This window comes from Micropterus salmoides, unplaced genomic scaffold, assembly GCF_014851395.1.
Source record: "Micropterus salmoides isolate LMB-PRFRI ecotype aquatic unplaced genomic scaffold, ASM1485139v1 Ms_hic_scaffold_17, whole genome shotgun sequence".
Lineage (NCBI taxonomy): Eukaryota > Metazoa > Chordata > Actinopteri > Centrarchiformes > Centrarchidae > Micropterus > Micropterus salmoides.
Window position 1 is genome coordinate 20,742,331 of NW_024040817.1, and position 71,866 is coordinate 20,814,196.

At 40.6% G+C, this 71,866-nt stretch overlaps 7 protein-coding genes and 1 long non-coding RNA gene across 8 annotated transcripts; 7 read left to right on the forward strand and 1 right to left on the reverse strand.

Annotated features, from left to right (window-relative positions):
• Positions 1-363: 363 nt before the first annotated feature.
• LOC119907294 (lactose-binding lectin l-2-like) lies at positions 364-1,034 on the forward strand. Its single transcript, XM_038725069.1, has one exon. It carries the CDS (start codon positions 444-446, stop codon positions 930-932), a length of 489 nt encoding a protein of 162 aa, XP_038580997.1. The 5' UTR covers positions 364-443; the 3' UTR covers positions 933-1,034.
• An 8,619-nt stretch (positions 1,035-9,653) lies between these two features.
• On the forward strand, positions 9,654-10,324 carry LOC119907295 (lactose-binding lectin l-2-like). The gene has a single exon (XM_038725070.1). The coding sequence runs from the start codon at positions 9,734-9,736 to the stop codon at positions 10,220-10,222; it is 489 nt and encodes a 162-aa protein (XP_038580998.1). The 5' UTR covers positions 9,654-9,733; the 3' UTR covers positions 10,223-10,324.
• A 2,899-nt stretch (positions 10,325-13,223) lies between these two features.
• On the forward strand, positions 13,224-13,865 carry LOC119907296 (lactose-binding lectin l-2-like). Its single transcript, XM_038725071.1, has one exon. The coding sequence runs from the start codon at positions 13,275-13,277 to the stop codon at positions 13,761-13,763; it is 489 nt and encodes a 162-aa protein (XP_038580999.1). The 5' UTR covers positions 13,224-13,274; the 3' UTR covers positions 13,764-13,865.
• A 4,554-nt stretch (positions 13,866-18,419) lies between these two features.
• Positions 18,420-19,039, reverse strand: LOC119907297. The gene is made up of 2 exons (XR_005445086.1): positions 18,867-19,039; positions 18,420-18,772 (listed from the first exon to the last, which is right to left on the reverse strand). It is a non-coding gene; the product is annotated as an uncharacterized LOC119907297 (long non-coding RNA).
• A 4,478-nt stretch (positions 19,040-23,517) lies between these two features.
• On the forward strand, positions 23,518-24,498 carry LOC119906750 (lactose-binding lectin l-2-like). Its single transcript, XM_038724083.1, has one exon. The coding sequence runs from the start codon at positions 23,570-23,572 to the stop codon at positions 24,056-24,058; it is 489 nt and encodes a 162-aa protein (XP_038580011.1). The 5' UTR covers positions 23,518-23,569; the 3' UTR covers positions 24,059-24,498.
• Positions 24,499-32,421: 7,923 nt separating this feature from the next.
• On the forward strand, positions 32,422-33,415 carry LOC119906770 (lactose-binding lectin l-2-like). The gene has a single exon (XM_038724113.1). It carries the CDS (start codon positions 32,487-32,489, stop codon positions 32,973-32,975), a length of 489 nt encoding a protein of 162 aa, XP_038580041.1. The 5' UTR covers positions 32,422-32,486; the 3' UTR covers positions 32,976-33,415.
• Positions 33,416-41,341: 7,926 nt separating this feature from the next.
• Positions 41,342-42,335, forward strand: LOC119906769 (lactose-binding lectin l-2-like). The gene has a single exon (XM_038724111.1). The coding sequence runs from the start codon at positions 41,407-41,409 to the stop codon at positions 41,893-41,895; it is 489 nt and encodes a 162-aa protein (XP_038580039.1). The 5' UTR covers positions 41,342-41,406; the 3' UTR covers positions 41,896-42,335.
• A 7,754-nt stretch (positions 42,336-50,089) lies between these two features.
• On the forward strand, positions 50,090-51,394 carry LOC119906767 (lactose-binding lectin l-2-like). The gene has a single exon (XM_038724110.1). The coding sequence runs from the start codon at positions 50,346-50,348 to the stop codon at positions 50,832-50,834; it is 489 nt and encodes a 162-aa protein (XP_038580038.1). The 5' UTR covers positions 50,090-50,345; the 3' UTR covers positions 50,835-51,394.
• Positions 51,395-71,866: the final 20,472 nt, after the last annotated feature.

The following is a 71,866-nucleotide window of genomic DNA, read 5'->3' on the forward strand; positions in this document are numbered from 1 at the left end:
TATTGTTAATGTGTAAATCAATGCGCATGTTTGGTATGTTGTTATTATTCATCAGTTGTAAATGTTAGTCAACCACAAAGCAATACGGCTCACCTTGTGTTCCCTCAATCTTTTGACAGCTGAAGCCACATGCATTTTGTAAAGCTGTATTTTACTACGTCAATTATTAGTGAAATGAATAAATTCTATGTTTTATGTGACATCTCTGGGGCGAGCTTGTGGTTTTTCTTGGCTCGTGTTCAGATACCGTGTAGTTGTTTCCAACTGAAAGTGTTTGCCAAGGACATTTGACCAATGATATTACACCAACATTAACAAAAACACACCCTCTCTGAAGCGTATAAAAGAAAGTGGCCTTTCAACTGTGTCTGCAAGATATTTGATAACATCCAAACGGGAAGATCACATACTCCGAAGACTTGGACAGAGTCTCTGACACCAACATGCTGTTGATCCTCATCTTGTTTGGTCTGGCTCTGGGTGCTGTGTCTGCTTCAGATGACCATCAAGTGAGAGTACAGCCTGGCAACTCTGGCTGGCAAAGCTTCAACGGCCGCTACTACAAATACGTCGCCACACCAATGACCTGGGCTGATGCAGAGCTGAACTGTGTGTCAGAGGGAGCCAACCTGGTGTCCATCCACAGTCTGGAGGAAGAGGACTTTGTCAAATCCCTGACCAAAAACGTTGACCACGAGGTGAAGGCAAGAAGCTGGATCGGACTCAGTGATGTCCACAAAGAAGGCAGCTGGATGTGGTCTGATGGGTCTGCAGTGGACTTTGACATCTGGAGTGCCGGACAGCCAGACAACGCGAGGGGAAATGAACATTGTGTTCACATAAACTATGTGATTGATCTGAAATGGAATGACATCCCATGTTCTATGAATCGTACCTCTATTTGTGTATCTCACATAACCAGTCCTCAGTAACTGGGATAGTTACATATGTCATGATTCAACCTGGTCAATGTAACCTGTTGCTCTGTTGACATGCATTAGACCTCCACAATAAAGATACAAATGTATACTTTTCATGTGTGTGTGTGTCAAGAAGTCATTTTACTAATCTTCATTTTCATCAATGTTGGACATTCACTCCAATTGTTGATCAATTGGAGTATTCCCAACCCCTTTTGATCATCTCAAAATGACTTTTACTAATATATATATATATATATATATAATAATGATAATCTCCATTCATTGTGCAAAATAAACATGTATGCTACTATTAGGAGAATTAGAATTAAAGCCTTATCCAGTAAACATAATGACATTTCATTCACAGCTTTCTGTGTCCTGCAGGTTCATGTAAAGTTAGATATTTGTTCATTTTTTCTGTCCATCATCTACTGATTATTATATGTGAAGCTACAGTCAGCAGTCTGTTAGCTTAGTTTACTAAAAAGGCTGCAAACAGGAGGAAGAGGCTGATATGGTTCTGTCCAAAGGTAACAAAATCCTGGCACTCCTTGGTCTGGAGAGGTTTCCTGCAGATCAAGGGAGCCACTGTGAACTACTGTCTTAAATTTCACCTGCAGAAATTCCTCTCAACTAACATACAACTAAGAAATATTTCTAAGACCATGACCCAGAACGCAAAATCTAATTATTATAAAGAATGTCTCTCTAATAATTTAAAAAATCCTAAACAGTTTAGGAACAGTTGAAAAGCCATTACAAACACTTCAGACATCGGTCCCATTAATAATCTGTTCTACTGCTTAAGTATATGAGAAACTAATATTAAATCAATTGTCACAGCATCTTAAGACCAATACTATCCTTTCACTATTTCAATCCAGTTTTAGACCTAATCTTTCAACAACTGCTGCTCTTTTAAAACTAATGATGTGTTTTCAGCATCTGATAAAGGTAATCTTACAGGGGCTATTTTTTATTGATCTCAAGAAAGCTTTTGATTTGGTGGATCACTATTACTTTTAGATAAGTTGTATGCAATTGGTTTATCTCAAAAACGCATTCTTATGGTTTAGTTCGTATCCAAGGCCAGATTCTGGCATATGCCAGATGGGCCGCACTATTTGTTTTGGGGTGGGCCAGTCCGATTGATGTTAATTCATCAGTGTTTCCCACACATCAGCTTTACTGGGGCAGCCGTTGAGGTACATTAACTATATTTGGCGACCCATTTAAGCATTTTGCAGAGAAACACTGAGGGAAATGATCATTCATTACGTTATAAGGTTCAGACGGTGGATATTTCACAAGCACGGACCAGGTAAAGCAACAGTGAACACTTTGTTGCAGGTGCAACTGGGTACAATTTTGGTTTCGGTTTCGATTTGCTTCCTCATTAACAAGCCTCCTCCACACACCTGCGGGTGGAAATTGCGAGTGCTGTGTCATTTTGGCCAACAGGGCGACAAATACAGGGAGAGGGAAAAAGGGCGATCCTCTGTCTTTGCAGCAGAGGTGTATGTTCAGTGCTTATGTGGAAATATTAGAAGGAAAGGCAAGGAGAGCAGAAATAAGTTGGCTAGTGAGTAATGTTTTTATTCACGTGTATTCCAATGTTGAGAGCAGTGTGTGCGAAGACATTTTTCTGCAATGTTCTGTGTTCATGGATGTTGCTGGAATCGGTAAGACGGAGACCCCTGGTCTTCTTGTAGGCTATGTGTACTCTTAAAAAAACTAAGCAGGAGATTAAGAGTTTAAAATCTTAAAACCTCATCAAATACTTCTTATAAATAGTGTCTTTTGCTCTTGTACTCGTGACCAAAGTCTTTCATCACCCCTATTCTCAAACCTTATATCACCACCTCTTTTCAACCCAAAGTGATGCCCTTGCTGTTACATACGGTAGGCCTACTGCTTATATTATTTCACCATCTGTACACAAATGTAGCATAAGTAGTAGATGTGTGTTTGTGGAGATGTGTGGTAAGTTGGGCTTGCATGGCTACAGGCTACTGTTTTCATACCCCACCCCTGCAGTCGCCTGCAGCTCACAGACTTTCAAGTCAGCAAAAGTCAGCCACAGTCCTCTCGAACGCACCTCTTGACCACAAGCTATGTATACGTGCTAACTTCGACAGCTGTATTCTAACGTTAACATAGCTATCCTAATTAGCTAGGCTCCTTACATGTTTGCTAATAACTTTTTTGAAGGTGGGTCTCCGACATTGACAACATTGTGTTGGATAGATTTGTGCAGAGGTGTTTAGGAAACTAACTAACTAAACTATGAAGGTGGGTCTCCTCTGGATCCTCCGTCCCTGAGAATTAGGGTCCAAAGGCGGATTATCAATCATGATGCTGATGATCAGAGGTTCTCTGCCTTGTTTGACCCATGTTCACTGATGTGATGCAGATGTTTTTATCCAGTCTTTTAATAATCAGTGCTTAGCTACTTTAGATAAAATGGCACCAGATTTTTCAACGTCTTGAAAAATCTTCTAAACTTGAAGAAACCATCTGAGAGAACTATAGGGTTACCTTAAACAAGATGCTGAGAATTGTGAGAACTCACTTCTTTTCTCAGCTTATATCCTAAAATAAGCACAATCCTGTGTCTCCTAAATCGGACTGTAATGAATTCCTTCACTTCTTTGTAAATAAGAACAGAGATGTCAGGGCAAACATCTCACCATCACTTTCTCAGAACTCTGCATGTGACCTGCTCATTCTTGGTCCTCTTTTAAACCTGTCACATTACATGACATCACCTCTCTACTACATACATTGAAACCCTAATCTTGTCCTATGGATGTTCTCCCTACGTGCTATTTATTTGATTCTATTGACCCCTGTATTGTAGAGTTGCTTAATACTTCACTTTTAACTGGTGTTGTTCCTTGTTTTTTTAAACATGCTGTTGTTAAGCCTGTCCTTAAAAAATGTTTTATGTAAAATGCATCCCACAGAAACTGCATTACTTAAAGAAGGTGTCTAACAGGACAGCGAGGCATCGAGGGCTGTTTGAAACCGCCGCTCAAACGATCTCTTCCTGTCTCCTGCGATGCCTTCAAGCTGCCCCAGTTACGGCCAGTTTTGAAGGCAGCATTGATGCTCACTGGCCACTGTAGCTTTCGAAAACTGTTCAAGATTGGGGGACAATTTGTACACAAATATACGTTTTTAAAGGTTTTTAGTAGTTTTCTCGCTTCAATTTTTGAAAAGCTAGCGAGAACTAAACACTGAAGTATCATATCAGCCTGTGAATGTAACCAACCAAGTTTGTTTAGTATGATTTCTGAGGCGTCTGTTAGCCGTTTGGCTTTTCAATAGCTAGGTAGCTGCCTTCACTTGAAAGTGATGCCTTCTGAGGCAGCTGTCTATTACGGTAGAGAGGCAACGAGGCAACTGCCTTCCGTTTCGAACACAGCCAAAGTTCTGATGTCAGCTAACTCTAAGGAATACATAGTTTTGGTTCTCTTGGACCTTTCATTTGCTTTTGATACTGCTGATCATAATATTATAATAAATAGACCATGATCTGGTTGGGATGTCTGGATCAGTGTTAAAATGGTTTTCATCCTACCATTCTGGTAGAAGTTGTAGTGTTTATGTAAATCAGATCATGTCTGAAACTGCAGGGTTGTCTGTGGGGTACCTCAGGGTTCTGTCTTGGGACCCATCCTGTTCCTTTCGTATATATTTCCTCTTGGACAGATAATTAGTCAGATCAGTGACATATCTTACCATCTGTATGCGGATGACATTGTACTGCTTGTTTAAGGAAACTGAGTTCCATAAATTGTCTTCTTTAATTAACTGCTTGACCAGCATCAAACAGTGGTTTTGTGACAACGTCCTGCTTCTGAACTCAGAGAAAACAGAAAAACAAATTATTGCCCCTGAAAGTACAATACCTCAGATTAAAGAGCATATTGCTGACTTAGGAGTTTAGGTGTTGTTTTTGATTCTGCGAGGGCCTTGGAATACCACTCTAAACAATTAGTCAGAAATTGTTCATTCCAACTAAGAAATGTTTCCAAATTAAGAACACTGGTGTCAATGGGTGAGTTGGAGATGATCATTCATGCTTTTATTTCCTCTCGCATAGATTACTGACTTTTTACTTGTTTGAGCAAGAAGGAGCTTTACCGTCTCCAGGCTGGTCAGAACTCTGCTGCGAGGCTTTTAACTCACATTAACAATAGGGCGCACATCACACCTGCTTTAGCATCACTTCACTGGTTACCAGTCCAGTATAGAATTCAATTAAAAATCCTGGTTCTTACTTTTAGAGCCCTGCACGGTCAAGTTCCTTCAGACCCGTGGTCTGAGGTCATCAGGTAAGAGGCTGTTAGTGGTTCCCCACACTCATTTTAAAACCAGGGGGGGAAATCGATCATTCCAAGCAGTGGCACCTAGGCTGTGGAATGCATTGCCTCCCTTTCTACGTTGTCTGAATTCTGTCGATTCTTTTAAAACGCAACTCAAGCAGGCTTTAGTTAAGGGAGAGTTTGCTTTTTGTTTTCTATTTGTATTTAAAATTTTCTTATGCATTGTATTTTACTATGAAGTTGTAACACCCCCAAACTAGTTCCCAATTGACCAACCAGTGTATAAAATAAGCAGGCAACAATAGAACACGCTGTACAAAATATAACCTCCAAATTTATTTGTATAAAATAGACATGTAAAGGGTTAAAACAAGACTGAGGCTAAGATAGTTAAAAAGAGAGTTCAAATGGGGGAAACTGTTAGTTAAACGGAACTGCAGTTCGTCATGGCTGGGTGCTTCCTGCGTGGGCGAAGCCAAACACAACAGGAACGGGTCTGCTGTTGGTCACAGGCTGGTTGGTTGTAGCCTCACTGCTTGGGCCTCTGGTAACTCTACTAAGTAGCGGTGGCGCTACACTGGCAGCTCCCCAGACCACGACCCAGCCGTGTACCACACTCTTGCAAAGAATCAGCAGCCTCAGCACACCCGCACACTGCACACAGGAGACAAACAGAAGACTCTGAACAACATCAATTTATAAACCATCCCATAGAGACACTACCACCAGCCCACATAACAAGAGCTACCCCCAGGGAAGAAGACAGTCAAAATCACTCTGTATCTGCACACAGGAGACAAACAGAAGACTCTTGAGCCCAGTGGGTGGCTGGTTAAATTGTTTGCAGATGGTTGTCATGCCCAAGCACACCTGTCTGCCATTAGTCCATACCCATGCAATTAACCCAAGTGCAAAACCACACCCACCAAATGCACACTCGCTCTAAGTGCTCACCCCTCACACTACCACTGCACTCAAAATTGGCTGATACAGGTCTACCCCGTTACATTGTACTGTATTACATTTTATTGTGAAGCATTTTGTGATTTTTTTATCTGTGAAAGGTGCTATACAAATAAACTTTACTTACTGACTACTTACTTACATTGACAGTGTTGTGTTGGACAGTGCAGCGGTGTTTATGATTCTAACCATTCAATTCACAGACGGGTCCATTGTCAATGTGTTTGCGAGAGAGAGAGAGAGAGAGTGGACGAGTGAGAGGAGGTGCGCAGCGATTATATGCAGACAGATTTAAAATGGTTCGCCGAATTTACTTGTGCAGCTGTTAATATACCTGGGCGGCCCGCCTAAGTAAAGCCTATTTGTGGGAAACACTGGTCTGGTTTTACAGCTAGCTTACATGTGATCTACATCACATCGGTGCTCAGGTGAGTGTCTTCACTAGTGTTTTTCCTAGCACCCATTGCAGGTTTTTATTGATCCTCCTCTCTTCTTGCTGTCAAGGCAGCAGTCCCTGGTGGTGATGTTTCTTCACGATTCCCTTTTTTGTTTGCGTGTCACAGGTGGTTAGATAAAAGGATTTTCCTTTTTTTGGGTTCCCCGCTGCGTGGTATGCGACAGCCCTGCTCCCCTTTTCTGCCAGTGTGTTGTATTTTCTGGTGTGTTGCATTTTAGAATTGTGTATTTTCTTATGATTAGTTAAATAACGATTTCCATATTTTTTGAATAAAAACCCTCTCTTGCCCTGTTAACTGCATTTTCTTGTTTCTCTGGAGGTCCTGTCTGTTGGACTCCCATTTCTAAGTAGCACACAGTTACAGTGTGGTATTGGTGTGACAAATTAAACTCAATCAGTAACAGAAAACTACTTCCTTAAAAGAGAAAGCAAGCATGTAACAAGACTGAACTGAAAACACAAGATTGAACACTTAAATTAGGAAACGCTTTTAACACCCTCTGAGGGAGTAAACATGAGCACACAGCTCCACACTGCTGTCTGACCCTAATTGGTCCACTGACCCCATAGGGGTCATTTAAACAGGGGACGCTGGCCCCGAACCCCTTTTTAAAATGGCTGATTTTGTCCCCATCACTTTTTGAAAGCATTTGTTAAAAATGTTCTAAAAAACAGCTTGCACCAACAAATGTTAACTAACAAATGAAAATGCTTTGAGAAATGTTGATTTACACAATAAGAAAACATGCAATGCAATATAGTTTTCCTTCATATAAAAACAGACATTCCCACCGTAAATTGGAGCAGACAATGTCTCCAGAATGCAGGAAATTACAAGTTTAATGCTCAAAATCTTCTGGGGGAGGACCCCCAGACCCTCCGCACATATATTTCTGCATCAAATACTGAATCTACTAAATAGTGCTAAAAATCTTCTTGTCTTGTTCTCAAGCATCGTCAAGTCTCATGACCCAAATGTATAATCATCCCTCTAACCTGAACCCTAATGTCCCCACCACTTTTCAACACAAAGTGACGCCCTTCACTGACCCGCTCCGCAACAGCTCCTCTCTAGTGGGCCTACTTATACTCTCCACCAATCAGTGAACACTTTTGCAAGACATTGTACGCATGCTACATTCTCATTAGGGGCTGAGCACCGCTACAGGTCTGATCCTAGAATCGCCCCTGGCCTAAACATTCAGTCTTGCCCTTATATAAAGACATATTTGGTTTTAATTGGGTCAGAAGTAAAGAGAAAATTTGGTCAACAAAGCACAAGGGTTAAGTGTCTGTTCCTTTTCCACTTGTCATTGGTCTTGCCTTGCTCTCCCTGCCACGGCTGAGAAGTTGCACAGGCCGGTAGTGAAAGGTTTTTCCTGTCACCCAAAATGATTTACCTTATTTTGGGTTCCCCCGCTTCGCGGTATGCCACAGCCCTGCTCCCTTTCCCCCTTTCCTGTCAGTGTGCTAATTTTATGTAGTATTATCTGACGTGTGGCAATTTAGAATCGTGTATTTTCTTATGATTACTTAAATAAAGATTTTCATAGTTTTTTGAATGAAAACCCTCCTTGATGAATTTGTGTGTTCTTAGGATATTAACATTTGGCGTAGAATTTACTGTGGGCGAAATTCCCCTAGGTGGTGTAGTTGCAATAGTTCTGTGCAGGTCTTGCTACACCTGCTTCCTTTTCTGTTCTTTTATGCACAATGCAAGAATGTGGAGGAGAGGCTGTCACAGAAGGTTGCACAAATTTTACTAGTTCATTGCTGGAATCAGCATTTTTCAGCTGCTGATTTTAACTGCATGTTCCTGTTTCTCTGGAGGTCCTGTCCGTTGGCCTCCCATTTCTAAGAAACATTTAAAACAATTTATTCATTTAGCTGACGCTTTTATCCAAAGCAACTTACAATTGCTATACATTGTCAGAGGTCGCACGCCTCTGGAGTAACTAGGGGTTAAGCATCTTGCTCAGGGACACAATGGTAGATGGGCCACAGTGGGGGATTGAACCCACACCTCTCACACCAAAGGTATTTGTCTTATCCATTGTGCCATCACCACCTCAGTTACAGTGTGGTCATAGTACTTTCATTTCTACTGGATTCTTCATCCACCACTGACACACACACACACACACACACACACACACACACACACGTGAGTAACTTTTATTTTATTATTATTGAAAGAACATCCTGTTTATAATAAATGTTAATAAATGTTATAATAATAAATGTGTTAATAATTACCTGTTTAATAAATAGTAAAGTTTGCCATGTCCGAAACCCCTGAAATAGTACTTAAGTATTTTTAAAAGCAAGTACTTTTGTACTGTGAGACTGTGAGTAGAAATTTAAATAAAAGACTTCTACTTTTAGTGGAGTAATATTAAACACGGGTATCTGTACTTTTACTCAAGTACAGGATTTGTGTACTTCGTCTACCAGTGCAGGAAACCAACAGGAAGGTGTATTTAGTGTTTTAACGTCCACTGTCATGACTGTGTAAAAGTAATGTTTGAAGCAATGTTCTTGTTTGTATGTTAAAACAAAACAAAAATACAGCTCACGGTGAAAGAGAGGACACACTGAAGCTTTGTACTGTTGTAATATTGTTAATGTGTAAATCAATGCGCATGTTTGGTATGTTGTTATTATTCATCAGTTGTAAATGTTAGTCAACCACAAAGCAATACGGCTCACCTTGTGTTCCCTCAATCTTTTGACAGCTGAAGCCACATGCATTTTGTAAAGCTGTATTTTACTACGTCAATTATTAGTGAAATGAATAAATTCTATGTTTTATGTGACATCTCTGGGGCGAGCTTGTGGTTTTTCTTGGCTCGTGTTCAGATACCGTGTAGTTGTTTCCAACTGAAAGTGTTTGCCAAGGACATTTGACCAATGATATTACACCAACATTAACAAAAACACACCCTCTCTGAAGCGTATAAAAGAAAGTGGCCTTTCAACTGTGTCTGCAAGATATTTGATAACATCCAAACGGGAAGATCACATACTCCGAAGACTTGGACAGAGTCTCTGACACCAACATGCTGTTGATCCTCATCTTGTTTGGTCTGGCTCTGGGTGCTGTGTCTGCTTCAGATGACCATCAAGTGAGAGTACAGCCTGGCAACTCTGGCTGGCAAAGCTTCAACGGCCGCTACTACAAATACGTCGCCACACCAATGACCTGGGCTGATGCAGAGCTGAACTGTGTGTCAGAGGGAGCCAACCTGGTGTCCATCCACAGTCTGGAGGAAGAGGACTTTGTCAAATCCCTGACCAAAAACGTTGACCACGAGGTGAAGGCAAGAAGCTGGATCGGACTCAGTGATGTCCACAAAGAAGGCAGCTGGATGTGGTCTGATGGGTCTGCAGTGGACTTTGACATCTGGAGTGCCGGACAGCCAGACAACGCGAGGGGAAATGAACATTGTGTTCACATAAACTATGTGATTGATCTGAAATGGAATGACATCCCATGTTCTATGAATCGTACCTCTATTTGTGTATCTCACATAACCAGTCCTCAGTAACTGGGATAGTTACATATGTCATGATTCAACCTGGTCAATGTAACCTGTTGCTCTGTTGACATGCATTAGACCTCCACAATAAAGATACAAATGTATACTTTTCATGTGTGTGTGTGTCAAGAAGTCATTTTACTAATCTTCATTTTCATCAATGTTGGACATTCACTCCAATTGTTGATCAATTGGAGTATTCCCAACCCCTTTTGATCATCTCAAAATGACTTTTACTAATATATATATATATATATATATATATATATATATATATATATAATGATAATCTCCATTCATTGTGAAAAATAAACATGTATGCTACTATTAGGAGAATTAGAATTAAAGCCTTATCCAGTAAACATAATGACATTTCATTCACAGCTTTCTGTGTCCTGCAGGTTCATGTAAAGTTAGATATTTGTTGCGCTGCACTTAAATTAGGAAACGCTTTTAACACCCTCTGAGGGAGTAAACATGAGCACACAGCTCCACACTGCTGTCTGACCCTAATTGGTCCACTGACCCCATAGGGGTCATTTAAACAGGGGACGCTGGCCCCGAACCCCTTTTTAAAATGGCTGATTTTGTCCCCATCACTTTTTGAAAGCATTTGTTAAAAATGTTCTAAAAAACAGCTTGCACCAACAAATGTTAACTAACAAATGAAAATACTTTGAGAAATGTTGATTTACACAATAAGAAAACATGCAATGCAATATAGTTTTCCTTCATATAAAAACAGACATTCCCACCGTAAATTGGAGCAGACAATGTCTCCAGAATGCAGGAAATTACAAGTTTAATGCTCAAAATCTTCTGGGGGAGGACCCCCAGACCCTCCGCACATATATTTCTGCATCAAATACTGAATCTACTAAATAGTGCTAAAAATCTTCTTGTCTTGTTCTCAAGCATCGTCAAGTCTCATGACCCAAATGTATAATCATCCCTCTAATCTGAACCCTAATGTCCCCACCACTTTTCAACACAAAGTGACGCCCTTCACTGACCCGCTCCGCAACAGCTCCTCTCTAGTGGGCCTACTTATACTCTCCACCAATCAGTGAACACTTTTGCAAGACATTGTACGCATGCTACATTCTCATTAGGGGCTGAGCACCGCTACAGGTCTGATCCTAGAATCGCCCCTGGCCTAAACATTCAGTCTTGCCCTTATATAAAGACATATTTGGTTTTAATTGGGTCAGAAGTAAAGAGAAAATTTGGTCAACAAAGCACAAGGGTTAAGTGTCTGTTCCTTTTCCACTTGTCATTGGTCTTGCCTTGCTCTCCCTGCCACGGCTGAGAAGTTGCACAGGCCGGTAGTGAAAGGTTTTTCCTGTCACCCAAAATGATTTACCTTATTTTGGGTTCCCCCGCTTCGCGGTATGCCACAGCCCTGCTCCCTTTCCCCCTTTCCTGTCAGTGTGCTAATTTTATGTAGTATTATCTGACGTGTGGCAATTTAGAATCGTGTATTTTCTTATGATTACTTAAATAAAGATTTTCATAGTTTTTTGAATGAAAACCCTCCTTGATGAATTTGTGTGTTCTTAGGATATTAACATTTGGCGTAGAATTTACTGTGGGCGAAATTCCCCTAGGTGGTGTAGTTGCAATAGTTCTGTGCAGGTCTTGCTACACCTGCTTCCTTTTCTGTTCTTTTATGCACAATGCAAGAATGTGGAGGAGAGGCTGTCACAGAAGGTTGCACAAATTTTACTAGTTCATTGCTGGAATCAGCATTTTTCAGCTGCTGATTTTAACTGCATGTTCCTGTTTCTCTGGAGGTCCTGTCCGTTGGCCTCCCATTTCTAAGAAACATTTAAAACAATTTATTCATTTAGCTGACGCTTTTATCCAAAGCAACTTACAATTGCTATACATTGTCAGAGGTCGCACGCCTCTGGAGTAACTAGGGGTTAAGCATCTTGCTCAGGGACACAATGGTAGATGAGCCACAGTGGGGGATTGAACCCGCACCTCTCACACCAAAGGTATTTGTCTTATCCATTGTGCCATCACCACCTCAGTTACAGTGTGGTCATAGTACTTTCATTTCTACTGGATTCTTCATCCACCACTGACACACACACACACACACACACACACACACACACACACACACACACACACACACACACACACACACACACACGTGAGTAACTTTTATTTTATTTTATTATTATTGAAAGAACATCCTGTTTATAATAAATGTTAATAAATGTTATAATAATAAATGTGTTAATAATTACCTGTTTAATAAATAGTAAAGTTTGCCATGTCCGAAACCCCTGAAATAGTACTTAAGTATTTTTAAAAGCAAGTACTTTTGTACTGTGAGACTGTGAGTAGAAATTTAAATAAAAGACTTCTACTTTTAGTGGAGTAATATTAAACACGGGTATCTGTACTTTTACTCAAGTACAGGATTTGTGTACTTCGTCTACCAGTGCAGGAAACCAACAGGAAGGTGTATTTAGTGTTTTAACGTCCACTGTCATGACTGTGTAAAAGTAATGTTTGAAGCAATGTTCTTGTTTGTATGTTAAAACAAAACAAAAATACAGCTCACGGTGAAAGAGAGGACACACTGAAGCTTTGTACTGTTGTAATATTGTTAATGTGTAAATCAATGCGCATGTTTGGTATGTTGTTATTATTCATCAGTTGTAAATGTTAGTCAACCACAAAGCAATACGGCTCACCTTGTGTTCCCTCAATCTTTTGACAGCTGAAGCCACATGCATTTTGTAAAGCTGTATTTTACTACGTCAATTATTAGTGAAATGAATAAATTCTATGTTTTATGTGACATCTCTGGGGCGAGCTTGTGGTTTTTCTTGGCTCGTGTTCAGATACCGTGTAGTTGTTTCCAACTGAAAGTGTTTGCCAAGGACATTTGACCAATGATATTACACCAACATTAACAAAAACACACCCTCTCTGAAGCGTATAAAAGAAAGTGGCCTTTCAACTGTGTCTGCAAGATATTTGATAACATCCAAACGGGAAGATCACATACTCGGAAGACTTGGACAGAGTCTCTGACACCAACATGCTGTTGATCCTCATCTTGTTTGGTCTGGCTCTGGGTGCTGTGTCTGCTTCAGATGACCATCAAGTGAGAGTACAGCCTGGCAACTCTGTCTGGCAAAGCTTCAACGGCCGCTACTACAAATACGTCGCCACACCAATGACCTGGGCTGATGCAGAGCTGAACTGTGTGTCAGAGGGAGCCAACCTGGTGTCCATCCACAGTCTGGAGGAAGAGGACTTTGTCAAATCCCTGACCAAAAACGTTGACCACGAGTTGAAGGCAAGAAGCTGGATCGGACTCAGTGATGTCCACAAAGAAGGCAGCTGGATGTGGTCTGATGGGTCTGCAGTGGACTTTGACATCTGGAGTGCCGGACAGCCAGACAATGCGAGGGGAAATGAACATTGTGTTCACATAAACTATGTGATTGATCTGAAATGGAATGACATCCCATGTTCTATGAATCGTACCTCTATTTGTGTATCTCACATAACCAGTCCTCAGTAACTGGGATAGTTACATATGTCATGATTCAACCTGGTCAATGTAACCTGTTGCTCTGTTGACATGCATTAGACCTCCACAATAAAGATACAAATGTATACTTTTCATGTGTGTGTGTGTCAAGAAGTCATTTTACTAATCTTCATTTTCATCAATGTTGGACATTCACTCCAATTGTTGATCAATTGGAGTATTCCCAACCCCTTTTGATCATCTCAAAATGACTTTTACTAATATATATATATATATATATATATATATATGATAATCTCCATTCATTGTGAAAAATAAACATGTATGCTACTATTAGGAGAATTAGAATTAAAGCCTTATCCAGTAAACATAATGACATTTCATTCACAGCTTTCTGTGTCCTGCAGGTTCATGTAAAGTTAGATATTTGTTCATTTTTTCTGTCCATCATCTACTGATTATTATATGTGAAGCTACAGTCAGCAGTCTGTTAGCTTAGTTTACTAAAAAGGCTGCAAACAGGAGGAAGAGGCTGATATGGTTCTGTCCAAAGGTAACAAAATCCTGGCACTCCTTGGTCTGGAGAGGTTTCCTGCAGATCAAGGGAGCCACTGTGAACTACTGTCTTAAATTTCACCTGCAGAAATTCCTCTCAACTAACATACAACTAAGAAATATTTCTAAGACCATGACCCAGAACGCAAAATCTAATTATTATAAAGAATGTCTCTCTAATAATTTAAAAAATCCTAAACAGTTTAGGAACAGTTGAAAAGCCATTACAAACACTTCAGACATCGGTCCCATTAATAATCTGTTCTACTGCTTAAGTATATGAGAAACTAATATTAAATCAATTGTCACAGCATCTTAAGACCAATACTATCCTTTCACTATTTCAATCCAGTTTTAGACCTAATCTTTCAACAACTGCTGCTCTTTTAAAACTAATGATGTGTTTTCAGCATCTGATAAAGGTAATCTTACAGGGGCTATTTTTTATTGATCTCAAGAAAGCTTTTGATTTGGTGGATCACTATTACTTTTAGATAAGTTGTATGCAATTGGTTTATCTCAAAAACGCATTCTTATGGTTTAGTTCGTATCCAAGGCCAGATTCTGGCATATGCCAGATGGGCCGCACTATTTGTTTTGGGGTGGGCCAGTCCGATTGATGTTAATTCATCAGTGTTTCCCACACATCAGCTTTACTGGGGCAGCCGTTGAGGTACATTAACTATATTTGGCGACCCATTTAAGCATTTTGCAGAGAAACACTGAGGGAAATGATCATTCATTACGTTATAAGGTTCAGACGGTGGATATTTCACAAGCACGGACCAGGTAAAGCAACAGTGAACACTTTGTTGCAGGTGCAACTGGGTACAATTTTGGTTTCGGTTTCGATTTGCTTCCTCATTAACAAGCCTCCTCCACACACCTGCGGGTGGAAATTGCGAGTGCTGTGTCATTTTGGCCAACAGGGCGACAAATACAGGGAGAGGGAAAAAGGGCGATCCTCTGTCTTTGCAGCAGAGGTGTATGTTCAGTGCTTATGTGGAAATATTAGAAGGAAAGGCAAGGAGAGCAGAAATAAGTTGGCTAGTGAGTAATGTTTTTATTCACGTGTATTCCAATGTTGAGAGCAGTGTGTGCGAAGACATTTTTCTGCAATGTTCTGTGTTCATGGATGTTGCTGGAATCGGTAAGACGGAGACCCCTGGTCTTCTTGTAGGCTATGTGTACTCTTAAAAAAAACTAAGCAGGAGATTAAGAGTTTAAAATCTTAAAACCTCATCAAATACTTCTTATAAATAGTGTCTTTTGCTCTTGTACTCGTGACCAAAGTCTTTCATCACCCCTATTCTCAAACCTTATATCACCACCTCTTTTCAACCCAAAGTGATGCCCTTGCTGTTACATACGGTAGGCCTACTGCTTATATTATTTCACCATCTGTACACAAATGTAGCATAAGTAGTAGATGTGTGTTTGTGGAGATGTGTGGTAAGTTGGGCTTGCATGGCTACAGGCTACTGTTTTCATACCCCACCCCTGCAGTCGCCTGCAGCTCACAGACTTTCAAGTCAGCAAAAGTCAGCCACAGTCCTCTCGAACGCACCTCTTGACCACAAGCTATGTATACGTGCTAACTTCGACAGCTGTATTCTAACGTTAACATAGCTATCCTAATTAGCTAGGCTCCTTACATGTTTGCTAATAACTTTTTTGAAGGTGGGTCTCCGACATTGACAACATTGTGTTGGATAGATTTGTGCAGCGGTGTTTAGGAAACTAACTAACTAAACTATGAAGGTGGGTCTCCTCTGGATCCTGAGAATTAGGGTCCAAAGGCGGATTATCAATCATGATGCTGATGATCAGAGGTTCTCTGCCTTGTTTGACCCGTGTTCACTGATGTGATGCAGATGTTTTTATCCAGTCTTTTAATAATCAGTGCTTAGCTATTTTAGATAAAATGGCACCAGATTTTTCAACGTCTTGAAAAATCTTCTAAACTTGAAGAAACCATCTGAGAGAACTATAGGGTTACCTTAAACAAGATGCTGAGAATTGTGAGAACTCACTTCTTTTCTCAGCTTATATCCTAAAATAAGCACAATCCTGTGTCTCCTAAATCGGACTGTAATGAATTCCTTACTTCTTTGTAAATAAGAACAGAGATGTCAGGGCAAACATCTCACCATCACTTTCTCAGAACTCTGCATGTGACCTGCTCATTCTTGGTCCTCTTTTAAACCTGTCACATTACATGACATCACCTCTCTACTACATACATTGAAACCCTAATCTTGTCCTATGGATGTTCTCCCTACGTGCTATTTATTTGATTCTATTGACCCCTGTATTGTAGAGTTGCTTAATACTTCACTTTTAACTGGTGTTGTTCCTTGTTTTTTTAAACATGCTGTTGTTAAGCCTGTCCTTAAAAAATGTTTTATGTAAAATGCATCCCACAGAAACTGCATTACTTAAAGAAGGTGTCTAACAGGACAGCGAGGCATCGAGGGCTGTTTGAAACCGCCGCTCAAACGATCTCTTCCTGTCTCCTGCGATGCCTTCAAGCTGCCCCAGTTACGGCCAGTTTTGAAGGCAGCATTGATGCTCACTATTACCCATAAAGCAGCGCGGCTGCGGCCACTGTAGCTTTCGAAAACTGTTCAAGATTGGGGGACAATTTGTACACAAATATACGTTTTTAAAGGTTTTTAGTAGTTTTCTCGCTTCGATTTTTGAAAAGCTAGCGAGAACTAAACACTGAAGTATCATATCAGCCTGTGAATGTAACCAACCAAGTTTGTTTAGTATGATTTCTGAGGCGTCTGTTAGCCGTTTGGCTTTTCAATAGCTAGGTAGCTGCCTTCACTTGAAAGTGATGCCTTCTGAGGCAGCTGTCTATTACGGTAGAGAGGCAACGAGGCAACTGCCTTCCGTTTCGAACACAGCCAAAGTTCTGATGTCAGCTAACTCTAAGGAATACATAGTTTTGGTTCTCTTGGACCTTTCATTTGCTTTTGATACTGCTGATCATAATATTATAATAAATAGACTCCATGATCTGGTTGGGATGTCTGGATCAGTGTTAAAATGGTTTTCATCCTACCATTCTGGTAGAAGTTGTAGTGTTTATGTAAATCAGATCATGTCTGAAACTGCAGGGTTGTCTGTGGGGTACCTCAGGGTTCTGTCTTGGGACCCATCCTGTTCCTTTCGTATATATTTCCTCTTGGACAGATAATTAGTCAGATCAGTGACATATCTTACCATCTGTATGCGGATGACATTGTACTGCTTGTTTAAGGAAACTGAGTTCCATAAATTGTCTTCTTTAATTAACTGCTTGACCAGTATCAAACAGTGGTTTTGTGACAACGTCCTGCTTCTGAACTCAGAGAAAACAGAAAAACAAATTATTGCCCCTGAAAGTACAATACCTCAGATTAAAGAGCATATTGCTGACTTAGGAGTTTAGGTGTTGTTTTTGATTCTGCGAGGTCCTTGGAATACCACTCTAAACAATTAGTCAGAAATTGTTCATTCCAACTAAGAAATGTTTCCAAATTAAGAACACTGGTGTCAATGGGTGAGTTGGAGATGATCATTCATGCTTTTATTTCCTCTCGCATAGATTACTGACTTTTTACTTGTTTGAGCAAGAAGGAGCTTTACCGTCTCCAGGCTGGTCAGAACTCTGCTGCGAGGCTTTTAACTCACATTAACAATAGGGCGCACATCACACCTGCTTTAGCATCACTTCACTGGTTACCAGTCCAGTATAGAATTCAATTAAAAATCCTGGTTCTTATTTTAGAGCCCTGCACGGTCAAGTTCCTTCAGACCCGTGGTCTGAGGTCATCAGGTAAGAGGCTGTTAGTGGTTCCCCACACTCATTTTAAAACCAGGGGGGGAAATCGATCATTCCAAGCAGTGGCACCTAGGCTGTGGAATGCATTGCCTCCCTTTCTACGTTGTCTGAATTCTGTCGATTCTTTTAAAACGCAACTCAAGCAGGCTTTAGTTAAGGGAGAGTTTGCTTTTTGTTTTCTATTTGTATTTAAAATTTTCTTATGCATTGTATTTTACTATGAAGTTGTAACACCCCCAAACTAGTTCCCAATTGACCAACCAGTGTATAAAATAAGCAGGCAACAATAGAACACGCTGTACAAAATATAACCTCCAAATTTATTTGTATAAAATAGACATGTAAAGGGTTAAAACAAGACTGAGGCTAAGATAGTTAAAAAGAGAGTTCAAATGGGGGAAACTGTTAGTTAAACGGAACTGCAGTTCGTCATGGCTGGGTGTGCTCAACTTCGTCTTCCTGCGTGGGCGAAGCCAAACACAACAGGAACGGGTCTGCTGTTGGTCACAGGCTGGTTGGTTGTAGCCTCACTGCTTGGGCCTCTGGTAACTCTACTAAGTAGCGGTGGCGCTACACTGGCAGCTCCCCAGACCACGACCCAGCCGTGTACCACACTCTTGCAAAGAATCAGCAGCCTCAGCACACCCGCACACTGCACACAGGAGACAAACAGAAGACTCTGAACAACATCAATTTATAAACCATCCCATAGAGACACTACCACCAGCCCACATAACAAGAGCTACCCCCAGGGAAGAAGACAGTCAAAATCACTCTGTATCTGCACACAGGAGACAAACAGAAGACTCTTGAGCCCAGTGGGTGGCTGGTTAAATTGTTTGCAGATGGTTGTCATGCCCAAGCACACCTGTCTGCCATTAGTCCATACCCATGCAATTAACCCAAGTGCAAAACCACACCCACCAAATGCACACTCGCTCTAAGTGCTCACCCCTCACACTACCACTGCACTCAAAATTGGCTGATACAGGTCTACCCCGTTACATTGTACTGTATTACATTTTATTGTGAAGCATTTTGTGATTTTTTTATCTGTGAAAGGTGCTATACAAATAAACTTTACTTACTGACTACTTACTTACATTGACAGTGTTGTGTTGGACAGTGCAGCGGTGTTTATGATTCTAACCATTCAATTCACAGACGGGTCCATTGTCAATGTGTTTGCGAGAGAGAGAGAGAGAGTGGACGAGTGAGAGGAGGTGCGCAGCGATTATGTGCAGACAGATTTAAAATGGTTCGCCGAATTTACTTGGGCAGCTGTTAATATACCTGGGCGGCCCGCCTAAGTAAAGCCTATTTGTGGGAAACACTGGTCTGGTTTTACAGCTAGCTTACATGTGATCAACATCACATCGGTGCTCAGGTGAGTGTCTTCACTAGTGTTTTTCCTAGCACCCATTGCAGGTTTTTATTGATCCTCCTCTCTTCTTGCTGTCAAGGCAGCAGTCCCTGGTGGTGATGTTTCTTCACGATTCCCTTTTTTTGTTTGCGTGTCACAGGTGGTTAGATAAAAGGATTTTCCTTTTTTTGGGTTCCCCGCTGCGTGGTATGCGACAGCCCTGCTCCCCTTTTCTGCCAGTGTGTTGTATTTTCTGGTGTGTCGCATTTTAGAATTGTGTATTTTCTTATGATTAGTTAAATAACGATTTCCATATTTTTTGAATAAAAACCCTCTCTTGCCCTGTTAACTGCATTTTCTTGTTTCTCTGGAGGTCCTGTCTGTTGGACTCCCATTTCTAAGTAGCACACAGTTACAGTGTGGTATTGGTGTGACAAATTAAACTCAATCAGTAACAGAAAACTACTTCCTTAAAAGAGAAAGCAAGCATGTAACAAGACTGAACTGAAAACACAAGATTGAACACTTAAATTAGGAAACGCTTTTAACACCCTCTGAGGGAGTAAACATGAGCACACAGCTCCACACTGCTGTCTGACCCTAATTGGTCCACTGACCCCATAGGGGTCATTTAAACAGGGGACGCTGGCCCCGAACCCCTTTTTAAAATGGCTGATTTTGTCCCCATCACTTTTTGAAAGCATTTGTTAAAAATGTTCTAAAAAACAGCTTGCACCAACAAATGTTAACTAACAAATGAAAATGCTTTGAGAAATGTTGATTTACACAATAAGAAAACATGCAATGCAATATAGTTTTCCTTCATATAAAAACAGACATTCCCACCGTAAATTGGAGCAGACAATGTCTCCAGAATGCAGGAAATTACAAGTTTAATGCTCAAAATCTTCTGGGGGAGGACCCCCAGACCCTCCGCACATATATTTCTGCATCAAATACTGAATCTACTAAATAGTGCTAAAAATCTTCTTGTCTTGTTCTCAAGCATCGTCAAGTCTCATGACCCAAATGTATAATCATCCCTCTAATCTGAACCCTAATGTCCCCACCACTTTTCAACACAAAGTGACGCCCTTCACTGACCCGCTCCGCAACAGCTCCTCTCTAGTGGGCCTACTTATACTCTCCACCAATCAGTGAACACTTTTGCAAGACATTGTACGCATGCTACATTCTCATTAGGGGCTGAGCACCGCTACAGGTCTGATCCTAGAATCGCCCCTGGCCTAAACATTCAGTCTTGCCCTTATATAAAGACATATTTGGTTTTAATTGGGTCAGAAGTAAAGAGAAAATTTGGTCAACAAAGCACAAGGGTTAAGTGTCTGTTCCTTTTCCACTTGTCATTGGTCTTGCCTTGCTCTCCCTGCCACGGCTGAGAAGTTGCACAGGCCGGTAGTGAAAGGTTTTTCCTGTCACCCAAAATGATTTTCCTTATTTTGGGTTTGCTAATTTTATGTAGTATTATCTGACGTGTGGCAATTTAGAATCGTGTATTTTCTTATGATTACTTAAATAAAGATTTTCATAGTTTTTTGAATGAAAACCCTCCTTGATGAATTTGTGTGTTCTTAGGATATTAACATTTGGCGTAGAATTTACTGTGGGCGAAATTCCCCTAGGTGGTGTAGTTGCAATAGTTCTGTGCAGGTCTTGCTACACCTGCTTCCTTTTCTGTTCTTTTATGCACAATGCAAGAATGTGGAGGAGAGGCTGTCACAGAAGGTTGCACAAATTTTACTAGTTCATTGCTGGAATCAGCATTTTTCAGCTGCTGATTTTAACTGCATGTTCCTGTTTCTCTGGAGGTCCTGTCCGTTGGCCTCCCATTTCTAAGAAACATTTAAAACAATTTATTCATTTAGCTGACGCTTTTATCCAAAGCAACTTACAATTGCTATACATGTCAGAGGTCGCACGCCTCTGGAGTAACTAGGGGTTAAGCATCTTGCTCAGGGACACAATGGTGGATGGGCCACAGTGGGCGATTGAACCCGCACCTCTCACACCAAAGGTATTTGTCTTATCCATTGTGCCATCACCACCTCAGTTACAGTGTGGTGATAGTACTTTCATTTCTACTGGATTCTTCATCCACCACTGACACACACACACACACACACACACACACACACACACACACACACACACACACACGTGAGTAACTTTTATTTTATTTTATTATTGAAAGAACATCCTGTTTATAATAAATGTTATAATAATAAATGTGTTAATAATTACCTGTTTAATAAATAGTAAAGTTTGCCATGTCCGAAACCCCTGAAATAGTACTTAAGTATTTTTAAAAGCAAGTACTTTTGTACTGTGAGACTGTGAGTAGAAATTTAAATAAAAGACTTCTACTTTTAGTGGAGTAATATTAAACACGGGTATCTGTACTTTTACTCAAGTACAGGATTTGTGTACTTCGTCTACCAGTGCAGGAAACCAACAGGAAGGTGTATTTAGTGTTTTAACGTCCACTGTCATGACTGTGTAAAAGTAATGTTTGAAGCAATGTTCTTGTTTGTATGTTAAAACAAAACAAAAATACAGCTCACGGTGAAAGAGAGGACACACTGAAGCTTTGTACTGTTGTAATATTGTTAATGTGTAAATCAATGCGCATGTTTGGTATGTTGTTATTATTCATCAGTTGTAAATGTTAGTCAACCACAAAGCAATACGGCTCACCTTGTGTTCCCTCAATCTTTTGACAGCTGAAGCCACATGCATTTTGTAAAGCTGTATTTTACTACGTCAATTATTAGTGAAATGAATAAATTCTATGTTTTATGTGACATCTCTGGGGCGAGCTTGTGGTTTTTCTTGGCTCGTGTTCAGATACCGTGTAGTTGTTTCCAACTGAAAGTGTTTGCCAAGGACATTTGACCAATGATATTACACCAACATTAACAAAAACACACCCTCTCTGAAGCGTATAAAAGAAAGTGGCCTTTCAACTGTGTCTGCAAGATATTTGATAACATCCAAACGGGAAGATCACATACTCGGAAGACTTGGACAGAGTCTCTGACACCAACATGCTGTTGATCCTCATCTTGTTTGGTCTGGCTCTGGGTGCTGTGTCTGCTTCAGATGACCATCAAGTGAGAGTACAGCCTGGCAACTCTGTCTGGCAAAGCTTCAACGGCCGCTACTACAAATACGTCGCCACACCAATGACCTGGGCTGATGCAGAGCTGAACTGTGTGTCAGAGGGAGCCACAAGCAGACACACAGCCAGTGTGTCTTTGGATGTGTCAAAACACTTACAGTTTTTCTCGATTGCTTAAACACATTTCTTGAAGTTATGCCTCTTTTTCTCGAACCTCTAAACACAAATCCACAACTTCTCACCCAATTCCCCAAACATCTTATTTTCGGGTCAAAATGAAGCTTTCCACTCAAAACCATTCAATAATAAAAAAAAAAACTTCAGACATAACACTAAGCCCTCAAAATTACACACACTACAACACAGTTTTTAAATTCAAAACAATACTACAAAAACTGGTTATTAGTGATGTTGCATATGGTTTCCCCCCTCAAAACCTTTTCACTTGATGAACTCAAAATAATAAGAGATTTTTTATTCCTTAGTGTACTGTATAGTGCAACACACCAAACAACTACTTATTCTGCCCCAGCATCTTGTCTTTGGACAGGCCAGAGAGAGATTCTCGTCCTCCACCTCCTTCTCTACCTCTTCCATCTCCCTATCTATTGAAGCTTCTGATTGGTGTGTTATCAATTATGACTGTTGGTGTTTCCACCTGGGTGTGTGCTAGTTGAGCTCAACCTATGCTGATTGAGTGAAATTAATAAATTATAGGTTTTATGTGACATCTACAGGTGAGCTTGTAGTCTTTCTTGGCTTATGTTCAGAACAACTGAAGTTGTTTGTAAAGTATGTTTGACCAATAATATCACACCAACAGCTACAACAACACACCCTCTCTGAAGCACATAAAAGAAAGTGGCCTTGCAACTGTCTTTTATCCTCGACATCCAGCCGGGAAGACCTCATACTTCAAAGACTTAGAGAGCGACTCTGACGTCAAAATGCTGTTGTTCCTCTTCTTGTTTGGTCTGGCTCTGGCTGCTGAATCTCCTTCAGAAGACCAACAAGTGAGGCTACGGCGTGGCAACTGTCCCATGTTCTGGTACAGCTTCAATGGCCGTTGCTACAAGTATGTCGCCACACGTATGACCTGGGCTGATGCAGAGCTCCACTGTTTGTCAGAGAGAGCCAACCTGGTGTCCATCCACAGTCTTGGGGAACATAATTTTGTCAAATCGCTGATCAAGAACTTTGACCCTGCTCAAGGATTTACCTGGATTGGACTCAGCGACACCCAGAAGGAAGGCCGATGGATGTGGTCTGATGGGTCTGCAGTTGACTTTGTGTTTTGGGATGCAGGACAACCAGACAACGCTGGAGGACGTGAACATTGTGTGCACAAAAACCTTGGCAAACATTTGAAATGGAACGACCATCAGTGTTCTCTGACAATGACTTTTGTTTGTGCATCTCGCACACGTTGTCCTTAGCAACTGAAAAGGTTTTGTCTGATTTAACTTTGTGAATTTCCACCAGTTGCTCTGTAGTAATGCATTAAACCTGCATGATAATGATACAAATGTGCAAATGTATGTACAGAAGTAATTTTATTAACTTTAATTTCTTAAATGTGGAACACTTACAAAGATAATTTCAATGATGGGTCAAATACTTTTATTACTTTTGAATAATGTAAAACTTTTTTTCCTTAGAGACCTGTAGGAAAATATATAGATTTAGTAAAGAGTAAATTTAAAGTAATTTAACTGTTAACAATGGTTGAAACTGTACTTTCTCATAAGTAAATCTAATCGTTAAAGATGTTGTTATGTCTCTGAAGTTCAAAATACATTTGGTTTTCCACTAAAATTATTGCTTTTTCATGTCTTAAAGCCCACCTCTGTACACTGTCATAAATATATGGTTCTTTTGGGGCCTATTGACATATTTTACATTGAACAAAATGTTTATTTGATATTTTTAGGATAGCTAACAAAGCTTTAATGGACATAATATTGAAAGACATGTGAAACACTTTGAAGAGCACCTTCAAAATGTTTCTGATTAACATGTTTGGGAGGAATACATATCCTATTCTCTTTTGCTTTGAAATACTTTTAAAGACTTACAATAGAACAAAACTGATCCCAGTAGATCCATTTTATGTATTAAGTGTAAATTGACAGCTGGATCATACATGCTCCAATGAGATTAGTATAATTTTAAAGCAAAATATTTGGTAAAATCTGGGCCATTTTATGAAGGCACATTAGACTCACATGAATCTAAGCTACTGAAAAAGCTCCTTTTCTTGACACAAAAAACGTTTACTATTTAACTAGATCTATGAAAAAACTACTCCTGTAAGATGGTGACATGAAGATTTATTTAGTGTTTTTTTCCCCCAATGAAAAGCTTAGTGCCAAATACAAAAGGAACTGAAATCAGCTTTATGGATTTATGACCAGAGTTCAAGAACTGTTGATGAGTAGTGAACATTTATTAATTGGCTTTTATTTCCTTGATTTTATTCCTAGTCCTAGTTAACTTTTACCAAAACACTCCTCATGCACGTTTGTCATGAGACTAAGATGTTTTCGTTTCAATAGATATATAGATAATTTTAAATTAATAATGTGGCCCTATATATTTTCAGCATTTATATATTCTGCAGCATATATTACAGTAGAGCTCTGGTAAAAACCCATTTTTAATGTCCTATGAGCAGCTTAGTCTTAACTCTGCAAAACAATCACCTTTAAAGACAGACTCTAATAATCCTTTGCTATCGCCAACACTTCCCTGAATGAAAATGTACCCAGTTTTGTACACTGGTAGCAACCCAGGCTGATTCTCTAATTTATTTAAGCTGAAAACTTACTTAAGCATTAAAGTTTCATTTTATGTTGGTGCAAATCTAATAGCTGAAGAGGTCTTTTCATTACACAGGAAGGGTTGCTTAAGTCTACATGTATTATTGTTGAGATTCTTGCATTTCAGGAGTAGTTTTTGCTCACAAATATTAAATAATCCATTTAAGATTATAAGAATAATATTAAAATATTGTGAGAGTGGCTTTCCACTTTAAAGGGACACAATGTAACTATTGCTCAACAGCAGTAGGCTTCTGTGGACAGTTATGGGATAATGCTAAATTACTAAAAAGCTAAGCTATTGAAACAGTAGCACAAGTGCAGAAGAGTCAAAAAGTCAGCCAACTGACTGTCCGTGATGTTTCGTAGGGCCCCTCATAAGCAGGGCCCCGCCTCACTCTTGTGTCAGAGGTCAAAGCAAGTGTCAGTAGGTGCATTTGACTTCATGCAGCGCAGCGCTAACTTAACGTGATGCATGCTGGTTAGAAATTTTGTCCGACTTTCGCCGGTGCTGCTAAACGTCATCATGTCACATGACATTAAAACCTCGTGGGTCCCAGGAGCAAGGTGGCTGCAGTTGCTTTTCTCCGGCTGCACAAGGTTGGAACCACCTTTTGCCTGATCAGTCATTTTTCTAAGCTCACAGTAAGCACACCAGGTAGAATGTGTCTGACTTGACAGCGGGGTTTTTATACCATGCCTGCAGCTCATGTTTGACTATTAAGTTGGCGAAAGTCAGGCGCCGTCATTTCAAAACGCACTTATTGTTTTCGTTAAGGGATAAAAAGAGAAACTATCCTAGGCATGAGAAGAGAAAAAAACTCAATGAGAGTGAATTGCGGGAATAGCATTCAGGTAAAGTTGTGTTCTCTCCTCTCAAAGTCTGAAGTCAGCAGTAACAGTAACAATAACAGTAGGCCTCATTTTAAGTTAATGTGTTAGCTGCAGTGCATCTCTCTAGTCAGTCTTGCTAAGCCAGCAGGGCAGCAACTATTACCAAGTTTTTTCTTGAAGACTTTTCTAAAAGAGGTTTCTTTTGAGGCTTATTAGAGAGACTGTTTTAAAGGAGGAAGGACTGTAGTGAGAGCACTGCGGTGTCAGGTGTGACAGTGTAGCTATGGCAAATTGTTTCATACACTGTTCATACAGACCAAGTAAACGGCAAAACTCCTGAGTAGGTTGGGCTGAGCATGAATGTGTTTTATTGCTTCTGAGTTCAGCTTTTCATTTGTAAGAGGAACACTGTTATTTGATCTCTTCAAAGTTACACAGTCTTGCTTTAAAGATGCTTTTTGTGAAACTAAGTCACTCATTCTTTGTCTGCTGGAGCGGATAAATTAGATCCATTAACTGTTCTTATTCAGTGTCATAGAAAGGCTCTGTGGTAGTCATTTTTACTACGACTCACACATGCACAAGCACACCTCTGCTTATTGTGTTCAAAGGGCAGAATAATTGTGCCACGGGGTCAGTGGACCAGTTATGGGGAGACAGCAGTGTGGAACTGTGTGCTCGGGAAATGTGGAGCTGTAGGCTCGTGTTTATTTAGGAGGGAGGGTGTTAAAAGTGTTTCCCTAAATTAAGTCTTTATTCTAGTGTTTTCAGTTAAATCTTGAAGAAAGTAGTTAACTGTTGCTGAGTTTAATTTGTCAGTATTATTAATTGTTTAAAAAATCTTTACGGTTATTTTGGTTGCACAGAATCTGTAGAGTATAAATTATTTCTATTAGTATAATATTCTAACATTAAATTAAAACTAATTTCATAGCTAGGCCTACTGTTAGCACCGTTGGGCAGGAACTGTACTAATATTACTTTTCTCATTTTACATTTACTCATTTTCCCAGTAACTAGTAGTGTAAAGGATTACTATTTCCAAAACATTATTACGAATCCGAGTAACGCTGCGGTACTGAGTTATGCACAACTGGGCGGCAGGTCAGCTGCACTGGACCTTATGTATTCAAGTCAGCTGTCAACCAACAAGCTAAAGTAAAAGTAAAGTAAAAGGAAGAATGGAGAACAAGGGAGATAGACATTCTTTCACCCCTTTCTCTGTTGCACTTGTCACACATGAAACGGGTTTAATGTCCCTAAATACTGGCATTGTTCAGTTTCTAATGTTTTATAATGATCCACAACCGCGCTGGCCGACCGGTCAGCTGCAGCGGAACACTGTTTGTGTGTCCCCTCCTGGGAAAGTAAAGATTTAATTGATCTGAAATGAATTCAGTCACCAAACAATTTTGCCAAAATAAAATTTGCAGAAAACAAAGAAGGCTATGAAAACAAACAAAGAATCAGAGAGCATTTTCACATAGATAAAGAGTGTTAGAGTACGCTACAGTACTGTAATAGCAATTACAGATAATTTTGGGTCAGCATTTTGTCTCCGACCAGAATCAGGCCATAGATTTTCATCAACATCACAGGCTATGTTTTCACTAGCCAAACAGCGTGGGGGGAAATGCTCTGGAATACCTATCCCATCCCTAACAGGACTCCACAGCAATCTCCCCACAAGCTTCCTCATGGCTTTGAGAAGGTTGATCTGTCATACACCTTCCACTGCCAAGCTGGAAAGATCTCCTATATCGGATTGAGGAAAGGGGAGTAGTGTGGAAGGAACACATTTGTGAGTCTTGGATCATTCGTGAACCAGTTCCGAACCAGAACAGCATGGTGGAAACGTACATTGTCCCAAACAAGAAAATTGGTAAAAATCTTCAAAGGAGTGATGCCCCATGTTCCCAAACTTATCCCTCTGTTTGTGCATCTCACATAATCTGTCCTAAGTATCTGGAATAGTTACATATGCTTGATTCACACTGGTCACTGTCACCTGTTGCTCTGTTTACATGCTACAGTAAAGACACAAATGTATACTTTTGTGAACATTCACAACAGTAACTCCATTTGTTGATCAAATTAATATTAATAATATCCATGATGTTGACAATCTTCCTTCATGCAAAATAAACATTTACTGTAAAGAGAAATAGAATTAAAGCCATATACAGAAAAAATAAGATAAGATAAGATAAGAAAACCTCTATTTGTCCCACAGTGGGGAAATTGCAGTTTGCAACAGCAAAGACAAGAGCAGAGATAGATAAGTGTACAAAGCAGCATAAACAAGTGTCAGACAAGAAAGTACCATTCTTACAGTAAATAAATAAAAAAACAAAGTTACTGTACATTACATAAGACTAAAGGACTATGCCTTATACAGTACAGTCTCCTGCAGCATAAGTAAATACTGGTAGTATAAAAGTGTTGTAGAAGGGTAATGCACATAAGTCAGATATAGCAAACTGTATTATTCAATAACTGCACATGAATTAGTAAAATTGCACTTATGATAATTGCACAAATGAAAATGAAAATTATGCACAGATGTAATAATGGCACATGGGATATGTTGCACAGTCAACGGTGTCTGACGGCCGCTGGAAGGAAAGATCTGCGGTATCTCTCCTTCACACAGTGAAGATGGAGCAGCCTGTCACTGAAACTGCTCTCCAGGGCTGACAGGGTGTAGTGCAGGGGTCCAGCATAGCTGTCAGTTTAGCCAGGACCCTTCTGTCTCCCACCTCCCTCACTGAGTCCAGAGGACAGCCCAGGACACAACTAGATTTCTTTATCACCTTGTCCAACTTTTTTCTGTCCCTCTCAGTGATGCTGCTGCTCCAGCAGACCACAGCGTAGAGGATGGCTGACGCGACCACACAGTCATAAAAAGTCTTTAGGAGGGGCCCTGTCACTCCAAAGGACCTCAGTCTCCTCAGGAAGTACTGCCTGCTCTGACCCCTCTTGTACACAGCATCTGTGTTGTGAGTCCAGGCCAGTTTGTTGTTCAGGTGAACACCCAGGTACTTATAAGTGGCCACTCTCTCAAGGACCATTCCCTGGATGTTCATCGGAGGCGGGAGGGCAGACCGCCGTCTGCGAAAATCGATCACCGTCTCCTTGGTCTTTCCCGCGTTGATCAGGAGGTGATTTCGCTGACACCAGTCCACAAAGTTCTGTGTCAGTCCTCTGTACTTTGCATTGTCATCATCAATGATGAGGCCGACAATGGCAGAGTCGTCAGAGAACTTCTCCAGAACACAGCTGTCCGTGTTGTGTCTGAAGTCTGCCATGTAGAGGGTGAAGAGGAAGGGGGCCAGGACAGTCCCCTGGGGGGCACCCGTACTACACATGAGACGGTCAGACACACCGTCACGTGCTGTGACAGCAGGTGGTCCACACCAGTCCTCTCCAGCTTGTCCTTCAGAAGCGTCGGCTGGATGGTGTTAAAAGCACTTGAGAAATCGAAAAACATGATTCTCACAGTGCTCCTGGGCTTCTCCAGGTGTGCGAGGGCACGATGCTGCAGGAAGATGACAGCGTCCTCCATTCCGATGTTGGGCTTATAGTCAAACTGCAGTGGGTCCATGGAGGGGCCCACTGTGGAGCGGAGGTGTTGCAGGACCAGTCTCTCCACCACACAGGAGGTCTTCCACAGCTGTGGTACCACTTCCAGCTTCAGGCTCAGGTTGAAGATCCACTCCATAACTCCACACAGCTGGTCTGCGCAGGACTTCAGGAGCCTGGAGCTGATGCCATCTGGACCTGTTGCTTTTCTCGCCTTGATCTTCCTTAGCGCCTGTCTCACCTGTGCTGCTGTGAAGGACAGGGGTGGGCAGGGGGGGCGTGAAGAAGTCCGTCTGGGGATGGGGCGGGTGAAAGGTGAGGTGAGCCGGAGGTGTGAAAGGCTGAGGAAGTGCATTGTCCCGGTGGTGTGGAGGTGGGGTGCAGCTGCGTAGGGGGAGGGGTGGCTGACTGATCAAACCTGTTGAAGTGGTGGTTCAGATCATTCAGCCACTTAAGGTCCCCCTCGGCCTGTGTGGGGGGTGCTTTAAAACCTGAGATGGTCTTCAAGCTGCTCCACACCCCCCTAATGTCTCTCTGTTCCAGCTGTCTCTTTAGCTTCCTCTTGAAGCGGGCCTTCCCCTCTCTGATCTTCATCCTCAGCCTCTTCTGTACAGCGTTCAGCTCAGCCTTGTCCCCTGATCTGAAAGCTCTCCTCTTCTCCATTAAAAGAGCTTTGATGTCAGGTTTAATCCACGGCTTGTTGTTTGAGAAGCACCGTACAGTCCTGGTGGGCACAGTGTTCTCGTAGCAGAAGTTAATGTAGTCCGTGATACAGTCTGTGTCTACAGGACGGTGATGTCCTCCCCATGTGGGTCACATGAAGACATTTCATGTGGGTCACATGAAGACACATGAAGACTTTTCATCCACAGATTTCTACACCCTGTGGGTTAATTTAGATTTACATATTTTAGTTGAGTTGCTTTTTTTGTGTGTGCGTGTATGATACATAGATTCAGAAGAAAATTGATTTAACTGTTAACAATAATATCAGTAGAAAGGGTGTTTTGTCATGTATTACTCTACTTGTGAATAAAAAGGATTGTTTTATTATAATAACATTATTCCTTTTACACAAGTTCAAAATACTTTTGGATTTCCACTTAAAGATTGGTTAGTTCATATCTTCAAGTCCATCACTTTACATTGCCCTGTGTTAACTTTGCCAAGTGAACTTTACTAAGTTAAACACAGGCTATGGTTCTTCTTGGACCTATAGCTGATGCGATATCGATATCTATATATCGTTTCACATTGAATTAAAGGTTTATTCCATCACTTTAGAAAAGCCAACCAAGCTATAATGGACACATCGAAAGACATGCGAAACATTAAGAAGAACACCTTCATAACAGATTTAATTGGGTCCATGAAAAACCTACTCCTGCAACACGGTGGTATCAAGAATTATTTAGTGTTTTTCCAATGAAAGGCTTAGTGCCAAAATAAAATGAACTGACATCAGCTTTATGGATTTAGTGACTTGGCCCAAGGAAAGAACAGCTGTCGGACTGGCAGTATCCTGGAATTTCCATGCAATAGATAGCAGAGGTACATATGCCTGTACCATATAGTCATTTAGTTTTAGTGCCAGAGACTAAGTTGATGAGCAGTGAACATTTATTGCTTGTCTTTTATTTCCTTGTTTTCATTTGAATGTCCTGGTTAATCTTTAGACTAGCGCTTCTCATGCACATCTCCCCTGGTTGCATTTAACATTCAACACCTATCAAGTGAAAGGTCTCATCATCTCACCTAATGATGAAACTTATTATCAAATAGAGTGGCCCTACTTATTTTGTGTCTTTGGATGTGTCAAAACACTTACAGTTTTTCTCGATTGCTTAAACACATTTCTTGAAGTTATGCCTCTTTTTCTCGAAACTCTAAACACAAATCCACAACTTCTCACCCAATTCCCCAAACATCTTATTTTCGGGTCAAAATGAAGCTTTCCACTCAAAACCATTCAATAATAAAAAAAAAAAACTTCAGACATAACACTAAGCCCTCAAAATCACACACACTACAACGCAGTTTTACACACTGGTGAAATAAATTCAAAACAATACTACAAAAACTGGTTATTAGTGATGTTGCATATGGTTTCCCCCCTCAAAACCTTTTCACTTGATGAACTCAAAATAATAAGAGATTTTTTATTCCTTAGTGTACTGTATAGTGCAACACACCAAACAACTAATTCTGCCCCAGCATCTTGTCTTTGGACAGGCCAGAGAGAGATTCTCGTACTCCACCTCCTTCTCTACCTCTTCCATCTCCCTATCTATTGAAGCTTCTGATTGGTGTGTTATCAATTATGACTGTTGGTGTTTCCACCTGGGTGTGTGCTAGTTGAGCTCAACCTATGCTGATTGAGTGAAATTAATAAATTATAGGTTTTATGTGACATCTACAGGTGAGCTTGTAGTCTTTCTTGGCTTATGTTCAGAACAACTGAAGTTGTTTGTAAAGTATGTTTGACCAATAATATCACACCAACAGCTACAACAACACACCCTCTCTGAAGCACATAAAAGAAAGTGGCCTTGCAACTGTCTTTTATCCTCGACATCCAGCCGGGAAGACCTCGTACTTCAAAGACTTAGAGAGCGACTCTGACGTCAAAATGCTGTTGTTCCTCTTCTTGTTTGGTCTGGCTCTGGCTGCTGAATCTCCTTCAGAAGACCAACAAGTGAGGCTACGGCGTGGCAACTGTCCCATGTTCTGGTACAGCTTCAATGGCCGTTGCTACAAGTATGTCGCCACACGTATGACCTGGGCTGATGCAGAGCTCCACTGTTTGTCAGAGAGAGCCAACCTGGTGTCCATCCACAGTCTTGGGGAACATAATTTTGTCAAATCGCTGATCAAGAACTTTGACCCTGCTCAAGGATTTACCTGGATTGGACTCAGCGACACCCAGAAGGAAGGCCGATGGATGTGGTCTGATGGGTCTGCAGTTGACTTTGTGTTTTGGGATGCAGGACAACCAGACAACGCTGGAGGACGTGAACATTGTGTGCACAAAAACCTTGGCAAACATTTGAAATGGAACGATAATCAGTGTTCTCTGACAATGACTTTTGTTTGTGCATCTCGCACACGTTGTCCTTAGCAACTGAAAAGGTTTTGTCTGATTTAACTTTGTGAATTTCCACCAGTTGCTCTGTAGTAATGCATTAAACCTGCATGATAATGATACAAATGTGCAAATGTATGTACAGAAGTAATTTTATTAACTTTAATTTCTTAAATGTGGAACACTTACAAAGATAATTTCAATGATGGGTCAAATACTTTTATTACTTTTGAATAATGTAAAACTTTTTTTCCTTAGAGACCTGTAGGAAAATATATAGATTTAGTAAAGAGTAAATTTAAAGTAATTTAACTGTTAACAATGGTTGAAACTGTACTTTCTCATAAGTAAATCTAATCGTTAAAGATGTTGTTATGTCTTTGAAGTTCAAAATACATTTGGTTTTCCACTAAAATTATTGCTTTTTCATGTCTTAAAGCCCACCTCTGTACACTGTCATAAATATATGGTTCTTTTGGGGCCTATTGACATATTTTACATTGAACAAAATGTTTATTTGATATTTTTAGGATAGCTAACAAAGCTTTAATGGACATAATATTGAAAGACATGTGAAACACTTTGAAGAGCACCTTCAAAATGTTTCTGATTAACATGTTTGGGAGGAATACATATCCTATTCTCTTTTGCTTTGAAATACTTTTAAAGACTTACAATAGAACAAAACTGATCCCAGTAGATCCATTTTATGTATTAAGTGTAAATCGACAGCTGGATCATACATGCTCCAATGAGATTAGTATAATTGTAAAGCAAAATATTTGGTAAAATCTGGGCCATTTTATGAAGGCACATTAGACTCACATGAATCTAAGCTACTGAAAAAGCTCCTTTTCTTGACACAAAAAACGTTTACTATTTAACTAGATCTATGAAAAAACTACTCCTGTAAGATGGTGACATGAAGATTTATTTAGTGTTTTTTTCCCCCAATGAAAAGCTTAGTGCCAAATACAAAAGGAACTGAAATCAGCTTTATGGATTTATGACCAGAGTTCAAGAACTGTTGATGAGTAGTGAACATTTATTAATTGGCTTTTATTTCCTTGATTTTATTCCTAGTCCTAGTTAACTTTTACCAAAACACTCCTCATGCACGTTTGTCATGAGACTAAGATGTTTTCGTTTCAATAGATATATAGATAATTTTAAATTAATAATGTGGCCCTATATATTTTCAGCATTTATATATTCTGCAGCATATATTACAGTAGAGCTCTGGTAAAAACCCATTTTTAATGTCCTATGAGCAGCTTAGTCCTTAACTCTGCAAAACAATCACCTTTAAAGACAGACTCTAATAATCCTTTGCTATCGCCAACACTTCCCTGAATGAAAATGTACCCAGTTTTGTACACTGGTAGCAACCCAGGCTGATTCTCTAATTTATTTAAACTGAAAACTTACTTAAGCATTAAAGTTTCATTTTATGTTGGTGCAAATCTAATAGCTGAAGAGGTCTTTTCATTACACAGGAAGGGTTGCTTAAGTCTACATGTATTATTGTTGAGATTCTTGCATTTCAGGAGTAGTTTTTGCTCACAAATATTAAATAATCCATTTAAGATTATAAGAATAATATTAAAATATTGTGAGAGTGGCTTTCCACTTTAAAGGGACACAATGTAACTATTGCTCAACAGCAGTAGGCTTCTGTGGACAGTTATGGGATAATGCTAAATTAGCTAAAAAGCTAAGCTATTGAAACAGTAGCACAAGTGCAGAAGAGTCAAAAAGTCAGCCAACTGACTGTCCGTGATGTTTCGTAGGGCCCCTCATAAGCAGGGCCCCGCCTCACTCTTGTGTCAGAGGTCAAAGCAAGTGTCAGTAGGTGCATTTGACTTCATGCAGCGCAGCGCTAACTTAACGTGATGCATGCTGGTTAGAAATTTTGTCCGACTTTCGCCGGTGCTGCTAAACGTCATCATGTCACATGACATTAAAACCTCGTGGGTCCCAGGAGCAAGGTGGCTGCAGTTGCTTTTCTCCGGCTGCACAAGGTTGGAACCACCTTTTGCCTGATCAGTCATTTTTCTAAGCTCACAGTAAGCACACACAGGTAGAATGTGTCTGACTTGACAGCGGGGTTTTTATACCATGCCTGCAGCTCATTTTGACTATTAAGTTGGCGAAAGTCAGGCGCCGTCATTTCAAAACGCACTTATTGTTTTCGTTAAGGGATAAAAAGAGAAACTATCCTAGGCATGAGAAGAGAAAAAAACTCAATGAGAGTGAATTGCGGGAATAGCATTCAGGTAAAGTTGTGTTCTCTCCTCTCAAAGTCTGAAGTCAGCAGTAACAGTAACAATAACAGTAGGCCTCATTTTAAGTTAATGTGTTAGCTGCAGTGCATCTCTCTAGTCAGTCTTGCTAAGCCAGCAGGGCAGCAACTATTACCAAGTTTTTTCTTGAAGACTTTTCTAAAAGAGGTTTCTTTTGAGGCTTATTAGAGAGACTGTTTTAAAGGAGGAAGGACTGTAGTGAGAGCACTGCGGTGTCAGGTGTGACAGTGTAGCTATGGCAAATTGTTTCATACACTGTTCATACAGACCAAGTAAACGGCAAAACTCCTGAGTAGGTTGGGCTGAGCATGAATGTGTTTTATTGCTTCTGAGTTCAGCTTTTCATTTGTAAGAGGAACACTGTTATTTGATCTCTTCAAAGTTACACAGTCTTGCTTTAAAGATGCTTTTTGTGAAACTAAGTCACTCATTCTTTGTCTGCTGGAGCGGATAAATTAGATCCATTAACTGTTCTTATTCAGTGTCATAGAAAGGCTCTGTGGTAGTCATTTTTACTACGACTCACACATGCACAAGCACACCTCTGCTTATTGTGTTCAAAGGGCAGAATAATTGTGCCACGGGGTCAGTGGACCAGTTATGGGGAGACAGCAGTGTGGAACTGTGTGCTCGGGAAATGTGGAGCTGTAGGCTCGTGTTTATTTAGGAGGGAGGGTGTTAAAAGTGTTTCCCTAAATTAAGTCTTTATTCTAGTGTTTTCAGTTAAATCTTGAAGAAAGTAGTTAACTGTTGCTGAGTTTAATTTGTCAGTATTAATTAATTGTTTAAAAAATCTTTACGGTTATTTTGGTTGCACAGAATCTGTAGAGTATAAATTATTTCTATTAGTATAATATTCTAACATTAAATTAAAACTAATTTCATAGCTAGGCCTACTGTTAGCACCGTTGGGCAGGAACTGTACTAATATTACTTTTCTCATTTTACATTTACTCATTTTCCCAGTAACTAGTAGTGTAAAGGATTACTATTTCCAAAACATTATTACGAATCCGAGTAACGCTGCGGTACTGAGTTATGCACAACTGGGCGGCAGGTCAGCTGCACTGGACCTTATGTATTCAAGTCAGCTGTCAACCAACAAGCTAAAGTAAAAGTAAAGTAAAAGGAAGAATGGAGAACAAGGGAGATAGACATTCTTTCACCCCTTTCTCTGTTGCACTTGTCACACATGAAACGGGTTTAATGTCCCTAAATACTGGCATTGTTCAGTTTCTAATGTTTTATAATGATCCACAACCGTGCTGGCCGACCGGTCAGCTGCAGCGGAACACTGTTTGTGTGTCCCCTCCTGGGAAAGTAAAGATTTAATTGATCTGAAATGAATTCAGTCACCAAACAATTTTGCCAAAATAAAATTTGCAGAAAACAAAGAAGGCTATGAAAACAAACAAAGAATCAGAGAGCATTTTCACATAGATAAAGAGTGTTAGAGTACGCTACAGTACTGTAATAGCAATTACAGATAATTTTGGGTCAGCATTTTGTCTCCGACCAGAATCAGGCCATAGATTTTCATCAACATCACAGGCTATGTTTTCACTAGCCAAACAGCGTGGGGGGAAATGCTCTGGAATACCTATCCCATCCCTAACAGGACTCCACAGCAATCTCCCCACAAGCTTCCTCATGGCTTTGAGAAGGTTGATCTGTCATACACCTTCCACTGCCAAGCTGGAAAGATCTCCTATATCGGATTGAGGAAAGGGGAGTAGTGTGGAAGGAACACATTTGTGAGTCTTGGATCATTCGTGAACCAGTTCCGAACCAGAACAGCATGGTGGAAACGTACATTGTCCCAAACAAGAAAATTGGTAAAAATCTTCAAAGGAGTGATGCCCCATGTTCCCAAACTTATCCCTCTGTTTGTGCATCTCACATAATCTGTCCTAAGTATCTGGAATAGTTACATATGCTTGATTCACACTGGTCACTGTCACCTGTTGCTCTGTTTACATGCTACAGTAAAGACACAAATGTATACTTTTGTGAACATTCACAACAGTAACTCCATTTGTTGATCAAATTAATATTAATAATATCCATGATGTTGACAATCTTCCTTCATGCAAAATAAACATTTACTGTAAAGAGAAATAGAATTAAAGCCATATACAGAAAAAATAAGATAAGATAAGATAAGAAAACCTCTATTTGTCCCACAGTGGGGAAATTGCAGTTTGCAACAGCAAAGACAAGAGCAGAGATAGATAAGTGTACAAAGCAGCATAAACAAGTGTCAGACAAGAAAGTACCATTCTTACAGTAAATAAATAAAAAAACAAAGTTACTGTACATTACATAAGACTAAAGGACTATGCCTTATACAGTACAGTCTCCTGCAGCATAAGTAAATACTGGTAGTATAAAAGTGTTGTAGAAGGGTAATGCACATAAGTCAGATATAGCAAACTGTATTATTCAATAACTGCACATGAATTAGTAAAATTGCACTTATGATAATTGCACAAATGAAAATGAAAATTATGCACAGATGTAATAATGGCACATGGGATATGTTGCACAGTCAACGGTGTCTGACGGCCGCTGGAAGGAAAGATCTGCGGTATCTCTCCTTCACACAGTGAAGATGGAGCAGCCTGTCACTGAAACTGCTCTCCAGGGCTGACAGGGTGTAGTGCAGGGGTCCAGCATAGCTGTCAGTTTAGCCAGGACCCTTCTGTCTCCCACCTCCCTCACTGAGTCCAGAGGACAGCCCAGGACACAACTAGATTTCTTTATCACCTTGTCCAACTTTTTTCTGTCCCTCTCAGTGATGCTGCTGCTCCAGCAGACCACAGCGTAGAGGATGGCTGACGCGACCACACAGTCATAAAAAGTCTTTAGGAGGGGCCCTGTCACTCCAAAGGACCTCAGTCTCCTCAGGAAGTACTGCCTGCTCTGACCCCTCTTGTACACAGCATCTGTGTTGTGAGTCCAGGCCAGTTTGTTGTTCAGGTGAACACCCAGGTACTTATAAGTGGCCACTCTCTCAAGGACCATTCCCTGGATGTTCATCGGAGGCGGGAGGGCAGACCGCCGTCTGCGAAAATCGATCACCGTCTCCTTGGTCTTTCCCGCGTTGATCAGGAGGTGATTTCGCTGACACCAGTCCACAAAGTTCTGTGTCAGTCCTCTGTACTTTGCATTGTCATCATCAATGATGAGGCCGACAATGGCAGAGTCGTCAGAGAACTTCTCCAGAACACAGCTGTCCGTGTTGTGTCTGAAGTCTGCCATGTAGAGGGTGAAGAGGAAGGGGGCCAGGACAGTCCCCTGGGGGGCACCCGTACTACACATGAGACGGTCAGACACACCGTCACGTGCTGTGACAGCAGGTGGTCCACACCAGTCCTCTCCAGCTTGTCCTTCAGAAGCGTCGGCTGGATGGTGTTAAAAGCACTTGAGAAATCGAAAAACATGATTCTCACAGTGCTCCTGGGCTTCTCCAGGTGTGCGAGGGCACGATGCTGCAGGAAGATGACAGCGTCCTCCATTCCGATGTTGGGCTTATAGTCAAACTGCAGTGGGTCCATGGAGGGGCCCACTGTGGAGCGGAGGTGTTGCAGGACCAGTCTCTCCACCACACAGGAGGTCTTCCACAGCTGTGGTACCACTTCCAGCTTCAGGCTCAGGTTGAAGATCCACTCCATAACTCCACACAGCTGGTCTGCGCAGGACTTCAGGAGCCTGGAGCTGATGCCATCTGGACCTGTTGCTTTTCTCGCCTTGATCTTCCTTAGCGCCTGTCTCACCTGTGCTGCTGTGAAGGACAGGGGTGGGCAGGGGGGGCGTGAAGAAGTCCGTCTGGGGATGGGGCGGGTGAAAGGTGAGGTGAGCCGGAGGTGTGAAAGGCTGAGGAAGTGCATTGTCCCGGTGGTGTGGAGGTGGGGTGCAGCTGCGTAGGGGGAGGGGTGGCTGACTGATCAAACCTGTTGAAGTGGTGGTTCAGATCATTCAGCCACTTAAGGTCCCCCTCGGCCTGTGTGGGGGGTGCTTTAAAACCTGAGATGGTCTTCAAGCTGCTCCACACCCCCCTAATGTCTCTCTGTTCCAGCTGTCTCTTTAGCTTCCTCTTGAAGCGGGCCTTCCCCTCTCTGATCTTCATCCTCAGCCTCTTCTGTACAGCGTTCAGCTCAGCCTTGTCCCCTGATCTGAAAGCTCTCCTCTTCTCCATTAAAAGAGCTTTGATGTCAGGTTTAATCCACGGCTTGTTGTTTGAGAAGCACCGTACAGTCCTGGTGGGCACAGTGTTCTCGTAGCAGAAGTTAATGTAGTCCGTGATACAGTCTGTGTCTACAGGACGGTGATGTCCTCCCCATGTGGGTCACATGAAGACATTTCATGTGGGTCACATGAAGACACATGAAGACTTTTCATCCACAGATTTCTACACCCTGTGGGTTAATTTAGATTTACATATTTTAGTTGAGTTGCTTTTTTTGTGTGTGCGTGTATGATACATAGATTCAGAAGAAAATTGATTTAACTGTTAACAATAATATCAGTAGAAAGGGTGTTTTGTCATGTATTACTCTACTTGTGAATAAAAAGGATTGTTTTATTATAATAACATTATTCCTTTTACACAAGTTCAAAATACTTTTGGATTTCCACTTAAAGATTGGTTAGTTCATATCTTCAAGTCCATCACTTTACATTGCCCTGTGTTAACTTTGCCAAGTGAACTTTACTAAGTTAAACACAGGCTATGGTTCTTCTTGGACCTATAGCTGATGCGATATCGATATCTATATATCGTTTCACATTGAATTAAAGGTTTATTCCATCACTTTAGAAAAGCCAACCAAGCTATAATGGACACATCGAAAGACATGCGAAACATTAAGAAGAACACCTTCATAACAGATTTAATTGGGTCCATGAAAAACCTACTCCTGCAACACGGTGGTATCAAGAATTATTTAGTGTTTTTCCAATGAAAGGCTTAGTGCCAAAATAAAATGAACTGACATCAGCTTTATGGATTTAGTGACTTGGCCCAAGGAAAGAACAGCTGTCGGACTGGCAGTATCCTGGAATTTCCATGCAATAGATAGCAGAGGTACATATGCCTGTACCATATAGTCATTTAGTTTTAGTGCCAGAGACTAAGTTGATGAGCAGTGAACATTTATTGCTTGTCTTTTATTTCCTTGTTTTCATTTGAATGTCCTGGTTAATCTTTAGACTAGCGCTTCTCATGCACATCTCCCCTGGTTGCATTTAACATTCAACACCTATCAAGTGAAAGGTCTCATCATCTCACCTAATGATGAAACTTATTATCAAATAGAGTGGCCCTACTTATTTTGTGTCTTTGGATGTGTCAAAACACTTACAGTTTTTCTCGATTGCTTAAACACATTTCTTGAAGTTATGCCTCTTTTTCTCGAAACTCTAAACACAAATCCACAACTTCTCACCCAATTCCCCAAACATCTTATTTTCGGGTCAAAATGAAGCTTTCCACTCAAAACCATTCAATAATAAAAAAAAAAAACTTCAGACATAACACTAAGCCCTCAAAATCACACACACTACAACGCAGTTTTACACACTGGTGAAATAAATTCAAAACAATACTACAAAAACTGGTTATTAGTGATGTTGCATATGGTTTCCCCCCTCAAAACCTTTTCACTTGATGAACTCAAAATAATAAGAGATTTTTTATTCCTTAGTGTACTGTATAGTGCAACACACCAAACAACTAATTCTGCCCCAGCATCTTGTCTTTGGACAGGCCAGAGAGAGATTCTCGTACTCCACCTCCTTCTCTACCTCTTCCATCTCCCTATCTATTGAAGCTTCTGATTGGTGTGTTATCAATTATGACTGTTGGTGTTTCCACCTGGGTGTGTGCTAGTTGAGCTCAACCTATGCTGATTGAGTGAAATTAATAAATTATAGGTTTTATGTGACATCTACAGGTGAGCTTGTAGTCTTTCTTGGCTTATGTTCAGAACAACTGAAGTTGTTTGTAAAGTATGTTTGACCAATAATATCACACCAACAGCTACAACAACACACCCTCTCTGAAGCACATAAAAGAAAGTGGCCTTGCAACTGTCTTTTATCCTCGACATCCAGCCGGGAAGACCTCGTACTTCAAAGACTTAGAGAGCGACTCTGACGTCAAAATGCTGTTGTTCCTCTTCTTGTTTGGTCTGGCTCTGGCTGCTGAATCTCCTTCAGAAGACCAACAAGTGAGGCTACGGCGTGGCAACTGTCCCATGTTCTGGTACAGCTTCAATGGCCGTTGCTACAAGTATGTCGCCACACGTATGACCTGGGCTGATGCAGAGCTCCACTGTTTGTCAGAGAGAGCCAACCTGGTGTCCATCCACAGTCTTGGGGAACATAATTTTGTCAAATCGCTGATCAAGAACTTTGACCCTGCTCAAGGATTTACCTGGATTGGACTCAGCGACACCCAGAAGGAAGGCCGATGGATGTGGTCTGATGGGTCTGCAGTTGACTTTGTGTTTTGGGATGCAGGACAACCAGACAACGCTGGAGGACGTGAACATTGTGTGCACAAAAACCTTGGCAAACATTTGAAATGGAACGATAATCAGTGTTCTCTGACAATGACTTTTGTTTGTGCATCTCGCACACGTTGTCCTTAGCAACTGAAAAGGTTTTGTCTGATTTAACTTTGTGAATTTCCACCAGTTGCTCTGTAGTAATGCATTAAACCTGCATGATAATGATACAAATGTGCAAATGTATGTACAGAAGTAATTTTATTAACTTTAATTTCTTAAATGTGGAACACTTACAAAGATAATTTCAATGATGGGTCAAATACTTTTATTACTTTTGAATAATGTAAAACTTTTTTTCCTTAGAGACCTGTAGGAAAATATATAGATTTAGTAAAGAGTAAATTTAAAGTAATTTAACTGTTAACAATGGTTGAAACTGTACTTTCTCATAAGTAAATCTAATCGTTAAAGATGTTGTTATGTCTTTGAAGTTCAAAATACATTTGGTTTTCCACTAAAATTATTGCTTTTTCATGTCTTAAAGCCCACCTCTGTACACTGTCATAAATATATGGTTCTTTTGGGGCCTATTGACATATTTTACATTGAACAAAATGTTTATTTGATATTTTTAGGATAGCTAACAAAGCTTTAATGGACATAATATTGAAAGACATGTGAAACACTTTGAAGAGCACCTTCAAAATGTTTCTGATTAACATGTTTGGGAGGAATACATATCCTATTCTCTTTTGCTTTGAAATACTTTTAAAGACTTACAATAGAACAAAACTGATCCCAGTAGATCCATTTTATGTATTAAGTGTAAATCGACAGCTGGATCATACATGCTCCAATGAGATTAGTATAATTGTAAAGCAAAATATTTGGTAAAATCTGGGCCATTTTATGAAGGCACATTAGACTCACATGAATCTAAGCTACTGAAAAAGCTCCTTTTCTTGACACAAAAAACGTTTACTATTTAACTAGATCTATGAAAAAACTACTCCTGTAAGATGGTGACATGAAGATTTATTTAGTGTTTTTTTCCCCCAATGAAAAGCTTAGTGCCAAATACAAAAGGAACTGAAATCAGCTTTATGGATTTATGACCAGAGTTCAAGAACTGTTGATGAGTAGTGAACATTTATTAATTGGCTTTTATTTCCTTGATTTTATTCCTAGTCCTAGTTAACTTTTACCAAAACACTCCTCATGCACGTTTGTCATGAGACTAAGATGTTTTCGTTTCAATAGATATATAGATAATTTTAAATTAATAATGTGGCCCTATATATTTTCAGCATTTATATATTCTGCAGCATATATTACAGTAGAGCTCTGGTAAAAACCCATTTTTAATGTCCTATGAGCAGCTTAGTCCTTAACTCTGCAAAACAATCACCTTTAAAGACAGACTCTAATAATCCTTTGCTATCGCCAACACTTCCCTGAATGAAAATGTACCCAGTTTTGTACACTGGTAGCAACCCAGGCTGATTCTCTAATTTATTTAAACTGAAAACTTACTTAAGCATTAAAGTTTCATTTTATGTTGGTGCAAATCTAATAGCTGAAGAGGTCTTTTCATTACACAGGAAGGGTTGCTTAAGTCTACATGTATTATTGTTGAGATTCTTGCATTTCAGGAGTAGTTTTTGCTCACAAATATTAAATAATCCATTTAAGATTATAAGAATAATATTAAAATATTGTGAGAGTGGCTTTCCACTTTAAAGGGACACAATGTAACTATTGCTCAACAGCAGTAGGCTTCTGTGGACAGTTATGGGATAATGCTAAATTAGCTAAAAAGCTAAGCTATTGAAACAGTAGCACAAGTGCAGAAGAGTCAAAAAGTCAGCCAACTGACTGTCCGTGATGTTTCGTAGGGCCCCTCATAAGCAGGGCCCCGCCTCACTCTTGTGTCAGAGGTCAAAGCAAGTGTCAGTAGGTGCATTTGACTTCATGCAGCGCAGCGCTAACTTAACGTGATGCATGCTGGTTAGAAATTTTGTCCGACTTTCGCCGGTGCTGCTAAACGTCATCATGTCACATGACATTAAAACCTCGTGGGTCCCAGGAGCAAGGTGGCTGCAGTTGCTTTTCTCCGGCTGCACAAGGTTGGAACCACCTTTTGCCTGATCAGTCATTTTTCTAAGCTCACAGTAAGCACACACAGGTAGAATGTGTCTGACTTGACAGCGGGGTTTTTATACCATGCCTGCAGCTCATGTTTGACTATTAAGTTGGCGAAAGTCAGGCGCCGTCATTTCAAAACGCACTTATTGTTTTCGTTAAGGGATAAAAAGAGAAACTATCCTAGGCATGAGAAGAGAAAAAAACTCAATGAGAGTGAATTGCGGGAATAGCATTCAGGTAAAGTTGTGTTCTCTCCTCTCAAAGTCTGAAGTCAGCAGTAACAGTAACAATAACAGTAGGCCTCATTTTAAGTTAATGTGTTAGCTGCAGTGCATCTCTCTAGTCAGTCTTGCTAAGCCAGCAGGGCAGCAACTATTACCAAGTTTTTTCTTGAAGACTTTTCTAAAAGAGGTTTCTTTTGAGGCTTATTAGAGAGACTGTTTTAAAGGAGGAAGGACTGTAGTGAGAGCACTGCGGTGTCAGGTGTGACAGTGTAGCTATGGCAAATTGTTTCATACACTGTTCATACAGACCAAGTAAACGGCAAAACTCCTGAGTAGGTTGGGCTGAGCATGAATGTGTTTTATTGCTTCTGAGTTCAGCTTTTCATTTGTAAGAGGAACACTGTTATTTGATCTCTTCAAAGTTACACAGTCTTGCTTTAAAGATGCTTTTTGTGAAACTAAGTCACTCATTCTTTGTCTGCTGGAGCGGATAAATTAGATCCATTAACTGTTCTTATTCAGTGTCATAGAAAGGCTCTGTGGTAGTCATTTTTACTACGACTCACACATGCACAAGCACACCTCTGCTTATTGTGTTCAAAGGGCAGAATAATTGTGCCACGGGGTCAGTGGACCAGTTATGGGGAGACAGCAGTGTGGAACTGTGTGCTCGGGAAATGTGGAGCTGTAGGCTCGTGTTTATTTAGGAGGGAGGGTGTTAAAAGTGTTTCCCTAAATTAAGTCTTTATTCTAGTGTTTTCAGTTAAATCTTGAAGAAAGTAGTTAACTGTTGCTGAGTTTAATTTGTCAGTATTAATTAATTGTTTAAAAAATCTTTACGGTTATTTTGGTTGCACAGAATCTGTAGAGTATAAATTATTTCTATTAGTATAATATTCTAACATTAAATTAAAACTAATTTCATAGCTAGGCCTACTGTTAGCACCGTTGGGCAGGAACTGTACTAATATTACTTTTCTCATTTTACATTTACTCATTTTCCCAGTAACTAGTAGTGTAAAGGATTACTATTTCCAAAACATTATTACGAATCCGAGTAACGCTGCGGTACTGAGTTATGCACAACTGGGCGGCAGGTCAGCTGCACTGGACCTTATGTATTCAAGTCAGCTGTCAACCAACAAGCTAAAGTAAAAGTAAAGTAAAAGGAAGAATGGAGAACAAGGGAGATAGACATTCTTTCACCCCTTTCTCTGTTGCACTTGTCACACATGAAACGGGTTTAATGTCCCTAAATACTGGCATTGTTCAGTTTCTAATGTTTTATAATGATCCACAACCGTGCTGGCCGACCGGTCAGCTGCAGCAGAACACTGTTTGTGTGTCCCCTCCTGGGACAGTAAAGATTTAATTGATCTGAAATGAATTCAGTCACCAAACAATTTTGCCAAAATAAAATTTGCAGAAAACAAAGAAGGCTATGAAAACAAACAAAGAATCAGAGAGCATTTTCACATAGATAAAGAGTGTTAGAGTACGCTACAGTACTGTAATAGCAATTACAGATAATTTTGGGTCAGCATTTTGTCTCCGACCAGAATCAGGCCATAGATTTTCATCAACATCACAGGCTATGTTTTCACTAGCCAAACAGCGTGGGGGGAAATGCTCTGGAATACCTATCCCATCCCTAACAGGACTCCACAGCAATCTCCCCACAAGCTTCCTCATGGCTTTGAGAAGGTTGATCTGTCATACACCTTCCACTGCCAAGCTGGAAAGATCTCCTATATCGGATTGAGGAAAGGGGAGTAGTGTGGAAGGAACACATTTGTGAGTCTTGGATCATTCGTGAACCAGTTCCGAACCAGAACAGCATGGTGGAAACGTACATTGTCCCAAACAAGAAAATTGGTAAAAATCTTCAAAGGAGTGATGCCCCATGTTCCCAAACTTATCCCTCTGTTTGTGCATCTCACATAATCTGTCCTAAGTAACTGGAATAGTTACATATGCTTGATTCACACTGGTCACTGTCACCTGTTGCTCTGTTTACATGCTACAGTAAAGACACAAATGTATACTTTTGTGTGTGTACAGACTTTGTTTTTGTGAACATTCACAACAGTAACTCCATTTGTTGATCAAATTAATATTAATAATATCCATGATGTTGACAATCTTCCTTCATGCAAAATAAACATTTACTGTAAAGAGAAATAGAATTAAAGCCATATACAGAAAAAATAAGATAAGATAAGATAAGAAAACCTCTATTTGTCCCACAGTGGGGAAATTGCAGTTTGCAACAGCAAAGACAAGAGCAGAGATAGATAAGTGTACAAAGCAGCATAAACAAGTGTCAGACAAGAAAGTACCATTCTTACAGTAAATAAATAAAAAAACAAAGTTACTGTACATTACATAAGACTAAAGGACTACGCCTTATACAGTACAGTCTCCTGCAGCATAAGTAAATACTGGTAGTATAAAAGTGTTGTAGAAGGGGTCCAGCATAGCTGTCAGTTTAGCCAGGACCCTTCTGTCTCCCACCTCCCTCACTGAGTCCAGAGGACAGCCCAGGACACAACTAGATTTCTTTATCACCTTGTCCAACTTTTTTCTGTCCCTCTCAGTGATGCTGCTGCTCCAGCAGACCACAGCGTAGAGGATGGCTGACGCGACCACACAGTCATAAAAAGTCTTTAGGAGGGGCCCTGTCACTCCAAAGGACCTCAGTCTCCTCAGGAAGTACAGCCTGCTCTGACCCCTCTTGTACACAGCATCTGTGTTGTGAGTCCAGGCCAGTTTGTTGTTCAGGTGAACACCCAGGTACTTATAAGTGGCCACTCTCTCAAGGACCATTCCCTGGATGTTCATCGGAGGCGGGAGGGCAGACCGCCGTCTGCGAAAATCGACCACCGTCTCCTTGGTCTTTCCCGCGTTGATCAGGAGGTGATTTCGCTGACACCAGTACACAAAGTTCTGTGTCAGTCCTCTGTACTTTGCATTGTCATCATCAATGATGAGGCCGACAATGGCAGAGTCATCAGAGAACTTCTCCAGAACACAGCTGTCCGTGTTGTGTCTGAAGTCTGGACGGTGATGTCCTCCCCATGTGGGTCACATGAAGACATTTCATGTGGGTCACATGAAGACACATGAAGACTTTTCATCCACAGATTTCTACACCCTGTGGGTTAATTTAGATTTACATATTTTAGTTGAGTTGCTTTTTTTGTGTGTGCGTGTATGATACATAGATTCAGAAGAAAATTGATTTAACTGTTAACAATAATATCAGTAGAAAGGGTGTTTTGTCATGTATTACTCTACTTGTGAATAAAAAGGATTGTTTTATTATAATAACATTATTCCTTTTACACAAGTTCAAAATACTTTTGGATTTCCACTTAAAGATTGGTTAGTTCATATCTTCAAGTCCATCACTTTACATTGCCCTGTGTTAACTTTGCCAAGTGAACTTTACTAAGTTAAACACAGGCTATGGTTCTTCTTGGACCTATAGCTGATGCGATATCGATATCTATATATCGTTTCACATTGAATTAAAGGTTTATTCCATCACTTTAGAAAAGCCAACCAAGCTATAATGGACACATCGAAAGACATGCGAAACATTAAGAAGAACACCTTCATAACAGATTTAATTGGGTCCATGAAAAACCTACTCCTGCAACACGGTGGTATCAAGAATTATTTAGTGTTTTTCCAATGAAAGGCTTAGTGCCAAAATAAAATGAACTGACATCAGCTTTATGGATTTAGTGACTTGGCCCAAGGAAAGAACAGCTGTCGGACTGGCAGTATCCTGGAATTTCCATGCAATAGATAGCAGAGGTACATATGCCTGTACCATATAGTCATTTAGTTTTAGTGCCAGAGACTAAGTTGATGAGCAGTGAACATTTATTGCTTGTCTTTTATTTCCTTGTTTTCATTTGAATGTCCTGGTTAATCTTTAGACTAGCGCTTCTCATGCACATCTCCCCTGGTTGCATTTAACATTTAACACCTATCAAGTGTCATCACCTAATGATGAAACTTATTATCAAATAGAGTGGCCCTACTTATTTTGTGTCTTTGGATGTGTCAAAACACTTACAGTTTTTCTCGATTGCTTAAACACATTTCTTGAAGTTATGCCTCTTTTTCTCGAAACTCTAAACACAAATCCACAACTTCTCACCCAATTCCCCAAACATCTTATTTTCAGGTCAAAATGAAGCTTTCCACTCAAAACCATTCAATAATAAAAAAAAAAAACTTCAGACATAACACTAAGCCCTCAAAATTACACACACTACAACACAGTTTTTAAATTCAAAACAATACTACAAAAACTGGTTATTAGTGATGTTGCATATGGTTTTCCCCCTCAAAACCTTTTCACTTGATGAACTCAAAATAATAAGAGATTTTTTATTCCTTAGTGTACTGTATAGTGCAACACACCAAACAACTACTTATTCTGCCCCAGCATCTTGTCTTTTGGACAGGCCAGAGAGAGATTCTCGTCCTCCACCTCCTTCTCTACTTCTTCCATCTCCCTACTCCTCCTCCCTGCTCCTACTCCTGCTCTGCCTCATCATCTTCCTCCTATCCCATCTCCTTCTCCAACTCCTACTGTTCCTCTTCCTTAGCTCTTCCTCCTCTCCATACTGCTATTCCTCCTCCTCCTCATCGTCCTCCTTCTCCTCTCTGGTGTCCTCTATGTCTTCTTTCAGATTTCTCTGGATCCATTGTACCAAAACTGAATGAGCTGAGTCTGGCCCTTTTATCTATCTATTGAAAGTTCTGATTGGTGTGTTATCAATTATGACTCTTTGTGTTTCCACCTGGGTAGTTGTGTACTAATTGAGCTCACCTGTGCTGACTGAGTGAACAATATTGAATGTAAGTGTTTTCTCAATGACCGCATGGTGAAGGCAATGAGAAATGAAGGGATTTGTGTTTAGAGTTTAGAGAAATAGGTGTGCTTTTTGAAAAATTTGTTATGGTTTTTAAATTTTAGTTCATTAGCCTGCTTATAGTGTTTAAGCAATTTAGAAAAACTGTAAATGTGTCAAGCACAATCTTGTTAGATGCATGTATTTGCCCATTTTTGATGGGTAGAATAAATGTAATAAAAATTTATGTATTCCTCTGAGTGATCTATCCAAGTCTTGTACCCCCTCATCAATCATACCTATCATGTACCAAATGCATAACGCTATTGATTATATAAAAATGGATATTGTTACAATATTTGTTTCCTAAAACTTAAGTGTCGATGTTAAAGTTAGTTAGGTCAACAACACAACCATACGATGCTGATGTTCCAACCATATTACCATTATTTTTGGCTAATCATTTGTGGGGCTGCAACTAATGATTACTTTCATTGATGATTATTTTCTCGATAAACTCTGTAAAATTTCAGAAAATGGTAAAATATGTCCTCCAATGTTTTGTTATGTCCACAGCACAAAGATATTTGGAGTTTACTGTCATTAGTAGTAGAGTAAAGAAACATTTAATCAGAGAATTTGGACTTTTTACTTAATGTCCTTAACTGATTATCAAAAAAGTTGGGAATTAATTTACTGTAATATTTGATATCTAATCGATTAGTTCATCGATTAATTGTTAGCAATTTATTTCAACAATTTATCCGTAACCTTTAGCTACCAGTTTAGACTTATGTGCTTGCTAACTGGTTTTCACACATTCTTACATAATTGCAACAGGTACAATGGTTTTCAGCTGAATCAATTAGTTCAAATTAGTTGGGCTACTTTGCATGTACTTTTCATGTATCCCCTGGCAAAGAAGTATCCCCTGGGGTACCAGTACAGTACCCCTAGAAGGGAATCACTAAATCACAAAAACTATGGCACAAATTTGAAAGGGAAAACCATTATTACCATTAAATCATTATTTTATTATTCATCAGCTGTAAATGTAGTCAACCACAAAGAAAAAATCTTCTTCTGACAGCTGAATCCAAGTCTTTTCTGAAGATGTGTTTCGCTAATTAATAAATTATAGGTTTTATGTGATATCTACAGGTGAGCTTGTGGTCTTTTTGGCTTATGTTCAGATGTCGTGTAGTTGTGAACAAGTGAATGTGTTTGCCAAGTGTATTTGACCAATGATATTGCACCAACAGTGTAGACACCCTTTCTGAAGCATATAAAAGAAAGTGACCTAGATGTGTAGTTGACATACTCTAACGACTTTTGAGACTCTGACACCAACATGCTGTTGTTCCTCTTCTTGTTTGGTCTGGCTCTGGGTGCTGAATCTCCTTCAGAAGACCAACAAGTGATGCTACGGCGTGGCAACTGTCCCATGTTCTGGTACAGCTTCAACGGCCGCTGTTACAAATATGTCGCCACACGTTTGACCTGGGCTGATGCAGAGCTCTACTGTGTGTCACAGAGAGCCAACCTGGTGTCCATCCACAGTCAGCCGGAACAGAATTTCATCAAAACTCTGATCAAGAACTTTGACCACGCTGAGGGAAGAAGCTGGATCGGACTCAGTGATATCCATAAAGAAGGCAGATGGATGTGGTCTAATGGTTGCGCAGTGAACTTTGTCTTTTGGAATGCCGGACAGCCAGACAACTATGGAAAAAATGAACACTGTGTTCACAACAACTATGGTCCAAACCTCAAATGGAATGATCTGTCATGTTCTGTAACTTATCCCTCTGTTTGTGCATCTCGCATAACCTGTCCTTAGTAACTGGGATAGTTATATGTCTGATTCACTCTCACTTTCACCTGTGGTCTGTAAGCCTCCACAATAGGATACCAATGTATACTTTTCGTGTGTGTGTGTGTGTGTGTAAAGAAGTCATTTCACTAACCTTCATTTTGTGTGCGTGTAATTTGGGAACAACATAGATTTAATGTTTCGTCTTAATCACAAGGACACTTCTTATCCAGTAGGATGTTTATCTAATCACATTCACATTCATGCACATCTCAAAATGTATTAAATACTAGTATCAAAATAAAAAAATACACCCAACAGCTTCAACGGCCGCTGCTATGTCGATGTGGTCTGATAGGTCTGAAGTTGAATTTGTCTTTTGGTATGCAGGTCAGCCAGATAACTGAAGGAAGTGAAGTCTGTGGAAACAACACAGATTTGAAATGGATGTTATTTTTGTTTGTGCACCTCACAGTTTGTCCATCTCACAGTTTGTCCTTACCAACTGGGAAGGTCATGTCTAATAATAATGTTGTTTTACACAAGTTCAAAATACTTTTGAATTTCCACTAAATAATTTGAGCCACTTTACATCGTCCTGTGTTAACTTTATGATGTGTTTCTTCATTATTTACTAAGTAAACTTTACTAAGTTAACACAAGATATTGTTCTTCAATTGAACTAGTGAGATATCTAAATTTAATTTCACATTAAATGAAAGGTTAATTCCACATTTGTTCGCTTTTAGAAAAGCTAACAGAGCTGTAATGGACAAAATATTAAATGGCATGTGGCACTGAGAAGAGAACTTTTATAATGGTTCTGATAAAGATGTTTGGGAGGAATCTACGTCTCCTATGCTATCTTTTTTGGGAATATAGTCAAAGATATAAAATATTGGATACTGCATTGACAACACAAACAACAAAACTGATCCCAATACATCACTTTTGTGTATTAAGTGAAATTTACCGTTGGATCATACATGAGTTTCATGTATAGCCAATGAGGTTAGTACAACTTTAAAGGAAAATATTTGTTAAGATCTGGGCTATCTAAAGACGGCACATTGGACTTGCATGAATCTAAGCTGCTGGAAAAACTAATTTTCTTCACAAAGCTCAGTTCCAAAACAAAACGAATTGACATCAGCTTTATGGATTTATGGCAGTCTCTATAAGTCACTTACCCTGTGATCTGTATGACTTGGTCAAGGGGAAGGGCATGTCGCACTGAATGGTTCCTGGCATTTCTACGGAATAGATATCAGAAGTAAATATGCCTGTGTCATATAGTCAGTCTATAAACCAGAGTTCAAGTAAGTAAGTAAGTAAACTTTATTTATATAGCACCCTTCACAGACAAGAGGGGTCACAAAGTGCTTCACAGTAAAAAAATAGAATAAAATAAAACAAATAACAACAACACTTAAAATACAAAACCATATGGCTGGTTAAAAGCTTGTCTAAAAAGATGTGTCTTAAGGTGTTTTCTAAAAGTTTCCACAGAATCCAAGGCTCTCAAGGCTAAAGGGAGAGCGTTCCAGAGCCTTGGAGCCACCACAGAGAAAGCACGATCACCTCTTTGGGCTTTGTGAAGGTTTCATCATGCCTACTAACTTAATGATGTCATTCAGGGTAATGGGGCAGAAGGAATCCAGTACTGAAAGTATGTGATGTTTAACTATATGGGGGTATGCTGATGTAACAATGCCTGCCCTGACAGCTCTAACCTTGTCCACAAAGTGAGACAAAAAGTGGTTGCAGTCAACATTTGAAAACACAGGGACAATACATACAGCAGTAGAAACAATGTTGTTAATGGTCTCAAACAGAGCTTTAGGGTTTTTTTTACAGGCAGATATCAGGGATATCATAGGATTGGAGTAGTTTCATTCATAATTTAGCCCTGCCACGCCTAGAGGTGTTCCCATAGTGTCGTCACCGACGCAGTGTCTCGTTCCCCTTCTCGGGGAACAAGGGTTACATACGTAACCCGAGACGTTTGTCCCCAGTGGCACAGTGGCTGCCCACTGCTCCCTTGAGGGATGGGTTAAATGCAGAGAATCAATTTCACTACATGTATGTGTATGTGACTATAAAGTACCTTACCATGGCTGGACTGGCATTGTCTAGATGAAGAGATGGCTGAAAAACAGCTGAAGAGGAAAATGAAAAGAGTACTTGTGAAACAAGTTACATGACCAGGCAAGGTGAAGACGCTTGTTAACATCAGTGAGGTGTTCAAATGCTGGAGAAACCTCAGAGATCTGCAAGGAATGAAAACCAACAAAGATGTTTCTGCTTGACAGGTGAATTACGGTAACTTTGCTGTTCCACACAAACAGTAGGCACTGTTTCCCCTAGGATGGAGTTCTAGCAGCGGAGGTGAATCAAAATTTTTGCCTGAATATAAAACCCCAACACAACATGTCTCAGCAGTATTGCTCTTGTGTCCATGAGCATTCGATGCACATAAGAATAGTTTAAAACGTCTCGGGTTACGTATGTAACCCTGGTTCCTCGAGAAGGGGAACGAGACACTGCGTCGGTTACGACACTACGGGAACGCCTCTAGGCGTAGCAGGTCTGAACGTGAATGAAATCACTCCAATCCTATTGGCTTGTTGCTAGAACGGTAAGGTGTGACGGAATAACCGGAGGAGTATAAAGCACACCTGTACACACTCATCATTAACTATGAAGCAGGCGCTTCAGGCGGGGAGAGAGGTGCGGCGGGCCGACGCAGTGTCTCGGGCTCTCGCGCCTGGGACAGCAGGTCTCTCCTCAGAGGGACCTGCCACGGCGGTGCCGTCCAGGAGCGATCATGATGTCCGAGAACCACACCCTCAGCCCCTGCCTCGACAGCAGGTCTGCGTCCCCGGGAGATACATCGCCCTGAGCGATAGTAACCTCTGCTGGGACCACAGGAGGATCTGACGCGCCAGTCTGTACAGAGGGCGCGAGCGCTGACCGCCCTGGTGATTCAGATAGGCCACCACCGCTGTGTTGTCGGAACGAACCAGGACGTGGTGGCCTTGGAGATCGGGCAGGAAACTCCTTAGAGCCTGGAACACCGCCAACATCTCGAGACAGTTGATATGCCACTCGGATTGATGCACCTGCCAGGATCCCCTTGCAAAGCGGCCGTCCATGACCGCGCCCCAGCCCGTGAGGGAGGCGTCTGTCGAAATGACCAGCCGGCGACAAGACCCTCCCAGCACGTGCCCCTGGGACAGGAACCAAGTTTCCTTCCAAACTGATAGGGAACGAAGACACTTGCGCGTAACCCAAATCAGACGGAGAGGATTTCCCCTCGGGGAAAAACCCTTGGTCCTTAGCCACCACTGCAGGGGTCTCATGTGTAGCAGTCCAGATGGTATTACGCTGGACGCAGCCGCCAGGAGACCCAACACTCGTTGAAAGTGTTTTATAGTGATGGCGTGGCCTAACTTCACCCCTTTCACGGCAGCCAATATGGTGTCGACACGTCCCGGAGACAATTGTGCCTGCATCGTTGTCGAATCCCATACTACCCCTAGGAACATAGTCCGTTGGGTGGGCGCCAGCACACTCTTCTTTGCGTTGAGCCTCAGCCCTAAACGCCACAGATGAGCCAGAACGACATCTCGATGCCAAACCGCCAACTCTCGAGACTGGGCTAGGATGAGCCAGTCGTCAATGTAGTTGAAATCCGGATGTCCTGGAGCCTCAGCGGGGCCAGTGCTGCATCCATACACTTGGTGAATGTGCGAGGGGAAAGTGCCAGGCCGAATGGAAGAACCCGATACTGGTAAGCCACACCCCCGAAGGCGAACCTCAGGAACTTCCTGTGAGAAGGACGGATGGAGACGTGGAAATAGGCGTCCTTTAGATCTATCGTGACGAACCAATCCTCGGATTGGATGTGCGTCACAATGGCGGGGATGATGAGCATCTTGAACCCGAATCTCCTCAGAGACCGGTTAGAACCCGCAGATACAAAATAGGGCGCAGCCCTCCGTCCTTCTTGGGGACTATGAAGTACCGGCTGTAGAACCGGCGTCTCTGTCTGGGGGGGAGACACGTTCAACGGCCCCTGTCCTCAGCAGAGTAAGAACTTCCTGTCCCAACACCGGACCTTGCTCCGGGCGGACCACAGTCCAAACCACCCCGTTGAATTTTGGAGGGCGGGTTTTGAACTGTAGTCGAAATCCATCTATGGCAGTGCACAGGACCCACGGAGAAATGTTCGTCAGGCTCCGCCAAGCCTCTGCAAAGTCTGCCAACGGAACCAGCCCCTCGGGGCTGGTGGTCGGTGTCTCGTGTGATCTTCTGGTGGACCCCTGAAGCCCCAGAACGGCAGGGGAGAGCCGCCGAAGATCCACGGTGAGTAAGTCTGAATGCCGCCTGACTGCAGACCCTTGGGGCAGGCAGTACGGCGTGGACTCGATGGTGGCAGGTGCGTCCTGAACATGTAAACGGCGGGATAACATCACCCGTTGCCACGGCGGAGGGGACCTCGATCGGCCTCTAGGGGGGGTGGGGGTGGGGGTGCGGGAGGGGATGGCGGTCCTCAGATCGCGTCTCTCAGAAGGCTGAGGGTGAGAGCGGCGTCTCGCTGCTTCATCTCTTCTCCGTAGGAGCTCGTAGAGGGAAGGAACCTACGCCTGGCAGCCTCAGCTGCCTTGGGTCCAGACCGGCGAGGGAGGTACTGGCGGAACGCTTCGCCCTGCGTCTAACGCTCCGTGGTTCTGCGAAGCTCCGCCAGATCTTCCTCAGAGGGACCCCCCCTCTGAACCATCTCCTGTAGCAGGTCGGCTTGGTAGGCTTGAAGCACCGCCATGGTGTGCAAGCTCGCACCTGCCTGGCCCGCTGCCATGTACACCTTCCCCATGAGCGTAGATGTGGTGCGACATGGCTTGGAGGGTAACGCCGGCTTCTCCAGGGGCATCCTCCATCCGAGGCAACCTCCCATAACCACGGTCCCTAACCCCCATCACATTACTGTAGTTCAGTGATAGGGGTGTGGAAAGCTGTGTAGAGAAGGGTCTGCCCCATGATTACTCAGTTCATCATGTAAATCAGGAAAGAATGGCAGAGACCGGCGTGGAGGTGGCGCGTGGTACTTAAGAAACCTTTCATCAAGCTTACCACTAGCCTGTGGTGTCTGCTCCTCCTGTGGCCAGTTGATGTTGAGCTTAGCAACGGCTCTAGTCACCACCTCCAGCAGCACGTCATAGTCGGGCGCCGCCTGATGACGCCGCCCCGACACCTGGAAGTCATCGTCCACTACACTGAGCATGTTTGCCTCCTCGGAGTCGGATTGCTGCAGCGTCTCCGGATACAAACCGCGAGCGGGAGAAGCTGAGAACGGGCTCCCGAACGAGGAAAGGAAGCGTCGGAGCCAGCGGATGAAGGTCCGGAAAAAGCCTCAGCCGTCCCGAAATCCTCCGACAGATCACGCTGTGAACCCCATGAGTGAAGCCGCCGGGGCTGCCTCAGCGGCCGCAGGGCCCGCACCACAGGGAGAACACATCCGGCCATCCTCGGAAAAGAGAGCCATGCTGTACCTCAGTACCCGCACGGAAAGGGCTTCGCAACGGGCGCAGGCAGCCCCCTCGAGAGCTGCCTGGGCGTGCTCCATCCCCAGACATGAGACACACATCTCATGAGAATCTCCATCCGTGATGTACCGAGGGCAAGAAAAAACACACCTTCTGTACATCTGGTTGCCGGACATGCTGGTAGACTTCTTCTTCAGGTAAGACACACTGCTTGTAGGACTGGAGCTTTCTTCAAACAACATACAGAGTGCCTGCTGAATAGAAAAAAGCTAATGATGAGTGTGTACAGGTGTGCTTTATACTCCTCCGGTTATTCCGTCACACCTTACCGTTATAGCAACAAGCCAATAGGATTGGAGTGATTTCAATCACGTTCAGACCTGCTACGCCTAGAGGCGTTCCCGTAGTGTCGTAACCGACGCAGTTCGAGTTCCCTCGAAGGGGAACGTCAGTGTTTTCCCAGTTTAATGTGAGCTTTAGCTGAATGTTTTGGTGTTGGTGGTCATTGTCAGGGTGGTGGGGGGCTTGGTGGGGTCCTCCCCCTCAAAAATGTTTGTTTTTCAATGACAAATATGTAATTTCACATCACATTGGTCCATTATTTTCACCATATGTCTGAACACAGAGTTAGCTAGAGCAGATAATAAATAACCGACAAAAAAGATCAGTCTACTGGGGAGGAACTACAAACTTTAGATTTGGGGAAAGTTATTTGGTTGGTTATGATGCTCTCCACAGTGATTTAACATTTATTGCACAGCATGTTTTGGAAATCACCCCCTAAAACCCTGTTAATATGATCTCAGAATAGTTATAGATACGATTGTTCATGTTTGCCTTTTGTGTGCAACATGAGAAACCTTCTCCCTTCTGAGGTGCATTTTATTTGCACATTAAAACCCAAAAAGAAACGTCTCCTCATTATTAATAAAATACAGCTACCAGTTAGCCTACTTTCTATTGAGCTAATGTTAAGTTACATAGCAGCCAAAAGACGCAGCCTGCTGTTGAAGCTTTCCTGTTCAGCTCAGTCTGAAGAGGAGGGGGAATGTTGGCTAACTTAGCGCTAACAGGCTTCACTTTCCAGCAGGTGGGGAAACAACAGACTTGCTGACACACTGTAAGCGACAGGCCGTTTATGGTGAAACCATTGAAATACAGGCGCACACGCACCAACAATGTGCGCACACACACCGAAATACAGACACACACGCATCCAATCTATTCAGGATAACCCAATAGCCGGACGCTATACTGAGCTCTGGCACCATACAAGGACTACTGATTCTATGATTTCTGTGGTTCGTTGTGGTGACAGCCCGGAGTCAAGAGACTGCACCGCTCTCTTAGAAACATTACACAGGCAACTAATATTTATTCTACAGCAACCTCAAAGTCAGACATGCCAAAGAGGCGTCATTCCGCCGACAATTTGAAGTGGCGCTCCTGGTCGCCCAAGGTATGATTTGACAGCGGATCAGATTAACCTTACTGAAGTCAAGCCAGCCTCCACTTCGAAAACAACAGTCAAGCCAGCCTTCGCGCTGTTTTGCGATGCGTGTTTTTTCTAGGCATTACTGTAACATCGTGTCGCAGCACATTTCAAAATAAAAGTGAGCTTCTGCTGAACATAATGCAATTGATGTAGCAGAAACGATGCTTAAGACACCACAAGTATCTAAAGAAAATATTACATTCTCACAGAAAGCTTACTACATTCAGCCAAGATTCGAACTCATATAAAAAGAAAACCTCCTGTTTCCACTGACTCATTTCACTTCACAGTGACAGCAGACCACCTCAGGGAGACCCTCTGTCAATATCAGTGAAATCTGTTGTAGTTATTTGAAATTACAGACCTTGAAAGTGTGTAATATTTTCACTATTCGCCAAGATTCAAATTGACGTAAAAAGGAAACTTCCTGTTTCCACTAACTCATTTCACTTCACAGTGACAGCAGACCACCAAAGGGAGACCCTCTGTCAATATCAGAGCAATCTGATGTAGTTATTTGAAATTACAGCCCTTGGTCACTGATTCTTGAGAGTTGGGACAAAACACTTTTTAAAATTAAAAAAAAAAAAATACACAGTATATCAATTAGAGTTGTATGTTTCTGCAGAGAAAGGTCTTAGCTATTTAACCATGTAAAGGAACAGGTTCTAAATAAAAACATATTTTTAACAAATGAACATGTTTCCCTTCAGAGCTGGATTTGTGTCAACTCCGTCAGACACACTAAAAAGTATACAATTTTAATTCTTCCAATCCAACAAGAATATAAACTTCTGAAGTATATTGTAGTAGTGTTTAGTTACACTGATATGTAAAAAAAAATACAATATATAAACTGAAGTTGTGATTTCACACGATTCTGAAAACTCAGATTTCTAAATATTTGCATTTTCAAACTTTGATTTTAATTTCAATATTGTAAAAACAAATTCCTTAAATAAACAAAACATAAGAAGATTTAGATCAGATGGTCCTTTATTTAAAAAAACAACATAAACTGAAGGAAGAAAACATTTTTTCCCAAAAAATTAACAAAAACATACATCCAACGCTGTTGATGAAGATCTGACGGTGTTGATGAAGATCTGACGGTGTTGACAAAAAAATATGTGCATTGTGATTATTGAACAGATGTGCTCTTTAAACTACTACTAAAACTACTCCTTGTTATTAGAGTATTGAACTTACTGTAAAGCAACTATAATAAACATATTGCACATACACCGTTTACAACTATTATAAATTACACCATTTCCAAATATCAAAAAAAAAGCCAGAAACCAGGGGCCCTCCTCCCCTTCTGTTTTCATCTACCTCCCCTATACAACTTCTTATGCTCTCCTTTTTCTCATCCACCTCTTCTCCTCTTCCTTTCCTCCTTTGTAAGTAGCCATTTACTTTAAAGTGGTGTGCGTGTGTGTGTGTCTGTGTGGGTGGATGTGTTGGATGTGGGATTGCCCTGCACTGCCTACTTTATACTGGGTGTGGTCTTAAATGGACATTCCTTGACAACAATACTGCAACACATAATCTGTAGCTTAGAATCAGGTTCAGTTAGCTTAGTTAAAGGGTGAAAATTCTGTCAGTATTTACTCACCCTCATGTTGTTCCAAACCTCTATTTGTTCTGCTGTACACAAAGGAAGATATTTGGAAGAATGTTTTAATCAAACAGATCTCATTCCCCATTGACTACCATAGTAGGAAAAAATACATACTATGGTAGTCAATGGGGAATGAGATCTGTTTGATTAAAACATTCTTCCAAATATCTTCCTTTGTGTACAGCAGAACAAATAAACACATAGAGGTTTGGAACAACATGAGGGTGAGTAAATACTGACAGAATTTTCATTTTTGGGTGAACTAACCCTTTAAGATTTAATTTTTGTCTAACCTGCACTTATGCCTTGAGCAGCAGGCGTCGGACATGCATACGCTCTATGAAGTCCATCACATCAGGGGTTATGCTGTAAATCTCTCGTTTTCTTAATTTGACTGGTCAAGTGGTGTTTTATTTGTAGCGTTTCTTCTTCTATATATTTTCTTTCTCATTTTGTTTCGTTGCTTTGTTACCTTCTTAAGCTTCTCTTTCAATTTTTTTATTTCTCTTGAATGTCTTTTTCTCGTTTTACTTCTCTCCCTTTCCTGTCTGAGAGACTGTCTGCTGTGTCTGGCACTGTATTCTTGAATATCATGATCTTGCGGACTATCTGGAGGGGTGTGTGCCTTCAGCACTGCATCTTCCTTGGATCTTTCTCTCTGGACCTTTTCTGTGCCTCTCTCCAATACTTTCTCAAATTCCTCTTTGCCCTGTCTCCCATCTCGTCTATTTGTTTTACTTTTTTGTCTTTAACTCTCTTCTTCCACCTTTGTCTTTCCTTCTCTTGCATAGCATGCTTGCTCTCTTGGTCACTGTTTAATTTTTCTCTTCTCTTTTGTTGGTACTCTCTATTTCTTCTCCTTTGCTCCTCAACTGACAATTTCTGTCTGGCCATGCTTCCCTACAATACAAATTTAAATAAAGGAAAATGTACATGAATAAGACTATAGAATCAGATTTTGATAATTCAGATCATGATAAATGTTTTTTTGGTCATATCGCCCCCCAGCCCTACATTGGCTTCTAATTTCTCTATCTCTGTCTCTACATATACATATACACAATATATATATATATATATATATATATATATATATATATATATATATTAATGTGCTGGCAAAGTTACACGTTACACAATAATAAGCAGACCACTGCCTCACCATTCTCTACAAGTCAGATGTGTATGGTTAAATAATGTAATGCATGCTATGTATGTGCATTTATGTCTAAATAAAACCCTGAAATAACAGTTTAACTCTTCACTATATTCACAAATAATATTATATTCACACATTAAGAGGTTATTGGTAGATTTGTCAACTCCATCAGCTTACAGGTCAACTCTGTCAGACATAGAACCTGACGGAGTTGACGTCTGACGGAGTTGACGTAAGGGCATGTATTTTCCCGCCAAAACATGTATTTTACACTGCAGCTAGGTAGTTTTTCCTCAGTTGCTAACTGTCCCAATAACCTCACTAAAATGCTTTAATTCAATCCACTATGGTTTAAAAAAAGTATCTTAAACGAAAGATGGTATTGACATTGTGCAGCTGTGACCAAAGGAATATTGACATTGTTTGTCTAAAATATAAAAAAATGTCAAACTTACCAGAGCATGTGTGGTAGTGCTGCATTCACCACAGACAAGGAGATAAAAAGGGGTCCTCAAGGATATAGCTGACCATGCTATTTCCTGATTTAAAGAGCTTTATGAAAAAATCTGACGGAGTTGACAGAAGCTGAGGACGCAACTTTAATAGGCAGATTTTTATGGAAAATATTGTTTGATGTTCACTTCATGCATTGTTTTTTATATTTATACCCCTTATTTTTATTTGATATATATGTTTTCACAATTGTAGAGCTTTTTTCATTTTTTTTGGGATGGTTAATATTGTAACTTCATGCTGAGGACAAGTGCAATAACATGGACTATCTAACCACAGACCATATATTTAAACAACTTTTCCCCAAAAAGATAAAAAAGTTTATTCTGAAAATCAGATGGGTATATACAATTCCTTCAGATTTAACTTTGTAAGTATGCCATACATGCTGAATTTCTTAATTTTTGCTATAAATTAGACTTTTCTATGTGGGACATGTTTTGTCCCGACTCTCAGGAATCAGTGGTGTAATATTTTCACTGATTTTGCTGATTTCAGATGGATGTTAAAAGAAAACATCCTGTTTCCACTGACTCATTTCACTTCACAGTGACAGCAGACCACCTCTGTCAATATCAGAGCAATCTGATGTTTAGTTTAAAAGTTACAGCCCTTGAAAGTGCATAATATTTTCGCTATTCGCCAAGATTCAAATTGACGTAAAAAGGAAACTTCCTGTTTCCACTAACTCATTTCACTTCACAGTGACAGCAGACCACCAAAGGGAGATCCTCTGTCAATATCAGAGCAATCTGATATAGTTATTTGAAATTACAGCCCTTGAAAATGTGTAATATTTTCACTGATTTTGCTGATTTTGGATGTTAAAAGAAAACCTCCTGTTTCCACTGACTCATTCACCTCACAGTGACAGCAGACCACCTCAGGGAGACCCTCTGTCAATATCAGAGCAATCTGATGTAGGTTTTTAAAGTTACAGCCCTTGAAAGTGTGTAATATTTTCGCTATTCGCTAAGATTCAAATTGACGTAAAAAGGAAACTTCCTGTTTCCACTGACTCATTCACTTTACAGTGACAGCAGACCACCTCAGGGTGACCCTCTGTCAATATCAGAGCAATCTGATGTAGTTTTTTAACGTTACAGCCCTTGAAAGTGTGTAATATGTTCACTATTCACCAATATTTAAATTGACGTAAAAGGGAAACTTCCTGTTTCAACTTTTAACAACTCTAGTTTAGTGCCCTTTCACAGGCCGATGTGAAGCCAACCTGCGCTTTTTGTTCAAAATGTGGTCTCACATTTGATTCACATACAGCAGTGGACGGCAAGAGGCAGCACATGGGCCAAATTAAAGCGATCAGTGCAAGACTCCATCAAGATAGGAGGAGGTGGACTCTGTGTTTTTACATCAATTACTCTTGGTGGTCAAACGCAGTCAAGATGGATGTATACGTGTATGTAGGCTATTTATGTAGCCTATATAAATAGCCTAATTGTAGCCTATATATTTATTTATTTTAATTAATATATTACCAGATTTTATTATAGGCCTACACTTAAATATATGTTGTGTGTGTATCATGAATGAACTTCAAATTTCATTTTGTTATGCAGTCTAGTGCTGTAAAATGATTAATAAACAACCTTGTACCTTTTCTCTAAACCTATGAAAGTGTCTCAGTCAAAATGTTTGTAATGTTGATATATTATTGTCGCATATGTTGACATCCTTGGAGGTATACAGATGAAATAACCTTTAATTAAAGTAGTAAAAGCAGGGAACCTGTGGGCTATGCCTACAGAAGCTTAGAAACGAACAACAGAACAACCAGCTGACCAAGATGAAAGACAGAAAGGGGTAAAAACCATATAAGGCCGACACAGTCGACTACTAGTAGGCCTATAAAAGAGGTATTGGCTTCTGATCCTCAAACTTGAGACCTCTATTAAAATGAATGATTCTTTTGTGGCTGTCCACCTCCACAGATAGACAGATCAATTAATGATGTTCTGATGATCTGTCCAATCCAATGACACTGTCACAGTCTTTGTTCTTGTGACTTGTTTATTGTAGAAATGGAAATCTAGTATGAGCAGAGGTGTGTGTGTGTGTGTGTGTGTGTGTGTGTGTGTGTGTGTGTGTGTGTGTGTGTGTGTGTAACAGTGAACAGAGACTGGGGCTATGTTGGATTCTTCATTTGTTGAAAAAGGTCTTATGTTGTGAGAGTACCCTGACAATCATCTTTGAAATTTTAACCTTGTCCTTTGTAGATCCAATGTGAAATGTGTGAAAGGTGGTTCCATGAGCAGTGCCTTGCTATGGACACCAGAGACCTGAAGAAAGCGAGAAAATCAAAGTGGAATTGCTCTGTGTGCCTGTAATACATCGCATCCCACCAATAAAGCTTGTATGGACAAGGAAGTAATGGGAATAAAGAAATGATCCAAGATACACACATATGCACATTCTGAACAATTACATATTTTTTTGTAATATATACACATAGCCTACTTTTATTTTATAAAGATGTTTAATATTTTGTCTATACACATACATGTGTATATATATCTGGAAAATAATGTGCAGTGTCTGTGTGTTTATATGTGTATACATTTAGAAAATGGACATGAGACTGACTGTTATTCTCTGGTGGTCAGGGTCTCCCTTTGGTGGTCTGCTGTCACTGTGAAGTGAAATAAGTGAGTGGAAACAGGAAGTTTCATCCATCTGAAATCAGCAAATTCAGTGAAAATAGACATTTTCAAGGGCTGTAATTTCAAATAACTACATCAGATTGCTCTGATATTGACAGAGGGACACCCTGAGGTGGTCTGCTGTCACTTTGAAGTGAAATGAGTTAGTGGAAACAGAAGGTTCTCTTTTTACATGAGTTCGAATCTTGGCTGAATGTAGTAAGCTTTCTGTGAGAATGTAATATTTTCTTTAGATACTTGTGGTGTCTTAAGCATGTATTTATTTATTCAATCGTTTCTGCTCAATCAATCATCAATTGCATTATGTTCAGCAGAAGCTCACTTTTATTTTGAAATGTGCTGCGACACGATGTTACCGTAATGCCTAGAAAAAACATGCATGGCAAAACAGCGCGAGGACTGATTTGACTTTCGTTGAATTGGTAAGGAATTGCTTCACTGTATGGGATCGATCGGTGAACTTTATTTTGTCACAGACAGCGTCTTAGTATCCCATCACAGGATTACACACCACTGTCAGATGAGACGAGAGGGGATTGTAGTCAATTCTGTGGTCTGGTCGCTGCCCACAGACCACTGTGGCACTGATACTGGTCGCTGCCACACAGACCACTGGTCGCTGCCCACAGACCACTGTGGCGCTGATACTGGTCGCTGCCACACAGACCACTGGTCGCTACCACTAGGGGCGCTAAAGATACTGGTCGCTGCCACACAGACCACTGGTGACTGCCCACAGACCACTGGGGCACTGATACTGGTCGCTGCCACACTGTACCAATCTCCACCAACCACTGGTCGCTGCCACAGTGGGCGCTGAGTAGTGGTCGGGACAGGTTGTCGTCCGTGGATGGTTTGTTGTGGACTCCTGGCTGTGTTGGCACTGTTAGATGAAAGCCTACATGTCAGACACCATAAACCTTTGACTATTAAATAACCTAAATTATCGAGTTATTTTTTGTTGCACTGTTTACAGTTTGTGTGGATATATCTACAGAGAAAAATATTTCTAGATCATATTTTGTTAAATATACTATATTATCGATTATGGCTACTCTTATTGTTGCACTGTATTGTTTGCACTGTATTGCAGTTTGTTTGGTTATAGCCTATCTACAGTAATAAATCTATCTAATGTTAGATCATATGTTGTGTTTAATATACTATATTATAGATTATGTCTATATTCTTATTGTTGCAGCAATAATTCTATCTATCTTAGGTCCTTGTGTTCGGGATCAGTTGGTCATTGTTTTAGTTAAAGAACTAAACACGTCAACATTTAATCTTTGCCAATTCAACGGGCTTTCCTGTCGCTACAACAGACCACTTGTCACAGACCACTGTTCGCTACCACTAGGGGCGCTGAAGATAATGGTTTTCTTCTTGTACAATGCGTATTTGGGAGCTGGATCACGACCTGATCTCGACGTCTTAAATTGAAGCTAGCCGGCAAAGATGGAAGGTGAGTCAGTTTTATTGCTTGTATTATTTGGAAGACTGTTACACGTAACGATAGTTGGGGTTGTGAAATATGATGTGGTAAGTTAACAGAAACGTTGGTTACCATTTCCAAACACAATAAAGGGTCCTGCCTTAAACAGTAACTTCTTAATATGGGTTGCAGGCCCCTCCTCTAATAACTATCAATTCTGTTATCTTGTTATAGGCTAATAGATCTTTACATGATACAGACAGCCCTCCCTCAATAGAGCGGTCTTAATAATTATTTGTTTGCCTTATAGTTGAAAGTGGACAACATGATGGCTATGGCTGCAGGTAAACCACATGGTTTCATTTAGTATATATTTTGAACAGTATCTGGGACATTTTAAAAATATTGTTAAGTCAATGTCAGTATACCAGTAATTATACCAAGTTGTTACAATATTTAGAGGTAAACACTGCTTTCACAACGCTGGAGGATTTCTACAAAGCAGAAGACAGTCATTGCCAATTCTGTAAAGTTGACACAGTGGCAACCAGAGACCATATGAACAAAGTCCATTTAAAGTATTCTGTCTGCTTCCGCGATGATGAAGTTGGTAAGTAGAATTAGGCTACCATAGCAGTCAATCTTAGTTCAAATTGTGCCAGATATGTGTCAGAGCAGCCTGTGTTGTTGGCCTAATATGTGTTTATTTTGTCACCGTTTAAATTTTTTACTGCCCATACCTTTTATTTGTCTGATCAAAGTTGCTCTTATGTCTTGACAGTGGCATAGGCTACCTACGCTCTTGAAGTGCCTAAGACCTGTAAATTAATTGTTAGTTATTCTTATTATCTTTCATTGTGTTACCAAGCAGGTAAACTAGAGTAATTTTAATAAAATAAGTGTGCCTTGGCTTGATAAAGAAATATTATTAGTATGACATATTTATTAAAAAATTGTGATGGCTGGCTCACAGCAAAGGTCTCTAGTTTTTGTATGTAATAATGCTATGCTCAAAGAATTAGTAAGCTGTTACAGTCATTTAAATATTTTCCTCAATTGACAGGGTTGATTCTTCAGGAAAACAAATTTGTCAAAGGTATGTTTTTAAAGAAAAAACTTAATCATCCCCAAAGGGTAAATTGGAATTGTAGCTGCCTTCAAATCCCATTAAATCATTGATTTAAAAAAAAAAAAAAATTATAATGCATCATAGGTTATAGACAGTTACCTAACCTAAGTATTGGATGCATTTCTAAAAAAGTGTCAACGCAGTCGATTTATTATAGTGTATTGAAATGACATGCTGAATATTTGAGCAAAGAAGATACCACATATACCCTGTAATGTATTTGCCCCCCTTTTCTCCAGAATCGACACATGTGAAAGACAATCCATCAGACTCAGCCAAACAAAAAAACAAATCCTTTCAGAGTTCAACATGCGTTCTTTTCTACCTCAGCTACCTTGAGAAAGCATGGATTAGACAAACACCAAAAGGTTACGGAGCCAATATTCCTGGTTGATGAAGATAAAGGAATTTTTGTTACAGCCCAAGACAAATCTGGACCCCGAACCATAATTCACATGTGCAAGTCATTCAGTAGGCAGACGCTTGATTGTGAAGTAGCGAGTTGCAGAGAATTTATGGCCATGGCTATTGGCAGAGAGTGCATGCATCTTGAAAGAGTTAAATATTTTAAGCCTCAGAATCCACCTCCTCTGCTACAGATTAGTTCCATTAATGAGATGGCTGAAAAGGGAATCATTTCCAGTTACACAAAAGAAGAATGTAGTCAATTAAATGACAAAGCCACACAAGACGGAACTGCATGCGTCTATCCAGTGTTTTTCGAGGAACATAGATACTCCGGCCGTAAAGTCTACTTTTCCGTTTACACAGCAAAGGTAGACAGTTGGTGCATTTTTGGAAGAACGCGAGTTACATTGGACACTGACAGTGGAACATGGACATATCGTTGCAAAGGTACCAAGAAAAGAATGTGTGTCCACATTTACGTATCAATGTGCTGGACATTTCAGGAGAAACAACATCTCTTTACATGACAGTGACAGGGAGATGGACTGTACCAGTGACACAGATGATGATCTAGATGGTGACGAGATGGAGGCAGGTCATTTTCAAAAGGAAGATCGTATAAATAAGAAAGATAGTTGAATACATGTGGAGCTCCAAAAGAATCCCTCCAAAACTGCCAGAGGAGATGCAAAACACTGCACCAAATATCCCCCAGAACTTCTCACCAGAGGAAACAAAGTGCCCTTACTGTCTAGGTCCTACGCCACCAGATCTGTCTGAAAAGAAACTAGTTACAACCAAAGGAACTGTTTACGGGGTTCTTACAGTTCACAAAGGTTTGTCTATTTAAATAACTTTTTATGCATTTCTTTTGTTCTAATTTCATGATACTCTTTTTTTTCCTTTTTTTTTTTGAGAAAAAAAATGCATGTGAATAAAAATTCCCCCTATCACAGAACCACTGGCTTCAGCAATGTTCGCTTTTCTTTTTAGGTGTCCATGTCTACATCAAAATTTGCCCCGTCTGCAGAACACCTGTCAGATTTCAGAATTACTCGACTGGATTGCACAACTACAACAACAGTCTGTTTCTTACCCTTCAGTTGTGTTCATTGATGACAAATTTACTTAAGGTAGTAGTCTCATATTTTGGTAAAACATCTTTGGATAGTTGAAAGTGTATATGTAATATTTTAAAAGGTTATTAGTAGAAATTTAACAATTTAACTGTTTACAAAAAAATATTTCTATGTTTGGTAAGTTTGGGGCACAAAACACATATTGCTTAGGCATTACAGACATGGCGAAATAGTTTGGATTCCCTGACTTCTTTTTCACTGGACAATCCACCAAGATGTAGTACCAGTATTTTGTGGATAAAGATGTAAATACAGTACAAATAATTGCTTGATCTTTTAACAGAGCCACACTGCTGTTGGACGGTTCATCAGTGCCATGGAACATCAGCTCAACACCACAATCCACCACAACACCATACGGAGGGCTTTTTTCCACTACTCAGCACTGACAAGCTACTCGTACGACTTCTTCTGCTACCGATGTGGCCACCACCCTGCAGTGGCAATAGCAGATGCTAACTGGAAGTTGTCTTTTGATGTGCCTGGTATGTGAATACTTTTTAAGATGCACTGAGGGCTAAAAGTTGTATTTTGTTAAAAAAAGTATTTTATTTTTTGGAGGTAGGAATGTAATGATAATATATTACTTGTAGTAGTTTGAAAAAGGATCAACAGAGTCCTCAATATGTGGGGGAAGGGTTACACACTAGTGATCATTTGGTTTTGAATTGGAATATGTGGGCTACAATTAAGTTTTAAACAATTTTCAGGTTATCTAATATTTTCTCTATTGTAATTTGCAAAGCACATGCTTTAGATCTAATGAATTGCTTTATTTCCATAAGTAGTGCCTAATGCCACAGACGTAAAAGATGATGATCTGTCTGTCAACATCACTGAAAAGTGGGACCGACTTGAGAAAGAAATAGTAGCAACTGGAATCTGTGAAGGTTTGTTGTTATTTGAGAATGCTGCCCTACCTGACAGCTGTAAAAATTAATGAGGACTATGAATTTGTTTAATCAAAAAACTGAACTGATGATAACATATAAAACATTTCTTTGCTTCTGTCTAAGAGTGGAAAACCCAGAACCCATACGCTGCAGAATTGTCCCATTCCACTTTTGTGCCATGGATTGGACCTGGATCAAGACTTGGTGATGTGATTCCAAAGACTGAGATCCTCAAAGGTCTTGCCAACAAGCCAGCTACTGAGCCAAAACCATGCAAAGGCCCATGCATGGATGAAGAAGAACTTCTTCGTTTGATGGAATCCAAAGTACAGTGGTCATTACTTTAATAGTAGTTTCCCACCAAATATTTACTTTGCACTGCTACACTAACACAATTCATATTAACCTTGGCAATTCATTTCTGCTTCATTGCTGTTTTATTATGCCACCTGCATGCAAGCAAGAATGAGCTTATTAAAGCTTGCTCAGATCTGGGGGTTTTGACAGAGGGATCAGAAACAGACTTGATTAACAGACTTGAAGAAATGCTTCTGTACAAGGATGTTTATCCCAAAATGTTCGCAAAGCTGCAAAGAACAGGGGGTAAGGATACAAATACATACATCTTATTTAATTTCAAGAAAACGTGCCTTTCCCAAAAGGATATGTAATTTTGAACATCTTTCTGTATGATGTTAGGTTGTAGTGCTTTCCCCTGCACATCAACTATAGGTATAAAGTAAAAAGTAAATATGACATAACAAAGTTTAGCAACATACAATAGCTGTTCCTGTATTGGTAACATAAGTAATCATTTGTCTCCATCTAGGCGGTGTACTGCACATGGGCTGCACTCACTCTGTCGTTTATTACTGTTCTCCACTTTTGTGGCAAGAAAGTGCAAGGGACCATGCAGACGGCCTTTTAAGCTTTGCACATCCTCCAAACATCTACATTTCTGATATTGCTGGTCGTGTTGCAAGACACACCAACAACCGAACAGAAAATAGGTTTTCAACCTCATGATAGAAGGCTTTGCGAGGCTTCACAGGAGAACATACAGGCAGCACAAAACAAAACACTGAAAGTTCAACTTCCTTGGGCGAAAAATCTATTGTTCAGAAGAAATAACACCGACCTACAAAAGGACGACACATCAGGAGACCGATTTCAAAGACCACATCCCATTACAGGGTCTTCAGAACACTACTCCCTATATGACCGCTTTCATCAGAAGAACCAGACTCGGCCAGAGGAAATACTGCGCAGCCTCAACACCAGATTTGTGCGGTAGTGTGAATTCATCAGAGGCTGAACAAAAAAAACAGGGAGCTCTCTTACAACAGATACTTCCTATGCCAAATGAAGGAAACACACTTCATGTTTTCTTTAAGGTTGGTCTTCCATCTTCATAATGACATCATAAATCAGAAGTTAATGCAAAACATGGAAAAACATACCAAAGAAAAACTTGAAATAAGGCCAGATGGACGGCTGATGCTCTGGAGTACAGGTAATTTTCTGACACATTGTAATTTGTAAGATGTTTTGAAAAGTACTCTATGCTAATATGAAATTACTGAATTTGCTGAATACTGAAAGAAAGCAAGGTTTTATGAATTGTTTGTTGTTTCATTCAGATGTGATGACATCTGCCCCAAGAGGACATAAAATAGACGAAATCCCGAAAGAAAGCACAGAACAACTTGTGCCCAGAAAGGGGTTCTCAATAGGGCAATTCCAGATAGAGAAAGAGCACAAGGTAATGTAACAAAATATTGCTTCCATTATTGTCTGTTTAATTTTTTTTATTATTGTTTGCATGTGTGGAAAATATTTTAATCAAATTTTTAGGTTTTGACTGCAGGACATATTGTTCCATGAAATTGGTCTGTTTATGTAGATTGAACCCCCCAATCCCTACCATGTATTTTTTGAGACATTAATTACAGCTTCTCAGTTTTATTGAATAGAGAGGGGATTCAAACCATTAACATACTGGCCCAAAAGGATCATGCTATGCCACTTTGTCCCTTAAGCTCTATAGATCACTATAATGCATTTGTAATTGGAAGTAGTAAGTCCGATTTCAACAGTTATTATTGCTGCTATTGCTCTAATTCTTAATATGAACCACTTGCAATAGGAAAAACTGTCTGACCTGTACAAGACACCGGCAACAGACTATGCCATTGCAAAAGTGGAACAGGCTTTGGTTTATCAGACAGATCTGGAAAGTCTTTGTCCCCAAGCTCTCTTAAAAGATGACCTTCACGTCTCATATCCTTGGCTTACAGATGATGTAAGTAGCCTCCAATGCGTGTGATGTGGAGTATGGTGACACCAAAGGTTTAAATATTGATAAATAGAGCAAAGACTTAAAGCAAGACTCGACGGTTATTTTTCCTCAAGTCGTTGGCCATCAGACTCCTGAAACTGGCAATCACTTCATTCTCTGGGTGAGCACTGCCTGACATTACAGTTTTTCTCAATTGTTTACACACAAATTCATCTATTCTTCACCAACCCCCTGAACCAATTCTGCTAAACTACAAGCACAATTCCTGCTTTACACTCAAATTGCAGTTCTAAAACACACTTTTTTCACACAATTCTCTGCTTTTGGCACAAGTTTCATGCAGAAAATATCTTGTTTTCACAAGGAACACACTGCCATTCAAATATGCACACTGACTCATCACAAGGGCAAACACCCGCCACACAGTTTTCCAATTAGCAATCAGAGCTTTAGCATAAAAGGGTAACAGGTGAGCTCTTCAATGGAGCAATGGATGTCAACATTGGAAACAGAGGCAGAGCCAGGGGAGGACGAGGACGAGGACGAGGACGAGGACGAGGACCGTAATCTCTGATGAGATCTGAGCCACTTTGGTTGATCATGTTGTCAACCATGGCCTAACAATGAGGGAGGCTGGGCAAAGAGTACAGCCAAATCTGAGCAGGTACACTGTATCCATCATCTGGACTTTCTGAAATGAGAATGGGTAAGAAATCTAGCAAATTGCAGTACTGCATATCA

Coding starts and splice junctions, on each gene's coding strand:
- LOC119907294 (XM_038725069.1), top strand. CDS start 444: ATGCTGTTGATCCTCATCTTGTTTGGTCTGGCTCTGGGTGCTGTGTCT.
- LOC119907295 (XM_038725070.1), top strand. CDS start 9,734: ATGCTGTTGATCCTCATCTTGTTTGGTCTGGCTCTGGGTGCTGTGTCT.
- LOC119907296 (XM_038725071.1), top strand. CDS start 13,275: ATGCTGTTGATCCTCATCTTGTTTGGTCTGGCTCTGGGTGCTGTGTCT.
- LOC119906750 (XM_038724083.1), top strand. CDS start 23,570: ATGCTGTTGTTCCTCTTCTTGTTTGGTCTGGCTCTGGCTGCTGAATCT.
- LOC119906770 (XM_038724113.1), top strand. CDS start 32,487: ATGCTGTTGTTCCTCTTCTTGTTTGGTCTGGCTCTGGCTGCTGAATCT.
- LOC119906769 (XM_038724111.1), top strand. CDS start 41,407: ATGCTGTTGTTCCTCTTCTTGTTTGGTCTGGCTCTGGCTGCTGAATCT.
- LOC119906767 (XM_038724110.1), top strand. CDS start 50,346: ATGCTGTTGTTCCTCTTCTTGTTTGGTCTGGCTCTGGGTGCTGAATCT.